At 47.5% G+C, this 60,948-nt stretch overlaps 1 protein-coding gene across 3 annotated transcripts; it reads left to right on the top strand.

The window, feature by feature from the left end:
* Nucleotides 1-7,426: 7,426 nt before the first annotated feature.
* Nucleotides 7,427-53,081, top strand: XPNPEP1 (X-prolyl aminopeptidase 1). 3 transcript variants are annotated; one of them, XM_059661343.1, is made up of 21 exons: nucleotides 7,427-7,588; nucleotides 13,971-14,047; nucleotides 19,434-19,558; nucleotides 25,249-25,312; nucleotides 26,436-26,540; nucleotides 30,177-30,269; nucleotides 30,591-30,734; nucleotides 32,275-32,370; nucleotides 34,425-34,506; nucleotides 35,835-36,045; nucleotides 37,763-37,852; nucleotides 38,695-38,745; nucleotides 39,937-39,995; nucleotides 40,123-40,200; nucleotides 42,261-42,332; nucleotides 44,311-44,371; nucleotides 45,854-45,923; nucleotides 47,291-47,464; nucleotides 48,282-48,358; nucleotides 49,367-49,465; nucleotides 52,537-53,081. In XM_059661343.1, the coding sequence occupies exons 1-21, from the start codon at nucleotides 7,557-7,559 to the stop codon at nucleotides 52,663-52,665; spliced, it is 1,989 nt and encodes a 662-aa protein (XP_059517326.1). In that variant the 5' UTR covers nucleotides 7,427-7,556; the 3' UTR covers nucleotides 52,666-53,081. The 3 variants fall into 3 exon arrangements, with proteins under 3 accessions (XP_059517326.1, XP_059517324.1, XP_059517327.1); XM_059661341.1 differs by having other exon boundaries at nucleotides 13,971-14,059; XM_059661344.1 differs by lacking the exon at nucleotides 13,971-14,047 and having other exon boundaries at nucleotides 7,447-7,588.
* The last annotated feature ends 7,867 nt before the right edge of the window (nucleotides 53,082-60,948 follow it).

Here is a 60,948-nt window from a genome sequence, read left to right as displayed (position 1 = left end):
ATGTTTACGCAGAAACTTGTACTTGAATGTTCACAGCAGCATTATTCACAATATTCAAAAAGTGGAAACAATTGAAATGTCCATCAAGTCATGAATGGATAAACATTATATGAATCTTATTTGGCAAGAAAAAGAAATCAAGGAACCTTGAAAACAATGATAAGTGAAAGAGGCCAGTCACACAAGGCCAGTTAAAATATGATTCCATTTATATGACATGTCCAGAAGAGGCAACGCTGTAGAGATATTAGGTTCGAGAGGGAAGAATGGAAGGAAATGGGAAGTGACTGCTAAAGCATGCAGGTTTCTTTTGGGGTGATGAAAATGTTTTAAAATTGATTGTGGTGATGGTTGCATAACCCTATGAATATATGAAAAACCATTGAATTGCATACTTCAAAGCAGTGATTGTCATCTCATGGCACACATAAACTAGTTTCTAAAATTCTGCAGCACACCAAAAAAATACATGTTTTTTTGCCGATCTGACAAAGAAAGGTATGATTTTGATTCACTCACACCCGATGGCTATTGTGGTGTTGGCTGTTGTCATTTTTAAAATTTATTTGACAATTTAAGGGAAAAGAGGTCAGTGCCCCTGACTAAATAGAAAGGTATAGTGTGTTTTTAAAATTCTTACAGCATACTAGTTGAAAGTCACTGCTTTAAATGGATGAATTGTATGGCATGTGAATTATATAAAGTTGTTACACACACTCAAGAGAAGGAATATAGTGAGGGTCACATATAACACATATGCCAGGCTGTCAACTTCAAGTTCTCTGATTATGACTTGATCGAATGCATAGCCAGCCTGGAAGAGGCTGGTCAAAGGCCCTTTCTTAGGAAATCAGAGAAGAGGGTGGCCTGCCGGTCTGAAGTCACATGCCTATTTAGTGGCAGGGCTAGGGTCAGAACTTCTCACTTGACCTTAACCTCGAGGTCATGCTGCCTCTTTCCAAAGCCCTGCTTTTAAGGCATAGTTAGGGATTATGAAAAGTCAACATTAGGACCAGCTGGATATATACTCTCTTCCCTTCCCCACATTTTACAAAGGGCTCCCAAAGACTTCCCGAGAAAGGGATAAAATACGGTAAAAGGAATACTCCTTAAAAAAAGAGACAAACATAGTGCTTCCCTGAGCCCATTTTCCTATAGCATAGGAGGTTTCTGTGTGTTTGAGCCGCTTACTCTGTATGTTTCTGATTCATTTACACTTAGCTCATCAACATGTTGTTTATGCAAGAACCATTTGTAGTCCAAGAAACCCTCCCGGCCATTTTTTAAAATTTGAACCAGAGAAGTGAACTTTGCCAAGAGTAAATGGAACTCAGATATCAAGAGGTCTGAGTTTAGTTTTCATTGAATACAAAGGGTGAGTGAATTCTGAACTGAGCCAAATGCATTCTCTCACCCTTAATTTACAGTACATTGTTCTGGCAGACTCTGCAATCCTGAAATTTGGCCTTTCTTCTCCCATTCCTTTCTAGGGTGTAACCACAAGCCTATCTTTCAGTTAACTTTATAAAAAAAATAAGGCCATGTTATAACAATTTATGAGAGCCTCACTCGTCACTGTTCTTATAACTATCAATTTTAGTAAAACAAATTGAAATGTTTGAAAAGGTTAAAATCCTCCTCTAGAGTTATAATTTTGTTTGCTAGTCTATAAGAATTTCTATTTTTCAGTCCTTTCATCTGGGGGTTTATCAAAGGGGTGCTGCCCCCTTCTTCGATCAATGGTTAGGCCATCAACCAGTTATCAAATTGAAGGTTGGAGGACTATTGCTAGTGGTGCTCAGATTTGGAGGATATAACAGGTCCTTCATTCTATCTTCAAAGGAGAAATGATCAGAGAAATTATTAGTATTCGAGTTTCTTTTAAATAAAAAAGAAAATCAAAAAAACCCAAACCCAACCCAAAAAAGCATAGCAAAATTAAGATCACTCAGAAATCTGCCAACTTAAGAAAAGCACTGTTAATATGTTGTGGATAATTTTTCTTTTATTCTAAAACCATGTCTATATCAGAATATATATAATTATAAAGTTACATATCCTATATAATAAAAACCTAATGTGCAAATTGTCCCCTAGGGCAGTCATTTGACTGGGAGTTGAACCAGGAGTTTGACCGCTTGCTGTGATGTGCACTGACCACCAGGGGGTGGCGCAGACCATGGCGGGCATCAGTGACGTGGCGCTGGTAGTGGACAGCAGTGAAGATGCTGCCAGCTCCAATGGGCCTCAATGACAGTGGGACTTTGGCGGGATGGTGGAGCAGATGAGTGGGAGGCACCAGGCCAAGGCGGGTGTGAGTGGGGGCCTGATCAGCCCACTGACCATGACCAGCAGCAACGGCAGCAGAGGGTAGGGCTGCCACCCAGCTTCTAGGCACTGAGAGAGCTGGGCATGGGGGGCAGCCCCTATCGATCGCCCCATAGGTAGGATGGTGGAGCAGAGGTGAGGGGGCGGTGCCAGGCCACTGCAGGGTGCCAGGCGGGGCTGCAGGGCTGCGAGGCTGGGGGCATGAGCTGGGGCCTGATCCCTGCAGGCCACCCTGAGGGACTACCCATGCACGAATTCATGCACTGGGCCTCTAGTATAATTATAAAGTAGGATATTACATTGGTTTATAATTACTTTTTCCATTTCTTAGTTCATAACTAATGATCAATATTTAAGAGGTTATAGCTACTTCACGTATACAATTCAGTTGCACAGATGAAACAAAGTTAAAATTATTCAATGAGGAGTCTTTTTATTGTAAATAGCAGAAATTCCATGCCACACTGGCTTAAACACAAAAAGAAATTTTTGGCTGACATCTGAAAAGTCCAGTGGGAGATCTAGTTTCAAGCAGGGCAGGATTCAGGGCTCAAATAATATTGTGAGATTTCTGCTTCTGTTCCTCTCTTCTCTATCTTCTGCTGCTTTGGTGCTATTCACATGTTGCATGTGGAGGCAAGAGGTTCAGAGCATCTGCATCCAGGTTCTCACCTGGCAGAGGAGAACAAGACTCTGTGCCAGCACTTACCAGGAAACTTCATTGCCCTGGTGTGAAGACCCACATCCCACGTGGTTCAGGGTTTGGGCTCTGGAGAAGGGGCTGTGTGCAAATGACAGAGACGAGACAAGAAATAATAATTTGGAAATTGGGGGGCCAGACTGGAGCCCAAAGCAAGAAGATGGACTCCACTTGGGCTCAGGCCTTGCCATCCTTTTATTCAATTTGGGATATACCCATAGCCCTTAGGCAGGCAATTTCCAGTAATAGACTATCTTATCAGTAAGGGTTTACATGACTATCTGGTGGGGAAGTTGCTTCAGCTACAATTGTCTCGACTAAACAGTGGGTGCATAGCTTTGACCTTTGCCAGGGCTCAAGGGTCACCAGCCTTCCGGGTTCCTTGTCCACACCTCTCTGCTGGTGAAGACAATGGGCGGCTTCCCACACCCTGGTCCCATTGCAACCTCTGAGCCTATCCCTATGGCTTATCACTGGGTCACGGTGGACTCCTAGAATACAAGTGTTTCAGTCAGAGAACACAGAATAAAGGAGGAATAAAGGAGGGAGGGAAGGAGAAAAGGATGGATCCTCAGAAGGAAATAGGAGGATGGTAACTAGAAGGGCAATGGGTGAATGTTGTGTGGCCAAAATGACAGTCTCACATGGATACACTTGGACATTTAGAACCCATTTTGTACTGTTTCCTAGGGCTTTCAGAACAGAGTACCACCAATTCGGTGGATTAAATGGAAATCTATTGTGTCACAGTTATGGAGGCTGGAAGTCCAAGAGCAAGGCATTCGCAGGGTTGGTTCTTTCTGAGGGCCGTGAAGGAAACTGTTCCATGCCTCTCTCCTAGCTTCTAGTGGTTTGCTGGCATTCCTTGGCTCGTAGATGCATCACGCTGAATTTTGCTTTTTTCTTCACTTGGCATTCTCTTTGTGTCCAAATTCCCCTTCCTAATAAGGATACCAGTCATACTGCATGAGGGTCATACTCTATTATGACCTCATCTTAACTCAGTGATTTTCAACCTGTGTGCCGCAAGAATTTTTAAAACATGCAATGCCTGACTATTTAGTTAGGAGCACTGACCGTTTTCCCCTCAGACTGTTAAATAAAAAAATGACAACAGCCAACACAACAATAGCTGTCTGGTGTGAATGAATCAAAATTATAACTTTTTTTTTGTCAGACCAGCAAAAAATATAAAATTTTTGTTGTGTCGCAGAATTTTAGTAATTAGTTAATGTGTGCCATGAGATGAAGAAGGTTGAAAATCGCCATCTTTACTCATTATATCTGCAATGGCCCTATATTCAAACAAGATCACATTTTGAGGTACTGGGGTTTGGGCATCAACATATGAACTCTGGGAGGATGCAATTCAACCCATGTTTCCACGCACTTAATATTTCTGGCTCCATTTAAAACCTACCCAGTCTGAGTTTGGATGGTGAATCTGGTTGCCTCCCTCCTTCCACTGTTGTGGGCTAGGCTGGATGATGGGACTTTCAGTGTTTCTTCCATGTAATTTAGTGATTAAGTGTTCAGGGGCTAGGAATCCATCCCGCTGCCTGAATGCGCACCACAGCCCCATCACACACTAGCTTGCAAACTTTGGGCAAATGACAATCTCTAAAAACCTGTCTCCTCAAGCAGTCAATTGAGGTCAACAGTCCTTCACTCATTGGGTCATTGTGGGCCAGGCGCTCAGTAAATGTTAGTGTGACTGTCCCACCTCTTCAAACACGTGAGGACTGCAGAGCCATGAGAAGAGCCTAGTGTTCTCAACCTTTAGTGAAACTCCGGCTCACTTTCTCCTTAAGGTTCTGCAGAATGAAGTTCAAGAGGGGGGAGGGTGCCTTGTTGTTCTGCAAACAGGACTACAAATCTGTTTCAGGGAACACAATTATTTCTCTTTTTCTCCCCTGAAGCCAGATGCCATAAATTCTGAGCAGACTCCTCTAGGCAGTGTGATTACGAAATACCTGTTCCCTTTAGGCCCCAGTTATCTAACTCTTTGACTTCTCCTTTTCCCTAGTACAACATGATCTTTCCCACCATCTCTCAGCTGTGGGCTGGGACCAGTCACTTTATTTACAATCTCCCTCTTTTTGGCTCCATAAATTTGGGGAAATGGAGCAGACGTCTGCTGCTTTCCAAGGCACCACATCATTTATTTATTTTTTTCATACTTGGTCTACAGGGCCGGATTTAGCTTGTCAAAATGCTTGTTGAATAACAATTAGAACTTCGGGCTCTTGAAGGCAGCAGAACCTATTTGATTACAGGCCTTCACCAAGGTCAAAGCAAAAAAAAAAAAATGTGGTCACTTTCATTTAGCAAATATTTCTTAAGTGCTGACTCTGTGCCAGGTGCCATTCTAAGCACCAGGGTCATAACAATGAACAAGAGAGCGGCTATCCCTATCCTTGAGGACTTCACATTCTGGGGACATTCATTCATACCGAAAATATATGAGAACTTCCTACATATCAGGTATTACTCACCATTAAACAAAATAGAAACAATCCCTGCACTGATGGCTATGGTGTGTGTGTGTGTGTGTGTGTGTGTGTGTGTGTGTGTGTGTGTATGTGGTATGTAATGGTGGACAGAATACAATGCATATAAGTAAATTTTTTTTTTCATGTAAAAAGGCAGTAAGTGCTATGAAAAAAATAGAGCAGAGTAACGGGGATTTGGAATGTGTGTGTGTGTGTGCATGTGCGTGTGTGTGTGTATGTGTGTGTGTGGTTTATAATCTTAAATAGGGTGGTCAAGGGAGGTCTCATTCATTGAAAAGATGCTACTTGAACAGACTTGAAAGCAAGGTGAGGGAAGGGTAAGGGAGCCTGAGTATTTGGGGGAGAGCAAGTCCAAAGGCCCTATGGCGTGAGGGAACCCCACTTTTTCAAGGACAAGCAAGTAGGCTGGTTTAGCCAGAGCAGAGTGAACAAGGTGATGAGTCAGGTACATATCAAGTACAGCTTTTAGCCCGAGTGAAACAAGGAGCCATGGGCAAGTGCTAAGCAGCAGAGGGACATGATCTCAGACTGCACAGGACTGACCTGGCTGCTGTGTGCAGGCCAGACTGCAGGTGCCTGGTGGCAGCAGGGAGGCCAGAGTAACCAATCACCTGGGTGAGGCGGTAGTGACACTGGCCCACAGGTTGGAGGCGGTGCAGCTGGGGGTGGTGAGAAGTGGTCGGATTAAAGATCTGTTTTGTAGACAGGGCCAACACGATTCTCTGACAGGCTTGAGGTAGGGTGTGAAAGAGGAGGAAGGGTTGGCTCTACAGTTTTGGCCTGAGCATCTGAAAGGACAGAGTAGCCACTGATTGAGATGGCAAAGATGGCTTGGTTTGGTGGCGCATGTTTTTGGTGCGTAGGGAGCACCATTCATACAAGTTAAGTGTGGGGTGCCTAGTAGCTAGCCAAGTGGAGTGGAGTGGACAGTTGGACTTAGAAGCGATCTAGAGAAGTGATTTTGGGGACAACTCCAAGACCTCAGGATGTGAGACCCTGCAGAACTGGCCATGCGTCCCTCCTCTTCGCCCTCCTTGGAAGGCGGCTCTTCCTGCTGCAGTCCTTTCAGCCAACAAAGCCCTTCTCTTTCCTCTTTGGGGACTGGTGAGAAAAATTAACAGAAATGACACACCCTCTAACTCGAAACACTACAAAATAAACTGATGAATGGAGTGGATCAGAGACATGGAAGCATGGAGCAGAATGAAGAAACTCTGAGGGAAGGCCAGGGGAAGGGTTGTGGGTGGGAGGTAATCAACCAAAGACCTTGTATGCAAATATTCTTAATCTATGGACACTGACAATAGGGTGGTGATGGCGGGGTGTGTGTGTGTGTGTGGTGGTGGTGGGGGGGGCGGGACCTGGCTGGAGGGGGACAATGGGGGGAAAAAAGGGGACATATGTAATACTTGCAACAATAAATAATTGTTTAGTGGTTCTCAACCTTCTGGCCCTTTAAATACAGTTCCTCATGTTGTGACCCAACCATAAAATTATTTTCGTTGCTATTTCATAACTGTAATGTTGCTACTGCTATGAATCGTAATGTAAATATCTGATATGCAGGATGGTCTTAGGCGACCCCTGTGAAAGGGTTGTTCGACCGCCAAAGGGGTCGCGACCCACAGGTTGAGAACCGCTCTCATTGAATCCCTAGGCCTCCCCCCTTTCTCCCCCCAAAAATGAGGACCCATCGGCAAGCGCTAAGCAGCAGAGGGACATGATCTCAGGCTGCAAAGGACTGACCTGGCTGCTGTGTGCAGGCCAGACCGCAGGTGCTTGCAGGCGGGCCTCCGGGTGGAAACCGCACCGCCCAGACCTGGGCGGGGGGCGGGCCCTGCGGGTGGGCGGGGCCGCGGCGCTCACGCACGCCACAGCCGGGGGCGTGGCCGGCGGGCGCGCGCGCCTAGCAACTCGCCCACCGGCCGGCCTCCCTCCCTCCCTCCCTCCATCCCTCCCGCGGGTGATCAGCTGGTCTGTGCACCCCATACGTGGGCCGGGGCACGTCACGGCGAATGGCAGCCTCCAGGAAGGCACCGCGAGTCAGGTGAGGAGAGCGCCCGGGAGCCGGCCAAGGGCGCGTGCGGCTCCCCGGGCCCGGTGCGCGTGTGGCCGTCCCGAGGGCAGGGTCGCGCGGGGGTAGAGCGGCGGGCGGCCCGCTGCGGGCCGGGGAAGGCCCGGGCTGGCTGGAGCCCCCCCGAGCGAGAGCTGGGGGAGGGCGCCCTGCAGCCGGCAAGTTCCGGGTTGTTTCTGGCGGGGCCGCGGGCACCCCCAGGCTGCCCGATCCCGAGCCCGGGCCCCTGATGAGTGTGTTTGTCTGCGGAGCGGCCGCGTTCGGCCCGAGGGGGGCGGTGACTGTGGCCCTCCCGGCCCGCAGGAAGGCCATGCTGTCTCTGGAAGTTGACGCCCCCTGGCTCCTCCGGCGAGTCCCCGCCCTCGCCCAGGGACCCTGGGAATCGAATCCTCAATTTACAACCCTGACAATACCGACCCATGCAAGGCGCCGGACTGATCTGTCACCGCAACAAAGATGGGCAAACGCGGGCCGCTCCCCACCCAAACGGTTGCAGAGGGCTGTGTAAGGCCATACTTTGACATCATCTCCTGGAGACTCCCATCAGTAACATGTCCTGTCTTCTCCCCGGATAAATCCCCAAGTCTCACATTAAATACATTTCAGCCAGTAGCGCGCCCCCCTTTCCCCCTCCTCCCTCCCCCCTCCCGGCTGCTGCCAGGGTATACTTATTAGAGCAGCTAACAGAGCAGGAGAGAGAGAGAGAGAGAGAGAGAGAGAGAGAGAGAGAGAGAGAGAGAGAGAGAGAGAGAGAGATGCAGTGTTCACAAAGACCAGAAGCCAGACTCCCTGGAGATCCACATGGGGTCGGTCAGCCATCCTCCAACCCGCTGAAATTTGAATGAACACGCTTGGCACTATGGCCAGGCTCACTTGCTGAACACAGACCATGGCGTGAGCTTGTGTTTGTGAGTAGACAGATCACAAACCGACCTTGACTTGGACGTGGCCTTGCTGCAGCCCGTTAGGCACGAGATGTGGCAAACCTGCATGTGGAAGGAGCTGGCGTCAGGCAAGCTCATGATGATGAGTTAGGCCCCAGGTGGAGAGCCTTTGAGGACTAAGGTGGTTTTTTCTGGATTCATCGAATCACCACACTGGACAGGCAGAAGGGTCCTTCAACATCAGCTGATAGATAGAACCTCTTTACCTTACACAAGAGGCCACCAGAGGCTGAGAGAAGGGAGACCATTTGCCCCAGGCACCTCCCCTCCTGGCAGAATTTGAGTGCCACTCAGTGTAAAAGTGATGCAGTTTAGGTGATGGAAACAGAACTCAAATTGATGTAGGTAGAAAGGGGTTGAGCTGGCTTCTGGTGCAGCTGAGTCAGTAGACCAACACTGGCATCAGTCTTCCCTCTCTTTCGCATCGCTTGGCTCTGATTTCTTCAGTGTTGGCTTCACTGATGGGCAGCTTTTCCTCATGGCAGGTCAATAGCAGTTCTAGGCTGACAGCCTCAGCAGAAATAGAGCCTTCCTAGAACTTACTGGTTGGAGCCGAAATCTCAGTCTCCCTGGGCTGATTTGATCCTTTTGACCATCTTGAACCAGCCATTGTGGCTGGAGGGATGGATTGACCAGATCTGGATCCTAGAACTTGGTGGGTGACTCATCTCAACTCTGTGGACTGAAACTGGAGGAGACATTCTCAAAAAGAAAACGAAGGTGCTCTCATCAAAAGAAGAGATGGATTCTGGGTAGGCTAAGACAACATTACCCACATTTCCACCCTTGAACTTGTTCCATTCTACCGTTGCCTCACCTCATGGGTTATGATTGAGGATCTTGGTGGTCCTTGTTTTTTTGCCTCATCCTGAGTGATAGATTCTCATCATGGGCTGGGGGAGGGTGGAGGGTAACAAGAACCTTGCTGGGATTTCTTTAAAAAGAGAGAGGGAGAAAAATGTGCTATAACTGTCTTATGCAAAGTTCTCTGCACCCTTTTTTCCCTTACCCACCCAGTGGCACTTCATGGTGGCGAGAAGGTGTAGACTGAAGACTTCTTGGGAAGGGGAACAGCACTGAGTCCAGTTGAGAGTCCTGGCCTCTAGTTCTAGACTATCTGTCACCAAATTGCTGTGAGGCCTTGAGCAAGTTCTTTGATCTAATTTTTGGATATTATGAACAATATTGTTATGGATATTTGTGTACAAGTTTTTATGTGGACTTATGTTTTCAATTTCTAAACCTAAGAGTGGAATTGCTGGGTTATAGGAAAACTCTGTTTAACTGTTTGAGGAACTCTGGGTTGTTGCAAACCTACATTTCTGGCAGCAATGTGTGAGGGTTCTAATTTTTTCACATCCTTGCCCTTTCTTGTTATTGTCTGTTTGTTTTTAAAATTATAATCTTCCTAGTGGATGTGAAGTGGCATTTCATTGTGGTTTTGATTTCATTTCCCAAATGGATAATGATGTTGAAAATCTTTTCATATGCTTATTGACCATTTGTATATCTTAGACATTGAAATGTCTATTTGGAACCTTCGACCATTTAAAAATTGGGTATTTGTCTTTTTTTCTTTCTTGAGTTGTAGTAGTTCTTTATATACAATGTATACTGGACTCTTACTAGATATATGACTTGCAAATATTTGCTTCTCATTTTATGGATTGTCTTTTCACTTGTGTCTTTTGAAGTATAAAAGTCATTCATTTAATGATGTCCAGTATATCTGTTTTCTTTTGTTGCTTGTATTTTTGATGTTATATTTGAGAAATCATTGCTTAATCCAAGGTCAGGCAAATTTATGACTGTTTTCTTCTAAGAAAACATTCATGTGTATGATCTATTTTGAGTTCATTTTTGTATATGGTATATAGTGTGAGCTTTATTTTTTTGCATGTGGCTCTCCAGTTGTCCCTGCATCATTTGTTGAAAGGACTATTTTTCTCTATTGAATGGTTTTGGCACCCTTGACAGTAAATGTGAGGGTTTATTTCTGAACTCTCAATTCTACTTCATTAATCTAGAAGTCTGTCTGTATGTCAGTACCACACTATCTTGATTACTATAGTTTTATTAGCTTTGAAATCAGGAAGGTTGACTCCTTCAAATTCATTCTTTTTCAAGATTGTTTTGGCTATTCTGGTTTCCTTGCATTTGCATATTAATTTTAGGATCTACTTGTCAATTTCTGCCCAGAAGCTAGCTGGAATTGATGGGTAGTGCATTGACTGTAGACTACTTTGTGGAGTATTGCCATTTTAACAATGTTAAGTCTTCCAACCCATGAACATAGACTAGCTTTCTATTTATTTAGGTCTTCTTTGATTTTTTTCAACAATGTTTTGTAGTTTTTGGAGTGTAGGTTTTGCATATCTTTTGTTAAGTTTATTCCTAGGTATTTATTGTTTTGATTCTATTGTAAATGAACTTTTTAAAATTTCATTTTTGAATTGTTTATTTCAAGTATATGTAAATATAATTGATTTTTACATATTGGCTTTGTATCTTGCATTCTAATTTTTTTGTGTAGATTCTTTAGGATTTTTTATATTCAAGATAATGCCATTTGCAAATAGATAGTTTTACTACTTCTTTTCTAACACGAGTGCCTTTTAATTCAATTTCTTGCCTGATTGACTAGAAATGGCAAGAGTGGACATGTCTGTTTAGTTTCTGATTTTATAGGGAAAGCATTCAGCCTTTTAACAATAGGGATGATGTTAGCTGTGGATTTTGTAATATTCTTGATCAAGTTGAGAAATTCCTCTTCTAGTTTATTGAATACTTTTATCATGAAGGGGTGTTGGATTTTGTCAAATGCTTTTTCTGTCTCTACTGAGTTTCCCATGTAATTTTTGTTCTTTTTCCTTTCTTTTTTAAAAAATATATTTTTATTGATTTCAGAGAGGAAGAGAGAGGGAGAGAAAGATGAAAACATCAATGATGAGAGAGAATCATTGATTGGCTGCCTCCTGTACACCCTATTGGGGATTGATCCCACAACTTAGGCATGTGCTCTTGACTGGAATCAAACCCGGGACCCTTCAATCTGTGGGCCAACGCTCTACCCACTGAGCCAAACCAGCTAGGGCTGTTCTTTTTTCTATTGATATTGTATATTATTACATTATTTTTTTTGTGTTGAACCGATCTTGTGTTCATGGAATAAATTCCACTTGGATCCTTTTTATATGTTACTAGAGGTCTGGTGCACGAATTCTTGTATGGGTGGGGTCCCTCGGCTTGTCTTGCAATCAGGGCCAATCGCCCAGTCTCCATAGGGACAATGGGGGCCGGACAGGGGGGAAGGACCGCGGGAGGTTGACCGGCCACGGGAGGTTGGCTGTGGGAGCATACTGACCACCAGGGGGCAGCTCCTGCATTGAGCATATGCCCCCTGGTGGTCAGTGCGCATCACAGCAACTGGTTGACCAGTTGTTTGGTCACTTAGGCTTTTATATATATAGATGGGATTCAGTTTGCTAGTATTTTTTGAGGACATTTGCATTGATATTTATAAGAACTGTTGAGATATTTACTTTTGAATGAAAGAATACATGGTTCCCCTAGTAAAGAACATCTCGTTCTGGCCATGAAATGACAGTAGCAGCTATCTGAGAGCAGACCTGGAGTGATCGGCGACAATGTCTGGTCTTCTGGTTCTGGCTGTGTGGTGGACTGAGCGAATGTGAACGCCTCTCCCTCTATCAACACATAAAAATGTGGTAAAATTAGAACAAAATTCCCTTTAAGTTCATAGCTGAATAAAATCTAAAACCCCTTCTGTACCTGTAAGAGGCTCCTTGTTGCCTCCCGGATCTTGTCTCCTAACCACTTCCTTTCCCATCTCCCAGCACACTGGCCTCCTAGCTTTCCCTCTGGCACACCAGGCATATGCCTGCCTTAGTGCCTTCGCACTTGCTCCATTTCTGAAATGTTCCTCCCCTAGACAATCCAGAGAGCTGATCACTCACTTTTTTTTTTTTTTTTTTTAGGTCTCTGATAAAATGTCATCTGCTAGCAAAGAGGCCTTGCCTGACAAACCCCTATCAGAGATCTTTCCTCTTATGTCTGTGACTGTCTCTTCTCCTTGCCCCACTTGACTTGTTTCATAGAACACATACTCACTACCTGACACACTGTTTTCTTGTTTTGTGTCTGTTGCCTTTCCTCTCCTACCCTTCTCTCCCGCTAACCTCCCTTCCCCCAACCCCATGTAAACCTCCTGAGGTCAGAGGTGTTGTATGCTTGGTTCACTGCTCTGTCTAGAATAGGGCCTGGATTATAGAAGATTCTCAATACAATTATTTGTTGATTGAATGGACTTGAAAGAAAAATCCTCAGGTACCAGAAATTTATACTAGTGGAACTTAAAGTCTGAATTTTTGGGGAACTTAGCTGGAACTGAGCCGTGGGGAGGTTATCAGATGCTATAGGTCTTCATTCCAGGGGTCCAGGGTGTCAGACTATCCCCTTATGGGGCAGGAGACTTGTGTGTGAGTCTCCTAGCTAAGAAGTTAACATGAAAATTAGTCTCAGAAGCAAATGACAATGACAGAAATGCTTGTACAATCCAGGACACATCTCATTTTCTAATGAACATAAGCTCTTACTAAAAGATTACAAAGCTCACAAGGAATGACCCACCAGGAGGGAGCCAGTAGACCCAGCAAACTTGAGAATTACTGTCCCCAGACCATAGTGGAAAGCCTGAAATGAATTCTAAAACAAGGGCCCCAAATAATTAAAGCTAAGAAGGGGAACAGCAACCATAGTGAAAGAATAGGACCCCAATGGGCCTGCCTGGATGGCTCGGTTGGCTGAAGCATTATCCCTTACACCAAAGGTTGCATGTTTTATTTCCCGTCAGGGCACACACCCAGGTTGCAGGTTCAATCCCCAGGTTGCAGGGATACATACGGGAGGCAACCGATTGATGTTTCTCTCACATTTCTCTCTCTCTCTCTTCCTCTTTCTCTCTCTCTCTCTCTCTCTCTCTCTCTCTCTCTCTCTCTGTCATCAATATCCTTAAATGAGGATAAAGAACAAAAAAAAAGAATAGGGCACCATGAAGAAAGAACAGGGAAATTTGAAAAAGAACCAAGAATTTGTCCATGTGACAGTCATTGCAAATAAAGTCTTTTTATCCTAGTTAAACAGGAGGTGAGATACAGCTGATGAAAATTCATGAACTATAGGCTAGGCCTGAAAAGGTTTACCTGTCATGCTGATGCTTTATCTGCAGGTTTTATCTGAGGTTTTCATTTATTTCATTACTGATCCTGGGGTAAGAGTTCTTTGGACTCACGAAGGAAAATTGCTCAGTCAAGTTGATGGCCTCTCTGACTAAGCCTTGCCACGTTTACTGTGGTCAAAGTCTGCAATATCCTGTTCTTTCTCTTCTTAAGGGCGAGCCACCGTGACTTTCAGCTGAAAAATTTAAGAATAATTGAACCTTACGAGGTGATATATTCAGGAGACCCAGGTATGGACACAGGTAATAATTTTGCCAATTATTAGATGGGACATCTCAAAAGGATTTTTAGTTACCCTTGCTTTAGCCTCACGGTGGGAGAAAAGAGAAGGTAAGGGGTTAATAATTGATCATGGCTGAGGTTGGGAGGATTTGTATCTGGAACTTAAAAACCACTTTGTTTCTTGACTTTCTGGGTAGTTGGCTACTGTTTCTAAGTACTCGCTACTTTTTTTTAGGGTAGTAAGTTAGAGAATGAAAGTTATGGCCTTTCTCATTCCAGGGGTAGTTGTGATAAGTTACTAGTCTAGTTTTTCTAGTCTCTAGTATAATCCTCTATTGGCTGCCTTAGAGATTAGCTTTCAATGTTCATCATATGATTATGAAATGAGAAAAGTTTGTAATATACATATTATTGTGCTTTATAAATTGAATATGCACTCAGGGAAATCTTTTTGTGAAACATTTCTGGAACTATATCTTCTCCCCAGAATTGGTTAGTTGCATTGTTGGGTTGCCAGAAACCTGAATTCTAAAAAGTGACGCATTTCTGTATTTTTAGCCCCCATAAGCCAGTGCTTTTCTATGGACTACCCAGGAGAACCGCAATGTTTCCTTTTAGCTGAGTGAAAAATCAATCCCGGAAGCTCATAAGAAACCATGACTAATCTCTGTTTGGAAGATTAGTGCTATAATTGCACTAATCCTTTTTCTTTAAAAATAAAGATCATGCAACACATTTTGGGCCATCTTGGGAGGGAAGAGAGGGGAAAAGGGGAAATCAAGAAAGGGGAAAAGTGATAGAACTAGCAAATTTAGAGGTTGAAGAGAACTTCCCTTTCTTCTTATTATACATGAAGAAATAGAGGTTCAGGGGGTTCAGTAGTCTGAGGTTGCAGATCCCAACTGGAAACCAGAACCCACTTGTTTTGATTCCATTGGTCTTAGAACGCTTTAAGAGAGCCTCTGTTATGATCCCTTAGATCAGTGGTCGGCAAACTGCGGCTCGCTAGCCACATGCGGCTCTTTGGCCCCTTGATTGTGGCTCTTCCACAAAATACCACGTGCGCGCACATACAGTGCGATTGAAACTTTGTGGCCCATGTGCAGAAGTTGGTATTTTGTGGAAGAGCCACACTCAAGGGGCCAAAGAGCCGCATGTGGCTCATGAGCCGCAGTTTGCCGACCACTGCCTTAGATAATAGAACATGGACTTGGGAATTAGATAGATCTGGGTTCTGGTTCCTAATGATCCAGTTGACTTGGGCAAGTATTTAACTCCTGTTTCTTTATCTGAAAAATGGGAATAGTGAAACCTCCCTTGGAGTATTATTATGAGAATTAACCACTAATGCATGGAAAGCCCTTGGCCCTTGCTCAGATGCTGGAAGCGCAGCTTTGTATCTGTGTACGTGTTAAGATGCTGAAATTGGAGAACACCAGCCCCTTCTATTTTATTTTTATTTTTTATTTTCACAGTATGTTTATTAAAGTTAGAGACAGTGAAACAAACAAGGGCTTAGGGTAGACGAAGCAACAGGAGAGAGCCTGGGCGGGGCTGCTGTGGCTCTCTAGAAAAGCAGTAGGAAGAAATGAGGCTGGGTGGGGCTGCCTGCTCACTGGGAAGTCAGAGAAAAGGGGCCTTGGAGACAGGTTCAGGGGGTTAGCCCAGGATGAGCTGCTGCTGCCCATTGCTCCCCTGGTTGCAAGTCTTGTGGGGACCCTTAGAGTTTAGGAGATGTGTGCCTGTGGGGGAGGAAGAGAGGGGAGGGAAAGGCTAGGGCATTTTCCCGGGAGGGAGGGAGAGCGAGCGTCCCCTTCTACTCTTATAACAAGGCTTGTAGAAATCCCAGCTGGTGCTTCAGATCCAGATTCAAATCCTATTTCTTAAGCTCCTACAAGGTACCGTATGCTGTGCATGTTGCTTTCACACATGCTGTCATGTTAAATACTTCTAGCCACCCGGTGAGGTTAACGTGGTGTGCTTTTCATGTACTTCCAAGGAGTGAAAAGTCTAGTTTGTGATAAAGGCTGAAGGTTTAGAAACTTATTTCTAAAAGCAGACCCACATACGCAAGAGACTTTTAAATGAGTCATTCATTTTAAAAGCATGATTTAAAAATACCTGGCAGTGTATGGGCTAATGTTACATCATGGACTAGGTTTGTTGCTCTTGGCTTTCCACTTCCCTGCACACCCTGATTAGCTCTTGGCTGCTTCTGACATTTCTGAAAAGTAATGGGATGTGGAGTGACCAGATGCTGTAATACGGCATCTGCTAAGATCCTAGCTTTCATGGAAGGTTCGTTACTGTTCATTACATTGAGTCTGAAAAGATCACAGATACACAGTTGTGATGCCCATCCAGCCATCTTTGAGTGAGCATATGTGTGTGTGAATGGATTTAGAGGTCGTGGAATCGGAGATGAAGATGACGTGGTCCCTGCCTTAAGGAGAAGCAGTAGATACACCTGTGGCACCATTGATCACATTGCTGTCAGAGTTCGTTAATTATGCACTCACTCTAAAGATTGCAAGCACATTAATATTTAGTATGTGCCAGGCACTGTTTCTAAATGCTTTATAGAGAGCAACCCATTTAATCCTTATAAAAATTACCCTCTGAGGATCGCCAGCCATGTCTTTCATCTTCTCCATCTTTAAAAAATATACATTTTTATTGGCTTCAGAGAGAGGAAGGGAGAGGGAGAGAGAGAAACATCAGTAATGAGAGAGCATCATTAATTGGCTGCCCCCGTATGTCCTCTACTGGGGATTGAGCCCAAAACCTGGGCATGTGCTTCAACTGGGAATCAAATTGTGGCCTCTTGGGTCATAGGTTGACACTCATCCCCTGAGCCACACCAGCCGGGCCTCATCTTCTCCATCTTGAGTGCCTTTTCAACTGCTGCCACCTCAATGGCTGGGTCTTGTACCTGTGCTAGCTTTGCCCCCTCCTCAGCTCTAGCTGCTCATCCACTCAGTTATTTTCAAGACCTGTTGTCCTTGTGGCCACAGCTGTCTCAACACCTTGCTCACTGCATTTACGTGAGTGGTAGCCGCTTCCATGGCCACAGCACACACTGCCTCAGCCACTGCAGTATTGGGAGTTTTTTCATTGTGTCTGATATAGGTGACAAAGAAGTGGCTGCATCTTTTCAAGGACGCCATGCGAATGTGAAGGGCATGAAGGGCGAGGAGGAAGGAGCAGGGGAAGTATCAAGAGTGGTGACGGGGGCAGGTGGCGCTGTGGAGGGAAGTGTGAAAATGCCATTGTCATAGAGTGAAGCTGATGCTGCTGATGGTTTTGAGGAGGCAGGAGATGGTGAGGAAGGTCAGAAGGTGGTGGTGAGGAGCGGGATTGTGGTCCCAGGAAGCAGAGGCTGTCTTTGGCTGGCTCCGTTTGCCTCGGATGGTTTACAGTTTGTAATTGAGGATTTTGTGCTTGCCACTGGTTCTGTTGACTTTGCTGATGAAGTTAGTGGCTGGTAATGTTGACACATACCACAGTCAATGCTATAAACACCCAGTCAGTGCCATCAACGTTCTTAAGTCAGAGCGTGCCCAAATAGAAGCCAGGTCCTATAAAGAAATTAATGGTCTTGAAAGAAAATATATTGGCTTCTATCAAATATTTGCTTTTTAAAATTCCAGATGCCCAGGCTGTATTCCAGACTAATTAAGTCAGAAGTCCCCCAGGTAGTTCTAATATGCAGTCAAGGTTGAAGTACTGGTCCAAAGGAAGTCTACATTTTTTCTTGACTCTAAGAATTAAGTTACTCAGAAGCATGGTTTGGAAAAGTGTTAAGTCTATTTTGAAGCTCCTGGAAGGTGTCATAATAACGTTTTTAGATGCTGGCGAGTTGATGAGGTCGCAGTGGGCTTCATTTTGAACTCAGTGGAGGTGTTGACCTATAAACTTAGGTCAGCCCCAGTACTTCTGCTCCCTCTCTCTCAGATAGGTGAGAAATTACAGGCTCAGGACATCAGATACAAGGAAAGGGTGACCCTATGAGAAGTACTCAGAAGCAGCTTTAATGCACGGAACATGGACATGTTTGACTTGTGACTAGGACCTTTTTCAGCGGCCGTCTCCTTGAGTATGACTGTCCTTCGGAGACTCCGGAGGTGGAGCCCGAGGCCTGTGGCTGAAGCTGCCCTGGCTGCAGGTTATGAATGGGGCACTTGTTCAGTGAGTCCCAAGATCGGTCTAGTTCCGCATAGGGGATTCTATTGGAGAAAATCATCTCGACTGATATATGGAAGCCCAAGGTGCTGGTGATGAAGGAGAACGAAGCAGATGAAAAAGTTAAAGAACCAAAAAAGGGTCCATACCTAATCGGGTACAAGCCCCAGTGAGTTAGGGTGACTGCCCTGGAGGATAAGCTGTGGTGTAGTTGCCTCAGTGTAACTCCATTACTTGGAGCATTGTGCACCAGAACGTCTTTAGTTAAGTAAAACATGTTCTGTTTGTTAAAAAATGGGTTGGCAAAATCCAAAACACCAAGTCCTGGCAAGCATGTGGCACAACAGGAATTTTTACTTATTAATGGTGGGAATACAAAAAAGTACAGCCAGGTTGGAAGACAGTTTGATAGTTTCTTATACAACTAAATATACATTTAAAAAAAAAATCCTCACCCCAGGATATTTTTCCATTGATTTTTAGAGAATGGAAGAGAGAGGGAAAGACAAAGAAAAACACCTATGTGAGAGAAACACATCGATTGGTTGCCGCCTGCATGCACCCTGACCAGGGCCTGGGCTGGGGAGGAACCTGCAACCGGGGTACATGCCCTTGACCAGTATCAAACCCAGGACCTTTCCATCTGCAGGCTGACACTCTACCCACTGAGCCAAACCGGCTAGGGCTAAATATACTCTTTACAGCGATCATGCTCCTTGCTATTTTCCCAAAGGAGTTGAAAACTACGTTCACACAAAAACCTGCATGTGGATGTTTATGGCAGCTTTGTTCATAATGGCTGAAACGATGTAATTTTTAATGGTTTGATTGTGTACTGTTGGATGGGTGGCAATTTATTTAACCAGTCGTGTATTTTCCCTCCATATTTTTACTACTATAAACACAGATAAGCACCTACACCTTTGTGTACTTGTTTAATGATTTCCTTAGCATAAATCCTAGAAATGAAAGAGGTAACTAATCCATAAAGTTTTCTTGCCACAAGTGGCTATTTGGAAGTGGTATTTAAGAATTGTAAACTGGAGAGTTTTGGGGCAGCTTTGGTTTTGGTCGAATGGCGGGGTGTTCATTTTGAAGCTGCCTCTGGGAATGGGGCGGAACAAAGCGGGTGCTTCTCTGGGGCTCTGTTTGCATAGTCATCGAGTTGCACGGGGCAGGCTGGTTTTGAAACAAACTCTCCTGTTGTTGCAGACGGCAGAATGCCTCCAAAGGTAACTTCAGAGCTCCTGCGGCAGCTGAGACAAGCCATGAGGAACTTGGAGTATGTGACAGAGCCCATCCAGGCCTACATCATCCCGTCGGGGGATGCCCACCAGGTACTGAGTGGAGATGGGTTGGTGGTGAAGGAACGCAAAAGTCTCTCCTCTCATTTCATTCTTTCCCCCCAGACCCAACGTGTTTATCGGATTCTAGTTGTCAACCCACAACCAAGCATGTCCTCCAGGGCCTGGCATAGGGACCTGTGTCCAGTAGGGTTCCACTGAATGCCTGTTGATTTGGTTCTGGCTTCCTTGTTTCCAGTGAGGATAGCCAGCTTTTAATAAATGGTGGAAGAATTAGTGGACAAATGAGGGGTAGAAGTCTGGACCTTTCTGTTGCTGACACAGTTTACCCATCTCCTCTGTCACACTCTGTTCCTAGCAGAATTGTCTGTGCCTCCTCCTTTCTCTCCATCCAGACCATCCCATCCTCTGACAGCCAGAAGAGCAGCTGCAAAGTCATTATTGATCTTTACCCAGTAGGTTTTAGGGATGATTCTAAGTATCACTCCTTCCTTCCCCCAACCTCCATCTTTAATGAAAGCAACTCAGTAAGTGCCCTTTACCTCTGAGAACACTAGTTATTTAAATATAGGAGGGCCCTGGCAGGGGCTCAGTTGGTTGAAATGTTGTCTCGTATACTAAAACGTTGCAGGTTTGATTCCCAGTCAGGGCACATACCTAGGTTGTGGGTTTAATCCCCTGTTGGAGTATGTACGGGAGGTGACTGATCAATATTTCTCTCGCATTGATGTCTCTCTCTCTCTCTCTCTCTCTCTCTCTCTCTCTCTCTCTCATTCTCTCTCTCTCAGAATAAAATAAGATAAACATCCTTGGGTGAGGATTAAAAAAAAAATATATGGGAGAGGTGGATTTGGAGGGGTGTAGACCTCATGTTATGGGGCTGAAAGGCAGAAGGAGGAAAGGATTCCAGGATCTACTCCTTTCGGTCTTTGAGTCAGCAAATGTTTGCATTTCTCTTTGTGGTTATGGTACCATAGGGTTGCAAAGATGAATTTAAGATTGAATTCCTGCCCTCACTGTGCTTATGTTTTAGTAGAAAGATAAAGTGTGGGCTGAATTCATAACTGAGAGGGAATATATTAAGCTGGCAGGATCAAGGAAGGCTTCATGGAGAAAGTACATTTAACTGGAATGTGAACAGGTAGAATTTAAATGCTTGGAGATAGAGGTATAAGAAGTACCATGAGCAAATCCATGGATGTAGGAGAACATGAGTAATGATAACTTTGAAAAAGAAGGACAAATAGGGGCTTGGTCAAGGCCACTCATGAGCCACCCATGGCTGGTCATGGGGATCCTTGACCACCAGAGTCAGGAGTTTAGGTTTTGTTCGATAGTAGGGACCCATTGAAGGTCTTTGAGCAAAGGAGTGACATGATCTGTGAGAGGGAGCAGTGTTGTGTGGACTGGAGAAGGGAAACATTGGGAGCTGAGAAACCTGTTAGGCTCTTGCAGAATCCCAGAGGTGGGGTACAGAGTGCTTGGACATGGGTGCTGGCTTTAGGAGCAGAGAAGAGGGGAACAAGGTTTGGAGGAGGAGAAGTAGAACAGAGATTGGACCTTCAGGCAGATGGCAGAGGGCACTGGGAAGTTTGGAACCCAAGTGTTCCTTGTGCCACCCACAGAAAGAAACGAGAAGCCATGAGTTCCTTGTTTCGGTTTCTGTGAAGAGGTGGGGCATGGTTGGGTGACTGTTAAGTGGGATTCTGGGTCCCTGCCAGGACTGGGAGGACAAGGAGGAAGGGTTGGCTTTGTGTGCGACCTGCCACAGCAGCCTCCTCAGTAATAGAGAGGCCGCTGTTCTTTGTGGCTCTTGTTCCTAATTGTTTCATTTCAGGCTAGATTCAGGGTTGCTGGGGTTTCTCCTACGGGTGGGAGAGTGTTGGAGAATGAAGGGGAATCTTGAAGTCTGTCTTTTCTGTATTTTCCAAAACACAAACACAGACACCCACACACTGTTCTGTGTTAGAGAGAAAATGCACCCCAAATGCATAGTTACGCAAGGACTTGGCACTCCAGGGGTCTGCTTCTCTGCAACTCTAAGGGTTTTTTCTGTGTAAACTCTGAACAGGGTGTGGTATTAATGAGTTTGGGCCCAGCGGGACTTTTACAGTGAAGGGTTGTTCATTCTCTCTGGTAATCTGAAGGCTTTCATGGACCATCTAAGTCCAACGTTGAGATTGGTGGGCACCACTGGCCCCAAACCAGGAGGAGCGTTGGTTGGGGCTGGGGTTGTGCCAGCTTGCTTTTGAGAAATCCGAAGTCTTCACCCTCCCCATCCTCTTGGGATCGGCTTAGTCAAAGGGTCACGTTCTGTCCGGGGTGCCTCTGCCAACGGAGTTTTTGGCTGTGTTTATGGTTCCTCCTTCTGGAAGACATGAATCAGATTTTCCTAAACTCCTTGGATCCTATTCCCATTCCTCCTGGAGTCGGCTTCCTGTTTTGTTTTGTATTTCTTAAACAGACTCTGCCCTGGGGTGGGAGGTGGTGGTTTTTATCCCAGAGTGATTTTATCTACTGTTAATTAGAGTGATGCTGGCTGTGGTGATGCATCTTGAGGTTTCAGTGGCCTGGTTCTGTGGAGCTTTATTTCTTGCCCGTGTAGCAGTTCTGAGTGAGTGTTCCTGGGTGGTGGGTGACTTTCTTCCACCGGGAAGAAGAATGATTTAGGAATCCAGGTTCTTTCCATCCTGTGACACCAACATCCTAGCTGGAGGAAGGGGCAGGAGTGTGCTGAAGACACACCCATGTTTCCTGCCCTGACCCAGACATCACTTCCACTCACATTTCATTGGTGAGAACTAGTCATGTGACACCCCCACCTAAAAGCAAGGGGGCCTGGGAGGTGAAGTCCAGGGTAGGAATCCCCCTTTCAGCCGCTGTGCACTAAGGAAAGGGCATGAAGCTATTTTTCCCACATACCTTGACTTGGTTTCATTTAAGAATGAAGATGCCAAAGATGGGAAGTTACCTTAGTATTTGGGGACAGGTGGCCCTTGTCTCTATGCACAATCCGACCTGGATTAGTGGGTCAGCAGTTTGAAAGGCTCACTCCGAGTGTGTGAAGAGTGGCTGTAGGCCAAGCATGTCAAACTTGCGGCTGGCGGGCCACGGAAATGAGGCGTGCTGCCGGCCGTGAGTTTGACATGCTTCCTGTAGGCAGTGGTCCAGGTAGAGATGATGGAGGCCTGGCCTGAGTACTGACATTAGAGATGCAGAGAGGTGGATGGCTTGGAGAAGAAGCCAACAGCTGTGCCGCTGTGCCTTGCTCCTTGCATGCTCTGACCTTTTGCTGTTCTGAAGGGAGAGTGTTCCTGGGCTTTGCCAGCATGTGGCTGGGGGAAGAGTAGGAGGCCGGGGCCTAGTGCTTGTCTGGCCTCTGTTGAGCCTGTTGGTGTGGAGGTGACAGCTTCATAGGCGATGTCTTTCTGGCGGGTTGACCACTTAGGTCATGTCTAGACATTCTTGCCCCAGACCTCATCTTGATCCCAAACCAAATATGTCCACCTGCTGTTAATACAGGGTGTCCCCCCAAAATGTATACACACTTTAACAGCTGATAGCTCAATTTTGAAAATGAAATGTATTTTAATACACACTGCTTCTATAATTATTCAGTGTGTGTGTATACATTTTTTGGGGACACCCTATATATTACCTTCCTTTGGAGAAACCTTCTTCTTGCCTTTGCTGATGAGCACCTCTAGGTAAACCCCCATGGGTGCCCTGTCCCTCCTCTGAGGCTTGCCCAGATAGGGGAGGGGCATCCTCTAGAAACGTGTCCCTGCATGGAGGAGTCCAGCTGGGCTAAGATCAGCAGTACCTTCTCTGCCAGACCTTCGTCAGCATCCTCACTGTGTGTCACGGGTGGGAGAGCCCAAGCCAGTGTCCTGACTGTGTGTCACAGGTGGGAGAGCCCCAAGCCAGGGCTACCTCATTGTCGTCGATAGTGTCCCCACTGTGTCTTCACCATTGCACTGTGATTTTTAGTGTAAGGATTATTTTTGTTAACTTAGTTTTCCCAGCCTCTTAGATGCCATTTCACCATTCTGGAAGCAGACATGAATACTACCTCTTCCACTGCTAATGTGCAGCGCTCTTAGGTTTCTGGAGAGTTGTTTTAAAAATTAACTTACTGTTCCTTACAGCAGTCCTAGAAGAAGGGTGTGACTTCTCTCCACCCTTTTTTGCCTTTATTTATTTATTTTTTTAAGTCTTGCACCAATGATTGCTGGGTTAATAAACAAATGAGGATTCTCCAGTTCATACTGTGGACCACCATTTCTTTCTGTGTCTTTAGTGCTATGTATGAAATGTTACTTTATGTTTTCGGGATTAAACATGTGCCTGCTGTTGCGTTCAGCAATCTGAAATGACTTTCTTGGAATGAGGACCTGAGGCCAAGGGAGGTGATGAGACTCGACGCAGACCACTCAGCTGGGCTGGCTGGTAGAGGGCAGGTGTGGCGCAGAGCCCCTCATCTTGCCGTCACGATTCTCTCTGCTGGCTCTTCTCTGGGCGGTGGGCTTGTCTGAGGATGTGCTGTGGCTGCCTTGGTGAAAGGGAAGCTCTCACTCACAGCAAGAGTGGAACATGAGTACTTTCCCCCCTAACATCACGGGCACCCCCTAAAATGACTTGGGGTCCAGCCAGGAGCCCCATTTTCCATCCGAAGCATTCCTAACCCGGCCAGGTTCTTTAGCTTGGGAGAAACTGCTAACAGGAGGAGGAGCCACAGCTCTGGTCTGAAGTGGATCTGGGCCCTGCTATTGACCTGGCAGTGGGCAGGTTACTTAAAGATTCTGTTCTTCACTCCGTTTTCTTGTTTGCCGTTGGTCTTATCCTGGAGAGTCCTTGTGAGGATGAGATGATGTGTCCTACGGGGGCAGCATGGCAGAAGGCTTCAGAGTCCAGGCTCTGGAGCTGACAGCCCAGGTTCAAATCCTGCCTCTGCCACTTACTAGATGTGTCAGGGCAACGGCCTTAACTCCCTGTGTCCCATTGACTATTCCAGAAGCTGCACTCTGTGGCCTCATACCCTCTGCCCAGGACTGAGAACCTCTGACTTTCTTCAGTCCCCACCCCCATCCCTTCAGAGGCAAGGGATTGTCCTCTGGGGCGGACCTGGGTTTGGACATGGTGTTTGTTTCATTTGCTAACGCCTCCCGGTTGGAGGAAGCGTTTCCCCTCTTTCCCTAACAGGAAGGGACAGGGTCTGTCTGCGTGGGAGCGATTGGTGACGCTACCTGGGAAAAGGGACACACACAGGAAGTGCAGAAACAAGCTAATACCCAGAGAGGTTTAAGTTAGAGAATTGCTGGCACTGAAGACAGAAATCCAGCCTTACTTTTCAGAAAAATAACAGATGCCTAAATGTCAGTGGCGGGAAGGGGGAAGACTCTTGGTTTGTTTTTGAGTAAGATCTTGGTGAGGGAAGAGCAGTTTTGATCGGTTTCTCTGGATTCGCTTTGTTCTCCAGATGAGGAAGGAGAGACAAATGGGAAGAGCTCATTGAGCCCTTCATTAATTAGGGTCTTCTTATCGTGCACTCATTTTCTTTTCAATGTTCAGCCTGCCTCCTAAGCAGCCTGCCTGTCCCTTGAAGGCAGGTGCCAAGGATTCGCCAGCCTGTGTAGTCTCTGTGGGCCTCGCACAGGGCTGAGCCCGGCGGCGCCAGCGTGCGACCGACTGGGGTCCAATGCCTCGTCCTTTCTGTTTTCCAGAGTGAGTACATTGCCCCGTGCGACTGTCGGCGGGCCTTCGTCTCTGGATTTGATGGCTCTGCGGGTGAGTCGCTAAACTCTCTCTCTGTTCTTTCTACACTTTTGTTCGCCTCCCAAAAATAACTGGAACGAGTTTCAGCCTGCGATAAAGCACCAAGAAGAAAATGCAAACCAGACGTTCCCCATCGAGCCCCTGCAGAAACGTGCGAGTTCCCAGCATCCTCCAGCTCCCCGCGGTCCCCCGGGAGCGACCCTTTCCTTGATGGCTTGGCTTTTAGAGTTTTAAAGTTTTTTATTTAAAAAATGTTTTGGAACTTTTTCTTGACTATAACATATCACTTAAATTGAATATACCTGTGCAACCAGCACTGCAAATAATTCGTGGGACCCTCACATCCCCCAGCACCCCCACCTTCGCTTACTGGTCGTGCTCGGTTCTCCAGGTGGTTGGCTTTTGATTTCTTTCTTTTCACTTCCGGTGTAAATGGCAAAGGTTAATGCTGAGCCTCATTGGTGCCCTGCCCTCACTTTCCCAAAGCTGTTGTGCCCTTGAGTTTTAGGGTGTCCTCATTTCAGACTCGCATCCTTAAGCTAGCTAGCCTCGGCAAGAGCCCCTCCCTCCTCGGAGTTGGCCCGTTGCTTCCTTTGATGTAAGTGCTTGTGTTGGTTGGCACTTAGGACTGGCTGACACCTCTGCCGGAAGCCCTGAGCCCTGCCAGGTCTGTGGGAACTGAAGGCAGGTGGAGGTGGGAGGCACACACTGCTGCTGAGCCATCACGAACACTCTCGGGGGCCCGGGGGGTCTCCCACTCCTTCGGGGTGTCTGGTGGAGTGGATCACTGTGATTGCTGAGCAGGAACCGTTTCTCCGTCTCATGGATTATGAGGCCATTTTGGCCTTAGATCCCAGTCCTCTGTTCTCCTGGCGTTGACTCATGCCACACAGGTACCAGGGTGCAGGCAGCCTGTTTCCTTCAGAGCCTGGCCCACAGCTGGCTCTGAGGGCTTTGCCTTCTCTTGCCTGGAGGCTGCCCTGGAGTGAAACACCACCTGCCCACTGGGTGGTGGGGGGTGGCCAGGCTGCACAGAAGCTGGTGCGCACACCGTGCTTGCCTGTCTGCTCTCCTTCTGTGCAGCTCTCGGGCAGTTGTCAGAAACCTTTCTCATGTCCTCGTTCCCTTGCTCCAGGCACAGCCATCATCACAGAAGACCATGCAGCCATGTGGACGGATGGGCGCTACTTTCTCCAGGCTGCCAAGCAGATGGACAGCAACTGGACGCTCATGAAGATGGGTGCGTAGACGCGTGGCCATCCCAACCTTAGTTGGCCAGGCCTCCTGGACCTTAACTCTCTTATGGGGTCATGGACCCTTTTTAGAATCCAAGGTGTGTTGGCCTATTTGGGCTGCCGTACAGAATGCCAGAGACTAGGTGGCTTCGACAACAGAACTTTATTCTCTCAATCTGAGGCTGGAAGTCTGAGATCAGGGGGGCAGCGTGGTCAGGGTCTGGTGAGAGCACTCTTTCTGATTTGCAGACTTCTCACTGTGTCCTCACATGACTAGGTGCCTGTCTTCTTTCCCTCCTCCAAGGCCACCAATCCTGTTGGATTAGAGCTCCACCCTTGTGACTTCATTTAACTTTAATTACCTCCTAAAACCCCTACCTCCATATACAGTCACATTGGGGGTTAGAGCTTCAACATGCGAATTTTGAGGGGACGCAGTCCAGTGCATGGCACAAGGGAAACCAAGAAAATAGCATCCTTGTGTGTACATACCTTCGTGTGTGCAGTTTTGGAAGGTTCTGGTTCCGGATACTCATTTTAGTGGAGGAAACTGAGGGCCAGAGAGGGCAGCTGATGTGCTGCTGATCCCAGGCTTTGCCATGTGCTGACGATGCGCCGGGACGATGCGCCGGGGCCACTGCTCTTTGCTGCCTCGTGATTCGGAGTCAGATAAAGGTCAGGCGCCATTGGCAACAGAGGCGAGGAAGCTCTCCCGCGAGGATCCTGGACTCGCCTCTGGCAGCTCAGCTTTGGAGAAGAGCCCAGGGCAGGAGGACGGGTCTGGGACTTTCATGGTCAAGTTACTCTACTTTTAGGGCTTCAGTTTCCTCATCTGCAAAATGGGGTGACAATAGTAGGTACCACATAAAACGGTGAAAATTAAAGACATAATATATGGAAAGCATAGAGTTCAGTGTTTATTGGCTAATAAGGTGTGTGTGTATGTGTGTAAAAACTCTGGTTTCTCATTGAATTTTCTTTGCGTTAAAGTAGTCTTCAGGAACATGGTTTTAGAGCAGTGATGGCGAACCTTTTGAGCTCGGCGTGTCAGCATTTTGAAAAACCCTAACTTAACTCTGGTGCCGTGTCACATATAGACATTTTTTGACATATACAACCATAGTAAAACAAAGACTTATATTTTTGATATTTATTTTATATATTTAAATGCCATTTAACAAAGAAAAATCAACCAAAAAAATGAGTTCGTGTGTCACCTCTGACACGCGTGTCATAGGTTCGCCATCACTGTTTTAGAGGCTGTACAGAGGTCTCTTTCTCTTGAATTTGGAATTTGGAGAGGAGAAGATAAGGAGAGAAAGGGGGCTGCCAGGGCTGAGGGAGAGAGAAGAGGAGGCAAATACCTGACATTTCTTGTTTGATGTTGGAAGTAAAGGGGAAAGCAGACTCCCAATTCAGGAAACAGAGGCTGTTGGCAGAGTTGAGCTGAGGTGACACCAAGATCCAAGCAGCTAGCCTACTGAGGGTGTGTGTGCTTGTGCGGGGCCCACACTCTCCGTATACACAGATAATGTGCTGTTTATCTTAGGGAGCCTGAGGAACATTTTTGTCCTGACAATGGATTTATAGATTTATTGTAATTCTCTCTCTCTCTCTCTCTCTCTCTCTCTCTCTCTCTCTCTCTCTCTCTGACACACACATGCACATACACACAGGCATTTGGGGCTGTGGGACTATTATAAATGGACAGGCCACTAGGCCTCTAAACTGTTAATTGCATGCCTCTGTTAATGGCTCATGCACCCTTAACATATGTGTTTATCTATGTGCTAGTGTCCATCTGTATTTCAAATTTGAGCAAAGATTAATTCCCTTATTTTGTAGAAAAAATAAATACAAATGGAATCTCTCATGTTTCCTGCTCGCACCCAGTGGACCGCTTGGCATACCCCTGAGGTGTGGGCATCTCTCCTGGGGGCCCAGAGCTCCAGCTGTGAGTTCTGGGAGCACGCTGGGGGTCAGGTGTCCGAGGAGCGATACTGTCTGCCCACTCCTTGAAGTGGGGTGTGGTGGCCCCGAGGTATGAGGCCTTGTTCCCTCCAAGCCCCCTTCTAGTTTCTTCTCTGAGACTTCTCTTCCCTAAGCCCCCCTTTCCTCAGGCGACTCTCCTGTTGGGAGATTCTGGTGGGTTTGGTTGCTGAGTGATTCATCCTTTGGCTTTGCCAAGTATCTGTCTGCCAGGGGAGGACACGATTTCATCCTGTGAAAGTTACGCTCAGGGCATTAAAGAAACGTCGTTCAAAAGTGGCTTGTGTAGCGGTTTGGAAAAAAAATAGGAAAGAATCAAATAGCAAAATAACAACCCAGTCCCAGCTTCCAGGAAGTTTTGTAGAACTTATTCATGAGCTCATTTCCTTTTAAACCTTTGAACTTCCCTTCTGTGGTTACGAGGTTATCAGTGCTCAGTAGAGAAACTAGTAAAGATAAGCACTATTGTAGAATATGTGCACTTTCACTCTAAATATGCATATATTTTACCAAGTTATTAATTGGTTAGCCAAAGTCTGACTGAAAACGTATACATCCCAAACATAGATGGCTTGGATGAAAGAAAAACTGGAATATCTTGAAGCTTCCTTGGTGCCCTAAGGGTAGCCTCTTAGAAACAGAAAGGCTGCTTTCTCTGGAGTTGGGAAGTCCTGGGAGCCTGGTTAAGGACGGTGGTGTGTCCCCCTGGGGATCTCAGGAAAGATTTTTTTGCTGCTGAGACTCGTGCATAGCCCTCTAGTCAGGCCTGGTTGGGGACAGGCTCTGCTCTCCTCAGTGCTGCCTTCCAGATGATGGGAGGGCCCTGGGGCCTGTGTTCCCCTTACCTGGAGAGTGTGTTCTCCTTACCTGGCACGTGTTCCCCTTACCTGGCGTGTGTTCCCCTTACCTGGCGTGTGTGTTCCCCTTACCTGGCGTGTGTTCCCCTTACCTGGTGCGTGTGTTCCCCTTACCTGGTGCGTGTGTTCCCCTTACCTGGTGCGTGTGTTCCCCTTACCTGGCGTGTGTTCCCCTTACCTGGCGTGTGTTCCCCTTACCTGGCGTGTGTTCCCCTTACCTGGTGCGTGTGTTCCCCTTACCTGGCGTGTGTTCCCCTTACCTGGCGTGTGTTCCCCTTACCTGGCGTGTGTTCCCCTTACCTGGCGTGTGTTCCCCTTACCTGGTGCGTGTGTTCCCCTTACCTGGCGTGTGTTCCCCTTACCTGGCGTGTGTTCCCCTTACCTGGCGTGGGATGTAAGGGGAGCTCCCAGTCCCCAGCCTTCACCCTATCACCACCCACATTCTCACCCAGTGATCAGCCTTCGATGAAGTGACTGAGGGCTGGTGAGATGATATTCACTCTGACACAGTGTACCTATGACGCAGTGTTTCCCAGGATGCCACTTTCACCAGGGTTTTATGAGAATCCTGCTTCTTTCCTTCTTCTCTCTCACCGATATCTTACGCTTCCCTTACAGACCGTCTTACACTTCTCACAGCCTTCCTGCGGTAAGGGAGGGTCAGATTTTCCAGTCCTGCCAGTCCACCGTAGAGGCGCTCAGTGACGACCCTGCGGTCATGCTGTGCATCCTTCTGGGTGGGACCTGAGCCTGGGCCCCCTGGGACTTGTTTCTCATCAGTTCTTCCCTCTGTAGGTCTGAAGGACACGCCAACTCAGGAAGACTGGCTGGTGAGTGTGCTTCCGGAAGGATCCAGGGTTGGTGTGGACCCACTGATCATTCCTACAGGTGAGTGCATGGGGGCCTTCCACTCGGGGGAGGAAGTGGGCTCTCGGCGCCTCTCCGCCCTCCTTGCTTGCTCGGGGGCTGTGGAATATTTGTGGGCTCAGCACGACTCGACATCGCAATAAAGGTCACAGTGAGGAGATGAATTCTGGCATCGAGGCCAGGGGAGGCCATTGGTGGTGAAGACGTCCTTTTACAGTTCTCATCCCGCACACCCCGCGCAGGGCCCCGGAAGGATCGCCTTTCAGAGGGGCCGGGCTCTCCAGGCCCTGCTGCCTGTTCTGGGCATTCTGTTCAAGGCTGGGCCGGTGTGCTTCCCCTCAGATTACTGGAAGAAGATGGCCAAGGTCCTGCGAAGCGCCGGCCACCACCTCATTCCTGTCAAGGAGAACCTGGTGGACAAGATCTGGACAGACCGTCCTGAGCGCCCGTGCAAGCCCCTCCTCACTCTGGGCCTGGATTACACAGGTCAGAACTGCAGCTGCGCCCAGCAGGGCCTCCCGCCTTCGTCCCCTCCCCCTGTCCCCAGGTCTCCATCCCGGTCCTCTGAGTCAAAGTCAAGGCTGAGTGATGGGAGGTTTTTGCCCCGCCCTGGTGCAGTGGGGCATTTGACGAAAGCAGAAGCTTTATTTATTTCCACTGTTGCCACCTACTCACCACTTACTTTGTCAGAGTTTATTCTGACAAAGCTCTTGGGGCAGACTTTGGGTGCCGCTAAGATGTTTGCTTATTTCGTTTTGTTTTTACCACTTAGTTGCTCACTGTCCCTTACGCTGTCTTATACTGGTTACCAGGTGCCCCCTGCCCTCTTGTACCTTCTGCTTCCCAGGTTTTGGGGTGTGGGTAGTGGCCTGTGTAATAATGGTGGGTGAGGAGAGGGTTCTGTGAGAGTTTGTAGGGATGAAAGTGTGGGTTTATGGGACAGTGAGGGGCGCAGAGGGGAAGGCCTGGGAGGTGGGGCTGCTGGGGAGGGAGCCTTGCTGCAGACATAGAGAGGAGAGGTGGAAGGGGGATGTCTGGAATGCAGGCAGATTGCCCAGAGGGGTCCTGGGAAGAAAGCATTACAGCCCGGACTCTCAGCCAAGTTTTAAATCACATTCCTGTGCTGAGCTTCAAAGCAGCATTTGGTTGTGGGGGCAGCCCCAGCTCTCTCCTTATGATGTCCTCGCTGAGGGTATAGCAGATCGTGGGGGGATGGGTCCACTGAGGGGCCCAGGTCAGCTAAACATTTTCCATCAGCGTATTTTGATTTTTTTTTTCAAAACTGAAGCAGAGGCTCTGGCCTATTGCTTGTGGGAGAGGGGAGAACAAATGTTGCTGGTAAAACTTCAGTTCAGCAAACATTTGAGTGCAGGATAGCATGCGAGATGCTGGGTGAATAGGACAGATGCCTGTCCTGCGCACAGGTGGCTGTAACCAGAGTTACAAGTGCTGCTTGATGGTGGGTGATGGTAGTGGTGGTGGGGGGGGAGGGGAGATTTAATCCAGGCTGCAGAGGACCCCATGGTCCTAGCACCGACAGATGAGCCCTGCTGCTCCAGGAATGTAAGTGGTGGATGGTACTCCCCTGACCTCAGACTGGATGAGTTCTCTCTGCAGGGGAGTGTGTTGTCAATGCTCCCAGGGCTTCCTCTGTTGCACTGATTTTTATCCAATAGCGCAACTAATGGCTGGTTTAATTGCCTGTCCTCCCTTCTAGACTTGTAAGCCCCATGAGGGCAGGGACTGGGTGTAGCTCAGAGCTGTGACAGCAGTGACCAGCACGGCCCGGCAGATATCTATGCCTGGGAAGTTTGCTGCTTCATAGACATTTGCTGGATAAACACATGAGTTCGTTTTGCTGGCGAGGTCATCAGGGCTCTCGCGGGTCAAGTGGCCGGGACAGTCACACCTCTTGTGTAGGGAGGGCTCGATTGCAGGTTTCCGTCTGCTCTCACAACACACTCCCTGGGACGTAGCACAGGTCCCGGGACTAGGGCTGGAGTGCAAGCCCGTGTGTTTTTTGCAGGCATCTCCTGGAAGGACAAGGTCGCGGACCTTCGGTTGAAAATGGCCGAGAGGAACGTGGTGTGGTTTGTGGTCACCGCCCTGGATGAGATCGCGTGTGAGTGCCGGGCGGGCATGTGGCCTCATCTCTCCTTTGGCTCTCTGGGAATCCGTGTTCTCAGGCCACGCAGCTCTCTGAGTGGCCAGGGAATACCGAGGAGACTGTGTCACCAAATGGTTATACATATGCCGAGTGGGATGGAGAAGGGGTTATCGGGAGCGGGGGAGGGCGAGTAGCCTGGCCCTGAGCGCCCACCTCTGGCCAGTTCCCCGGGACTGGGACGCCTGTGAGCGAGGAACTCTGCTCCCCACATTGTGTACCTGTCAACACTCATGTCTCTCTACAGGGGACAGGTGCTGTCATAGGAGACATTTTTACTTTATCTGCTTATCCTGGGGTGCCCTAAGTTCTTTCCAGTGAGAATATTCTAGAACTTTTCTACCTCAGAAAACTTAGGAACTGAAAAAGGTCTTCGTGAAGCCTTTTGATAGAGTAGCCGTTTCTCAAATTTTAAACCTTGAATGACCCGCATGTAATTATTCAGTACCTTCTGTTATCTCCTAGAACTGAAGGCATCTGTTCTGTCTGCCGTGTTCTGACCAGATTTGACCCAGGGTAGCTGAGAAGAGGCACTGCCTTCACTTTTTATTTTCTCACGAGTGAGAGCCCCGATAGTCCCCAGCCCCAGACTTTGTCAACTATATCAGTGTTTACATCCCTGATTAACTTCATAACCTCAGCACCCAAGAAGGTAACAGATAAAGCTAATTTCTCCCCTTTGTTACTAAAAAACCCACACATTCCCATTGTGGAAAATGCAGAGGAAGTAGAAAGAAGAAAAAAAAATCACCAATAATCCTGTTTCCCAGAGATTAATCACTTTGAACATTCTGTGCATATATATAATTTGGTAGCTTGATTTTTTTAAATGTATCCGTATACTGTAAGCATGTAAAAGCATGATTCCAAAGGATTCTTAGATATCCTAGCATGTGGTTATACCACCATTTACTTAACCGTTCCCCTAAGGATGACCTTTGGTTATTTCCAATATTCCCATGATTTTAGTATGATGCTTCCATCAAAATCTTGGTGCATCAAAATTTGGGTCTCAGTTTCTGATCGTTTTCTTCCTCTTTCGGGTAGGCTTTTAGTGGTGGTATTACAGAATAGAGAATATGTGTATGGTGGGGCCTGGACCTACCTTGCCATCTACCTGCCAAGAAGGTTGTACAGGGGCATGTGAGTAGGCCCCTCGTGCCACCGTCTGGCCAGCCCAGGCACCATCTTTTTTTTTTCTTCTTAAAGTGCTAGTTTAGTCTGATAGACAAGAACTGTTGCCTCATTGCTTTACTTTGAGAAGCCGTTCTTCTAAAATAGAGGCAGCACTTTTTGCACCAGGTCTCGTACCACTCTGGCCCTCAGGAGAGAGCATTAGGCAGCTGGAGGCCCAGCGACCAGAGCTGTGCTCTCTGCCTGTCCTTCTAGTTTCTCAGACGGCAGTGACCTCCCCAACCCCCCTGAGGCTGGCTGTGGGCCGGTCTCTAGCCAGCGGCTGCAGGGCTAACCCCTGGGTGGGCCCAGGCTCAGGTTTCATCCTGGGCCCCTCTGACTCATGCTTTTGTTCCTCTGCCGGGAAGCTCCGCCCCCGCGGGGCTCCGTGACCCTGTCCTGAGGGCCTCCTGGGTGGGTCTCAGTTCTGCACCCTCCTTGTTTGCCGCGGAAGGGAGACAGTGCTTGGCTCCTTCCCCGTTCGCTGGGAGTGCCAGAGGTTTTCTGCGGTCAGGCCTGGCGGGTCACCACCAGGCGGACCATTGCCCCTCTTTGTTTGAAGGGCATTTCTTGTGTTTTCTGACTAATAACTCCTCCGTTCCCTCCTTGGGCCGGCGAGGCGGCAGCTTAAGGAACAGTTCTGGCGCCCTCGTTTGGCGGACACGAGCAACTGCAGCCCAGAGGTGGAAGCAGGAAGTGAGGTGCCTGCCTTTCTGAGAGATGCCGCTGAGCCCTTCCGCTGCAGCCACAGCTCTCACCTCCCCTGCCAGGCACCCCTTCAAATCTCCCCTCAGGCGGTGACAGGGACTTGTTTGTTTTTGTGTGTGTGTGTGTTTTAGGGCTGTTCAACCTCAGAGGATCAGATGTGGAGCACAATCCGGTATTTTTCTCCTACGCAATCATAGGACTAGAGACGATCAAGTGAGTCTGCCCCACAGCACCCCGGAGCCCCAGTGTCCCCTTTCTGATGGGGCCCCCCAGCCTCTGCCTCACATTCTGCTCTTCCCCTTCCTGCTCCCTGTCCCTTCCCCCCTCTTGCCTTCATTAACAGCAGGTATTTATATCCTGCCTCTGTCCCAGATGATTTGAAATCTAGGAAAGCCTCCATAGTATTATGGGATAAAAGAATAAGTAGGCAAGAACATCCGAACAAAACCAAGTGAGGTTAGTTCCCAGAATTCCTGCTGCAAAGTCTTGTTCAGGCCACACATCTGATTCCAAGTTTTCGAGCAGCCAGTGCAAGGGGGTGTGAGGCCCTGTTACACAATCCTGGGTTCACGTGCAAATAAACCTAGTCACTTTGGAGTCAGAATGACACTGGGAGACCCCTTGAGTCACACCTCCTCAAATCATAGTTGATCTTGTAAAGTTCCTGCTGTTACTCTTCTATTGGGATGGCTTATTACATGCAGACAACATGTTTACTGAGTGCCTGTTATGTGCTAGGGCCTCTATTGGGTGCTGGAGTGAATGAGACAGACCAGGTCCTGGGTTAGAGTTGGGGAGATGAGTGTCTCCTCGGGGGATTTGGGCACCGAGGTAGGGACCAGCTGGTCAGTAGGATGGATACAGGTGTTATACGAGGAGCCTGAGCTAGACGTGGGGTCAGGAGCCTCTTGGGGAGAGCAAAGCAGAGAGTAAGGGTTCCTGTGAGTTGGCTAGGTGAATGGTGGTGATCTAAGCATGGGGAACAGCATTTCCGAGCCTCTGGGCAGGAGAGAGCACAGTGTGTGTGGAGGACCCAGAGGAGTCAGTGTGGTTGGAACATAGAGTGTAAGGCCAAAAGGTGAGCAGAGGCCACATATCCTGAGGACCCTGTGGGATCACAGGGATCAGCCTTATAAATTATAAAGAATTCTGGCTGTGATAAACAGGATGGGAACGAAGGCTGGAGGCAGGGAAACCATTTAGGAGGCTGAGAAATGCCAGTGGCCTGAATGAGGGCAGTGACTGGGACAGGCTGGAGCTAAAGCCGGACAGATATGATAGCCTTTTAGACTATTGGTCTAAAGAGCTTAAGGAGGGAAGGAAGACCGTGCCCAGGCCCTGACTTGGGGAATTGGGTGGATGGTGACAGTACACACTGGGACAGTGTACACAGCCCGCAGAGCAGGACTTGGGAAAGGAATGGGGAGGAAGGAGAAGCTGCCTAGTGTTGATTGCCAGAAGGCCGAGCCTGTTGCCTGTGGTCTGTGCTCCCATCCATGAGCCCTCCTCTTTCTGTGACCTCACCTGTGGCCCCTCTGCAGGCTCTTCATTGACGGTGACCGCATAGATGCCCCCAGCGTGAAGGAGCACCTGCTGCTTGATTTGAGCCTGGAAGCTGAGTACAGAATCCAGGTGCTTCCCTACAAGTCCATCTTGAATGAGCTCAAGGCTCTGTGCACCAGCCTCTCCCCGAAGGAGAAGGTGTGGGTCAGCGACAAGGCCAGCTATGCTGTGAGCGAGGCCATCCCCAAGGTTGGTAGCCCCACGGAAGCCCAGATAAACTCTGCCACCCTCCCCGGCCGGCCCCTTCCCACTTCTGGCATCGCATAGCCTTGTCTCTGAAGCAGAGGTCGGTCAGCAGACCCCCCAGGACTGGCTGTCGGGTCGGAGCCATCCTGAGAGTCTCAGGGCCCTTAGAGCCCACCGGGTCCTGTGCCTTCCGGAGTGTGGTACGAAAGACGGTCTTAGTTGGTACACATTAATACTTTGGTTTATTTAAAGGTATCCACTTTCAAAGTGTTTTAGTGTGTGCTAGGAAAAATATAACCAGCATGTGATAGGGTGATATAAAGATTATTTCTTAAGACAAAGTTGAGTTTAAGAAACTAAGTTGATTTAAAGATAGTTTAAAGAAAAGCTTTAAGGAAATGAGAGAGCAGGGGGTAGGCAGCCAGGGTAAGAGCTGTGCAGGTGGTATGAGAAAACCTGAAGTCTGGGGAACATAACTCTACCCACAGCCCCCCAACATCTTATAAGTAAGAAGACCTGAGGCCCAGAGAAACTTTGGGAATTGGCAACTTGCCAAAGGTCAAATACTAGTGGTAGCCTTGCCCTTAACTGAGCTTCTGCTGGGCGATACCTGTCCCTTCATTTTAATTGGGGCCCGGGGCAGGACTGGAGTCCAGACCACCTGAAATGTCACCATTCTGTCCTCCCTAGGCCTCTGGCCACCAGGTGGCCATTGACAAGCCCAGGCCTGGGCCTCTAGACCTGGCTTATCATCACACCCCTGCCACCGTCACACTGTGAGCCACTCAGTTACCCAGAGCTTTTCTTCCTTGACTTAAGTGGGGATCACGCCTGCCTTCTCTGTGTGTGAGAGAATAACAAGAGTGGAGGGAGCAAAGCCCTTTGAGAAGCTCTGTGCAGGTGTGAGGTGGTCCTGAGCCCCTCTCCCTATAACAGGCTGGATTCAAACTTGTTCTCAAATGGGGAAGGGTTTTCCCAGCCCTTCAAGGTCAGACCATGAATAGTACTGATGTGTGAGCCCTGAGCGAGAAGGGGAAGGAGCAGGAGCCCTCCCTCATCAGTCATGTGTGTCCCCAGACATTGGAAAAAGCCTCCTTTGTGCAGCAATAAAGGGGTTATTTCAGTCTAACCTTGATCCCTTAGGGAACTCTCACCACAACTATGGAAGCTTGAAAAGCAATATCTTGCTGATCTGGCAGCCAGCAGTCTCAAAGAGCTCAGGGTGTAGGTGATAGAAATGAAATACCTTGTTTGATGTACTTCATCTTTTTTTAAAAAAAACACAACATATTTTTAGTGATTTCAGAGAAGAAGGGAGAGGGAGAGAAAGATAGAAACATCAATGATGAGAGAGAATTGTTGATCGGCTGCCTCCCGCACGCCCCCCACTGGGAATCGAGCCCGAAACCCAGGCATGTGCCTGACTGGGAATCGAACCTCAACCTCCTGGTTCATAGGTCAATGCTCAACCGCTGAGCCATGCCGGATGGGCTACTTCATCTTTTTCGATGAGCTCACAAGCCCCTTTCATTATGCTCGGTCATCAACCAATAGAAGCAGGTCCTTGGATCCCATGGCTTGGCCAGCTTGAGGGGGTCCTGAGTGGCAGTTCTTCCAATGGTTTGTCTGAAGTGGGGTGTGCCAGGAGAAGAGGTGGTTGCCTTGGTCTGGGTGAGGGGAGCCAACCTCGATCTCCCATCCTTCTGCCCTTTGCCCCTAGGAGCATCGCTGCTGTATGCCTTACACCCCCATCTGCATTGCCAAAGCTGTGAAGAATTCTGCCGAATCAGAAGGCATGAGGCGAGCTCATGTGAGTAAGGCAGCCTGTGCAGAAGAGGGGATGCGTGGTGGTCCGAAGGCCCAGCTCCTCACCTGCTCTGTGGCCTTGAGCTTGGCACAGGCTGGACCTCTCTGAGCCTTCCAGAGTTAATGAGAGAATGAGATAAAGCACTTGATGGGCTAGATCTTGACAAACTATAACGTACAACACAAAAAGAGAGATTGATGACGATAGCTTAGATCAGCCGTGGGCAAACTACGGCCTGCGGGCCGGATCCGGCCCGTTTGAAATGAATAAAACTAAAAAAAAAAAAGACCGTACCCTTTTATGTAATGATGTTTACTTTGAATTTATATTAGTTCACACAAACACTCCATCCATGCTTTTGTTCCGGCCCTCTGGTCCAGTTTAAGAACCCATTGTGGCCCTCCAGTCAAAAAGTTTGCTCACCCCTGGTTTAGGTGATGGTGATGATGACGAAGATGAAAATGAAGAAGGCGAAGCCTCTTAAAGGGCCCAGGTTGTGTTTCAAAGCCAACGGAGGGTCTAGAAAGATTTGGGGCCCAGAGATAGCTTTCGGCAGTGGCCTGTCTCTTCTGGCCCCGGTAGGGTAGGAGGGAACCTGCCGAGGGAGCTGCGTGTGCTCTGAGGGGGGTCCTTCCTTGCTGTACCTGAACTGCTGGACAGCAGAGCAGCCTGTCCCTGAGAGGGGAATTGCTGCGGACTTGTCATAGGAAATGCACGTCGAGCCCCAATTGCTGATGGTTTGTGCCCTGCAGATACAGCCCTCTCTGTATCCTGTTAGGACTAGGTTCTGAAACTGCGATTTGATTTTCAGCAATATTTAAAAAATGTCTCTATTGTTTGCACAGATTAAAGATGCTGTTGCCCTCTGTGAACTCTTTAACTGGCTGGAGAAAGAGGTTGGTTTTTAGTCTTTGTTTAATAAATGGATACAGATTGTCCAGGAATTAATATGTGTGATTCTGACCAAGGCACCTTCTGTGCTCTGGTGTTCACGGTGTCTAAGATCTGGATCTGATTTCAGTCCTCTCTCTTAATAGTTTTATTTTTCTTTCTGGAAATTTGCTCTGTGTGTGTTTAAAAATTCTTTGTTTTATTTTTTTATATTTTACTGATTTCAGAGAAGAAGGGAGAGGGAGAGAGAGATAGAAACATTAATGATAAGAGAGAATTATTGACCAACTGCCTCCTGTACACCCCATACTGGGGATCAAGCCCGCAACACAGGCATGTGCCCCAACCGGGAATTGAACCATGACCTCCTGGTCCATAGGTCAATGCTCAATCACTGAGCCAAGCCGGCCAGGCTCTTTGTGTACATTTTGAACATTAATTTAAGCCATTAAACTTTTTATGTTAATTCCTGCCCTTTCACTCCCCGTGGTGGACAGGAGGATTGTTTCTTTGTGCTATTATTGCATAATATCAGATTCCCTTTAAATATTAAAAGTTCCTTAAATTGGAAAAAGGAAATATCATTCTTATTGCCACGAGTGTGGCTATTTTTCTCTCCGCTGGCTATTGTTCATCTGTGTAAATCATTTTCACACAATTCTCAGTATGCAAATAAGATTTTGTTTTGTTTATTTTATTTACTTGGCATCATAGTGTGAGCATTTTCCATGTGCTTTGAGGCTTTTAAGCAGTGATTTAAATGGAGACTGCATTTAGTGGCTAGACTGATTTAATTACCCATTCCTCCTATTTCCGATGTTTAGATTGTTTTGAATTTTTTTTTGCTATTATCAGTAACCCTGTAATAATATCATCATACTTATCGTTATTATTTATTTTGGATGACTTTCTTAGGAGGGGATGCTTTAGAATTTGTTAAACTTAGATGCATTATGTTTTGGGAGGTGCCAGATGTAACCCTGAGGTATAAAATAGTGAGTGGAAAAACTAGATAGAAACCCTTCACCTTGGATGGCTTTGGTGAGAGCCTTTGGAAATGCCCTCCTCGTTAAAGACGAGACCTAATCTGCGTCCTATACATTGGCCAGTGGGACATGGGCACTGAGGAAGAAGTAAGCTCTCAGTATACCCTCTTTAATACGGAGGAGACACATGGACGGTCACTTCCTTGTTAGGTGCCCAAAGGTGGCGTGACGGAGATCTCAGCTGCCGACAAAGCCGAGGAATTTCGCAGGTAAGGGTCTGTGAGGGTCCCGGGAACCTTGTGCTCATCTCCTTGGCGAGTTAAATGAGGCTGGGAGGGCCCTGATTCTCGCACAGTAACAAACTGCCACTCTGCTCCGTGTGTCTTTCTGCTCCAGGCAACAGGCTGACTTTGTGGACCTGAGCTTCCCAACGATTTCCAGTACGGGACCCAACGGTGCCATCATTCACTACGCGTAAGGCCGCCGAGGAGCCCGCTGCCTGGCTTTGCGGCTGCTCCTGCACAGGGGCTGAGCAGGGGAGGCCCCGTGCCCACCCCTGTGTGTCCCCTGACACTGTTCCTCTATGGGCAGTAAGACCTTAAGGCAGCCGTGGGCAAACTACGGCCCGCGGGCCGGATCCGGCCCGTTTGAAATGAATAAAACTAAAAAAAAAAAGACCATACCCTTTTATGTAATGATGTTTACTTTGAATTTATATTAGTTTACATAAACACTCCATCCATGCTTTTGTTCCGGCCCTCCGGTCCAGTTTAAGAACCCATTGTGGCCTTCGAGTCAAAAAGTTTGCCCACCCCTGCCTTAAGATCTTATTTTCTCTAAATGCCCCAGTCTCTGCCTCTGGGAACCTAGTCTTAGGCCAGTGATGGCGAACCTTTTGAGCTCGGCGTGTCAGCATTTTGAAAAACCCTAACTTAACTCTGGTGCCGTGTCACATATAGACATTTTTTGATATTTGCAACCATAGTAAAACAAAGACTTATATTTTTGATATTTATTTTATATATTTAAATGCCATTTAATAAAGAAAAGTCAACCAAAAAAATGAGTTTGCATTTCACCTCTGACACGCGTGTCATAGGTTCGCCATCACTGTCTTAGGCTCAGATGTATGGCATTGACGGTCTCCACAGGTAGTCAAACGGTTGTCCCTCCCTCCTCTCTGAGGTGGCAGAACCTGTGTTCAGAGCCCTTGGGTCTTGATGATTAGAACTTTTTAGTGTGTGTGTGTGTGTGTGTATTTCCCTATCATGGCAGCTTTCCCTGATGCACTAGTCCTAAAAAACTCCATTCTGAAAAAGCTTATCACTACATTGTGGAACACCCTGTTATGGATGGGGAAGTAATCAGCACCTCCTTTTCCCTCTCTGTGGCCTTGAAGCCTGGCACCCCAGCATTTGGGGATTTTACCAGGAGACCCGCCAGAGCCCATGGACCAAGAGCCGAGCATCCCTGCCAGACAAGAGGGGTGCTGCTAGGTTCAGGGTGCTGCCCTGGGGCACAGGTCCCCCACCCCCTTTTTGATCATTCCTTTTCGAGTTTCTGGTCTTGGGGCAAATTCTGAAGCTGTGTGTGGGAGCTCGTCACAGATGTGATTGCACAGTTCTCTCGCATGCATGCCTCTGTTCCAACATTAAAATGTCAAAAGGACTCCAGCTTTTGTCTTATGTTTCACTTAGGTGATAAATTTCCTGGCTGGACACTATCCTAGAATTTCCAGATAATTAACACATTAAAACATTTCAGAGCAAGGGTGGGGATTTGCTTCTCCTCCTTCGTTGCCAAGGAGGGGGTGGTGCTTGGCAGTAAAGGAGCACCTCTCTCAGCGTCAGGGCGGAGCCCTGGACTGCTCCCATCCCTTTTTAGCATCTCTCAGGGCAGTGACATTATGTGGAAAAAAGCACGAGGAAGTGAGATCACTTTTTAAAAATACCTCATGCTCATTTGAAAAAAGTGCTGCGGCATAAGAGCATCATGATCCATCCCTTTTCACAACAAAAATCCCTTGTAGTTTTTCTCCCAAATGGAGCCATTCACCTGCCTGTCTGGTGGTCTGAGAAGCAAGTGGGGAGGCACCCGATGGGGTGAGCACTGTGGGAGGGACATGGAGCTGAGACAGGGGCTCACACCCAGAGATAAGCGACTCTAGGTTCTCTCTGCCTACTTTTCAAAACTCTAGTTTGGCCCTGTTGTGTCTATGGATAATTATTTTTGTAACTTTTACAATGATCTCACGAATACCTATTTTGTTCCAGACACAAATGGAGATAGGCATAAAGAAGTATGTTATTCTTCCTTTTCTTAGTTCTTTTTCTAGTTGGGGAGATAGGTTGACTGGGTCTTTAAATAGTGGAAGTTTAATATTAGTTGGAATAATTAAGTTATTGGGCAACTTACTTTTAAAATATCTTTTCAGACTTACTTACGTTGTAAGAATAGTATGAAATGTTCCCTCCTCCTGAACTTAGCAAGTGAGTACATTTGTGGAATAATTCATTTTTTATTTACTTCCATAGGCCGGTCCCTGAGACGAACAGGACCTTGTCGCTTGATGAGGTGTACCTCATTGACTCGGGTGCTCAATACAAGTAAGTGAACTGGGGCTGTTCCCTTAACTAGACAAAGTGTGAATGCAAGGATGGTCCAATGTGTAGAACTCCACCCTGTTGAGTCAAGGCATTTGAGTAGGGGGACGAACCAATCTCCAGCTGAGAGCTCAGCTGGTCATCTCATTCTGGATTGGACGTTAATGAAGTCTTTCCCATGTCTTTTTTTTTTTCCTCTCTAGAATAGTTTATTAACTCCATATCAGTTTGCTTTAAAGAACATATAGCTATGATTTTTTAAATTTAATTTTGTTTTATTGTTAAGGTATTACAAATAGTAGTACATATGTCTCCTCCCCCACCCCCCAACCTCCCCCCTAGCCTTGCCTAACCCCCAGGTCTTTCCCATGTCTTGTCCTGTTTTTCACCCCTGGTTGACATAGCTCAGTTGTGACTCTCTTCCACAAAAGACTGTTTGACAGAAACATTAAGCCCTTGGCCGGAAATTGTTAAATACTAAATAAATAACTGAAAGCGAGCTTTCAGAACCACTGCAAAGTCTTCTGCCCCTGCCCGTGAACTTCCTGCTGTCTCCCTGGCCTTGCAGCGGTCCAGGGCCTTGGGAAGGGAGGGCATGACTTTGAATGAATGAATGAGAAATGAAGGTTGCCCCTGAATTTCTGAATTTCCTTTTTCATGTCTTGCTGCTTTCATCGTCATCCCCTAGAATAGTTTCTCAGAGGAGAACTCAAAATTTGGTTGGATCTCGATGCGGAACCCATGAGAAGGAGCTGGAATAGGTGGTGTCTGCAGTAAGAGAGCAACAGCAAGGCCTTTTCATGGTCTATTCCCCACTGCCACTGGGACCAGGGCTGGTGGAGAACCTCATTAAATGAGCTCAGCCAAGTCCATGGAGACCACAGCCTAGCCTTGGGTGTCAGTAATAGCAGCCTAGCACGGAGGGCATGCGATGTAAACTCTGGTTTGCTTTTACATTTTTAGCAGGACTCAGGAAGTTATCCTTTCTGTGTCAGGGCTGTGGATTAGGATCTTCAAAGAGATGCATTTGGGTATTTTTATGTCAAACTTGCTGTCCTGGTAAGAGGAATTGGAGTTTGCTGTCATTTGCTAGAAACAGGCTCCTGTTTACTTTTCCCCCCTGCCTTTCTTCATAATCCCAGCAGTGCTGTCTCCCATGAAACAGTCCTCACATTGTAGACCAAGAGCGTGGGAGTTGGGGCCTGAGTTCACTCCCACTGCATTGGGCCATCCTTGCATTCACACTTTGTCCATTTTAATATGGGTAACAACTTTATTGAGACATAATTCACACACCACACAATTTACTCACTTAAAGTGTACAATTCATGGTTTTTAGTATACTCATCGAGTTATGCAACCATCACCTCAGTCAATTTTAGAACATTTTCATCACCCCCCAAAAAACCCCATTCCCATTCCAGACTCTCCCATTTTGCCCTCCCCAGGGAACCACTGCTGTGCTTTCTGTCTCTGTGTGTTTCGCTATTCTGGACATTTCACATAAGTGGAATTGTATGGACTTCTCTGTCTGGCTTCTGTCACTTAGAATAATGTCTTCAGGGTTCATCCATGTTGTAGCTTGTGTCAGTACTTTATTCCTTTTAGTTGCTGAATAATATTCCATTGTATAAACACAGCACATTTTGTTTATCCATTCACCAGTTGATGAACATTTAGGTTGTTTCTACCTTTTGGACATTGTAAATAATGCTGCTATGAACATTTGTGTATAGATTTTTGTGCGGATGTATGTTTTCATTTCTCTTGGGTATTTACTGAGAGGTGGAATTGCCAGGTCATAGGGTAACTCAAGGTTTAACCTTTGAAGGAACTGGAAACTTTTTCAAAGTGGCTGCACTATTTTACAAGTTCACCAGTGATACATGAGGGTTCTAATTTCTCCACACCCTTGCCTGTCTCATATGTGAGCAAAAGCTTATTTTGACTGAAAACTAACTTGCCCTTTTCTTTTGGAAAGAGATGGAACCACAGATGTGACCCGGACGATGCACTTTGGGACCCCTACGGCCTATGAGAAGGTAAGGTGGAGCAGAAAACCCGAGAGGCCCTCTCTGCTTTCTTAAGAAGAGCATTATTTTATGAAAAGGGATTGTATAAATAAGTAAAAATTATGTGTGGGATAGTAAAATAGCCCATTACTGTGGAGTCAGGCTTATCTGCTTTATGACATCCAGTTAATTAATCATTAGAGAACTTTTAAAAGCATTCTGTCTGCTAAGGTCAGAGCAGCTCAGATTCAAGTTTAAATGGCTTTGGCCTCGAGACAGGAAATCTCTTGGGGGATGGGAGTGGGTTACTGAAATCCATGCTTTTTATAAACAGTATCTAGATTTTTTTTCAAGTTCAGCGTTTCTGTGTCTGGACTCATCTCTCTAGGAACCCTCTGCAGTGGCACACACTGCTCAGGTTCTGGTCTGTCTGTCAGGAGAGGAGGAAGCAGCTGTGAGGTAGAGAGAGGTATACCAGGAGTCTGGAGACAGAACTTCAGATCCTGTCTGTTGCCTGTTGGCTCCGTGACCTGGAATGAAATACTTAGACCATCCGTAGACACGGGGATAAAAGCACCCGCCTCCAAGGCTGGTCGGGAAGGTTCCACGAGCTGAGCAAGTTCCTGGGTCCCAGTCACTGCTCAGTGCATGTTGGCTGAGTCTCTGAGTGAATCTCGCAGGGGAACCCCTCAGGAGGTTTATCCCGGGAAGGAGGGTTTTCTGTGATGCACTGGGGCAGGTTTCATAGTTTTGGTCCCTTGCCTTGTCCCTCTGTAGGCACCAGCACCTGAGAAGAGTTTGACCTTGGGTCCAGATACCCTTGTGTGTGACTCTCCTTGTGCTGTGGGAAGGGCCCCAGACCAGGTTGAGGAGTGTGGGGTTGAGTCCTGACTCTGCACCTTAGTGGCAAGCCCCTGACCTTCCAAACAGCCCTCTTCTTGTCCAGGCACTAGGGATTACCCCAGCTATAGCAGGTGGTAGGGAGCCCAGAAGTTGAGGCAGGATTGCCTGGTTGAGGCCAGATGCTACCACTTCGGAACTGCATGGCCTGGCTGCTACCTCCGGTTTCTGTGAGTGTGGATGACAGTAGTGCCCAGGCATGAGATGTGGGATGAAACGAAGTGTTTACCATTGTGTCTGGCACAGAGGAGCAGCTCGGTAATGTTAGCTCATGTCCTCAGCACTGGCTGTTACTTTTCCAGTCTTCCCGAGGCTCAGATGACATTGAGGTTGTCCGAATGCTCATGATAAGGGGAAGACCTGGGGTGGGGGGGTGGGGTGGGGCGGGCATCTCTCCCATAGTTCTTTGCTGAATTTAATTCCAAGATTTTCTGGAAAATTGGTTCCAAGGCCAACCTTTTTTCCACCAGACTTTTTTTTTTTTTACTTTGATCTTCTGTGTGGTATTGCTGACAAACTTTCAGAGGCAAGGCTTTCTGAAGTACCAGAAAACCACTGGATTGCGTGCCCGTGCCTGCTCTGCAACATGCCCCCCTGGGTTTTCTTTGGCAGGAATGCTTCACGTATGTCCTCAAGGGCCACATAGCTGTGAGCGCAGCCATTTTCCCAACCGGAACCAAAGGTAGGTGGTTCCTTCTGTCACATGGCAGCCTTTTCCCATCCAGGCATCAAACACATCTGAGTGGGAGAAAAGAAGGCCTTCTCTCTCAGTGTCAGCCCCCAGCCCACTTCTGGCCCAGCCAGGGCACAGGGTGGGGTGCTGCATGGAATGAGTCTCCTGCACCCACTGACCGAACTCAGAGGGGGCCTCCCAAGAAGTAGGCATGGGATTGGCCTGGGGTCAGCTGTATGCCTCACTCCTGACCATGAATGGTGTTGGGTGACAGTGGATGGTGTTGGGTGACACGGGCTGCTGGCTTCCAGGAAAGGTCAGCAGGGCATGAGTCTCAGGGCCAGTGGACGTCCATGTAGCCTCCTGCTTGCCCTTCAGCTCTGGGCCAGTGCGTTCTTTCAGGACCCGTGTTGGGGTTTATTTTACTGGGCGCCTGACTTCAGATATGTACCTCCTTGCTGAGGGTTGGTGGGCAGGGCACTGAATGGGGAATGAACAAGACCTGAGCCTTGAATCTGCTTAGGCTGGGCCTGCGCTCGTCTGCCTGGGGGTCGGTTTCCTCATCTGTCATGCCTGCCTGCTTGCTTGAGTCTGGTTAGAATCTCAGCTTGGTAATTCTAAAACCTCAGGGTCCCAGAGCTGGGAAGGGAATGTCCACGTTATCTAGTGCAGCTCTTTTTTTTTTTCTTTTTAAAAATATATTTTTATTGATTTCAGAGAGGAAGGGAGAGGGAGAGAGAGATAGAAACATCAGTGATGAGAGAGAATCATCAATCGGCTGCCTCTTACACATCCCCACAGGGGATTGAGCCTGCAACCTGGGCATGTGCCCTGACTGGGAATCAAACCATGACCTCCTGGTTCATAGGTTGATGCTCAACCACTGAGCCACACCAGCCAGGCTCTAGTGCAGTGATGGCGAACCTTTGTTAAATGGCATTTAAATATATAAGATAAGTATAAAAAATGTAAGTCTTTGTTTTACTATGGTTGCAAATATAAAAAAATTTCTATATATGACACGGCACCAGAGTTAAGTTAGGGTTTTTCAAAATGCTGGCATGCTGAGCTCAAAAGGTTCACCATCACTGCTCTAGTGCCACCCTCACCAGCTGCGGGCTATCATCCCCTCACCAGCATCCCAGACAGATCCTCCAGCTTCAGACTGCGCTGCCTGGCTGGGGAGCTGCCCTCCTCAGGGGCTCTTATCATTAGTTCTTCCCTGTGCTGGGCTGAAATCTGAACCCTCTAGTAACTTTTACCTTTGGTTTCTGTTTCACCTTCTAGGGCCAAACATAACAAGCCTCTTGGCTAAAATGTTTTGCGGATTGAAAAGTGCCGTGCAGGTATCAAGTGGTTCTTCATGTGTCTTTCAGGCCACCTTCTCGACTCCTTTGCGCGCTCAGCGTTGTGGGATTCGGGCTTGGATTACCTGCACGGGACGGGACACGGTGTGGGGTCTTTCCTGAACGTTCACGAGGGCCCCTGTGGCATCAGTTATAAAACGTTTTCCGACGAGCCGCTGGAGGCGGGCATGATTGTCACTGACGGTAGGCGGCCCTCCCCTAGGACGCGAGCGTGGATCCTCTAGTCTCTGTGAAGGCCCTTTGTTGTTTCTTATATTTTAATTATTTTAAACTAAACTGGAAATAATTTCCCCGTGTCATCTTGAATTAAACACCTTATTCGATTATAAAATGATACACGTTCACTGTAGAAACAGTGACATATTGGAACATCTGAAGAAAAAGGAAATCATTTGTAATCTGACCACCCAAGGAAACACGACAATATTTCAACATGTTAGCTTTTGGTCTTTTGTATATGTATATATGTATTTTTTAAATATATTTTTATTGATTTCATAGAAGAAGAAAGAGAGAGAGAGACAGAAACATCAATGATGAGAGCGAATCATCCATCGGCTGCCTCCTGCGTGCCCCACATTGGGGATTGAGCCCGCAATTGGGCATGTGCCCTGACCAGGAATCAAACCATGACCTCCTGAGCCATGCAGGCTGGGCTCTGTTTTCTTAATATATTGCCTATTGCCATATCATCACCAAGTTTTTGTGCATGTATTTGAATGCCTGCATCATTATGCCTCTCACATAAGCATTGGGATTTACTTGGTGGCTCCCCAGTTACTGTCCTCCCTACTCTGCAGCCAGTTTTCAGGAACCTCAAAACCTTTCGGTACTTCAGGAACTTATTAGAAGGGGCCACATGGGCGAAGGGGCATCTCTGGGCTCTTGCTTCGGGTTGAGTGGGCCCCTCACCTGTTTTACCCCCTGTCTGGGTGGGCAGGCCTCTCTGTGTGCCTCTCCCTCCTGGACCGCTGCTCATTTGGGCTTTGGTTTGCTTCAGAGCCAGGGTACTATGAAGATGGCGCCTTTGGAATTCGCATTGAGAATGTGGTCCTGGTGGTTCCTGTGAAGACCAAGGTGAGTAATTGATGTATTTATTTACTTTTAAAAATTTCCTTATTCCATAAATGGGGAGGATGAAGACTTTTATGCTTGGAGCTTCCTTTCCCTGATTTCCGGGGACTTTCCTGGGACTCACCCTTTGCAAAGCCAGAATGGGATCGGTGGAGCCTCAGGCAGGACCCTGCTCGCGTGATTTGTGGCTGTGAGTTTACCAGAGGCAGCGTCTTGTCACGAAGCCTCCTCTGCTGGGCAGATGCTTGTTTAAAGGCCCCTCTCAGACCCTGAATCAGTTTCCAGGCCTGGAAACTATTTTTCACTAAAGCCCCGGGGGATTTTTCTCAGGTAAAGCCGGGGCACAGGGGTGGGGCCCAGGGGCAGGCCTCGGGGCAGGTGTGTTGCCCTCGGGAAGACAGATGTTCACCTTCTCCCCCATCAGTATCACCAGGCGGTCACGGGCTTCAGATGTGAGCTTTACCTGAAGGACCTGTTTGCTGCTCCTCCATTGGTGACTGTGGGGATTGGACAGGAGGAGGGGCGTGGCTTCCATGCCTCCGGTGAGGCTGACTGCAGGGGCCTGCTCTCTGCTTCCACGTGGAAGTCCCTGTCCACGCAAGTGGCTGCTCGCCTCGCTCCCAAAGGCCTGCCCGTTCAGAGACCAGTGTGCTTGGGCGCCCCGGCTGATCCCTATCGGTCAGAGTGGGCACATCTGTTTCCTCGGGCCTGGCTGGGTCAAGGCTGGCCACATATGACCATTTAACAAATGATTTGGGGAATTATACCCCAGCAGAGTCTTGAGAACCGAAACCAGGGAAGCCCCTGAGCCTAGATGCCCCCCTCCCTTGCACCCACTCCCCTGCCCCCACAGAGGACAGTGGGCTGTGGCCTCAGCTGTGTCCATTGTGCCTGCCATGCCTGTCAGCTACACCTGGCTCCGAGGGCTGGCCACGCTGGTGGGGCTGACCTCACGGTGGTGCCTTGTGGTAAAGAGGAATCAAAACTTCTGTTTCCTTCCTTACCCCACAGTATAACTTCAGCAACCGGGGAAGCCTGACCTTTGAACCTCTAACTTTGGTTCCGATACAGACCAAAATGATAGATGTGGATTCTCTTACAGACAAAGAGGTAACGAGGGAGTCCTGGGGAGGGCAGTGTGGGGGCAGGGGAGAGCAACCTCATACTCTTCTGCAGTCTCACTTTTTAAGTCCGAGGTCGGGGCCGGCTGAGCCTGCTAATTGATCCTGGGTCTCCTGAGCACGAGGTGCTTTTCTTGTAGTTGTTGGGCCTCTGGGTGGAGATAGTCCTTCTCCCGCCCCCATTGTGGGGCTGTGGGTTCGCAGGGGGACGCCTGCCTGGTGCCGTTGTTTTCCAGGAGGGCAGGAGCCACGGCTGCCTGAGCAAACGTGGGCCACATGTCTTCCCTACAAAAAGCCAGACGGTGGTGGGGCCTGTGGGCTCTTGCACACAGCAGATTGTTTTCTTGTGCTGCCTGAGGCATTAAGGAAATGAGAAGCAACTCTGTTACCGGCCACCTGAGTTTCACACAGAGAGGTGGTGCCTGCTCTCCCGACACTCCGTGCTGTGACACCCTTCACAGAGCAGGAGCCCAGTGGTGTCACCTATTGAGCTCACAGGGTTGCAGGCCTTGAAGCCCCTTCAAATCCTAGGGTGACTCCCAGGCTCATGAGGCCAGGGAAGTGGCAGGCCCAGGACCCTGGAGTACGGCTGAGGAATCAGGCAGGTGATCAAGGTCCGAGCAGAGACAGGTGAAAACGGGGCAGGAGCAACCAACAAAACAGTTCCCAGGCCAGGGAGACAAGCCGGGACACAAATTCTAGAACAAGGCAGGTGGTCAGAAGTGCGTCAAAAAGCAGGTGACTGGCGGGAGCCAAAGGCAGGACAGGCATAGAGGCTCCTGGAGAAATACGACATTTTTGTGATCAAGGCAGCCATTGGCCTCATCCCAGGGCCTTTGAGTGTCTCTGGAGGCAGGACCACGTTCTCCGTGGGGCCTGCCTGGGCCTGGTGCTTGCCTCCGTGGGCCTGTGGCAGGGATCCTCCCAGCTAGACGCCTCTCCTGCCTTGTTTGGCTCACAGATGGGTGACAGAGAAAGGTCACCCACCTTTGCTTAGCTTTTCTCTATGCTCGGGCACCTCTGCTTGACCATCGGTGCCTTGGTTCAACCAAACATTCCCACTCACAGGACCTAAGCGGGCCCTGCAGATGCAGGTTATTCAGCTTGTAGACGCTGCAGACCTGAAAGCACCTGTGATAGCCCAGGGCCAGGTGGGTCTCTTCAGCCAGAGGCCTGCCACGGTCCAGGATTTTCCCCAGCCCCCGTGGGGGGTGACTTAGGTGAAAGGGGACGAGAACACATAGAGGGCACAGGAGCCGCCCTGCTTAGAGGCTTCTGCCCCTGAGGCACCAGGCTCTGGTGATGGCCCTTAGGCACAGCTTCCGGGGTCTTGGCTAGGGACCCTCCAGGAGCAAGTCACTGTTGTGTCGGAAGGCCCAGGTTTATCAAGAGGTAAATGGGAAAGGGACCCTTTTGCTAAAAGAGATAATGTGCTCCTCTTGATATGTTAAATAACTGTTGTCCTAAGGTAAGAAGATATCCTATAAAAACCAATTGGAAAAAAGAATAGTTCAGTGATCTGTGTGTTCAAGGCATAGTTCGAAGGCATAGTAAAACTCCCCAACAAGATTCTGTTCCCTGGGCGATGAAAATACCTGGTTGTGGCCTTTTACTGTCTCCCCGACAGATTGTCTTCCTTGTCACTTTGCGGAGTTTGGGGGTCGGGTCAGCATTCCCATCAATTGTCACCAGATGGCAGCAGAGGACTTTGGTTGGATGTGAACATGGGCAGCTGCAGACTGTCAGGGCCTTTGGGAGGTTGCTCAGGTTCCTTCCTCCTCCTTCCCCATCCCACAGGGCCTTGGGGCTCCCGCTGTGGCCCTCACTGTTGAGCTGCCGGCGGCAGGCTGCCATGTAGCCCTGCTTGGCCCTGCTGCAGACACAGCACCCGCTTTCTTTTGACTCTACCTCCTTCCCCAGCTCCCAGCAGGGCCCGCAGGCTCTTTATCAGTGGGGACCAGAGCCCTCGATGGGCCAAGGCCAGTTGGCAACATCACCCCATCTGTCTGCCCTTGGGCCTTGAAGACTTGTGTGCCCATCTTGAACCCTTAGCCAGGCTTCGGTACCTGGTCCAGACTGCAGTCTTCAAAGCCCATGGGTTTGTAACAACACTGCCTCCCCAATAGCGCTTGGCTCATTACGGCAACCACACCCATGGTGGTGCCAGTTTGCCAGCCTTGCTGCAGCTGGGTGTCCAGGCAGGCCCACTTCATGGGCAGTGAAGGGAGTGGGTTGTTGTTCTCAAGGTAGAAACTCCACTCCAACCTTCATCCCCCAAACCCCACCCACACAAGGGGGCCATCTCACCTTTTACAGCTGCCAGACTCATTATCAGACCCAGTGATCAGCCTCACCAGGCACCAAGTCCTGTCTGCCTCCTTTTTTTTTTAATCTCTTATCTCCTGATGTGGCGGCCACAGGAGAGTCTGGCAGTTAAGGTCACTCCCTGCCCCGCCCTGCAGTCCCATAGTCTTGGGCCACACTTACAAGGCCCACATCCTAGTTGATTCAGCTTTGTCAGTGGATACAAGATAAGGAAGTGAGCGTGTGGGCAGGCCAGCCTCACGTGTGTCTCTTAATAGGCATCTTCACAGCAGCCCGGGGACTGTTTTCCAGGTCCCCTGTCTCCCCTCAGCACCCTCAGATAACTCAGGTGTAGGGGAATAAGGCCCCTTGGGTGGGTGCAGCCTCTTCCCTCTTCTACTGGCCTGTGAGTGTGGTTCCCAGGGTCCTGTTTGCAAGTTACTCTGGCCGCAAGTTACTCTGCACTTAGAGAAGTCTGAAGGCATTGCTTGCCATTAGGTGTTTATGGTTCCCTCCTAGCCACGGCCAGTCCACGGGTAGTAGACTGTTCCGGGAGCATTTTTCACCGTAAGCGACGTGGCCTCGTCCCGTCTATTTCCGGAGAAATAGAACACAGGGGTCACCTGTCCGTGAGCAGGGGGAGAGTTCTATTCTTGCCTGGTGCGCTCAGCACGTGGGCCCTCACACTGCCTGTGCAGCCTTTGGTAAAGGAGATGATAAACGCACTGTGTCCCTTTATCTTTCTCTCTCTCGTAGTGTGACTGGCTCAACAGCTACCACCAGACCTGCAGGGACGTGATCGGGAAGGAGCTGCAGAAACAGGGCCGCCAGGAAGCACTCGAGTGGCTCATCAGAGAGACGCAGCCCGTCTCCAAGCAGCACTAACACCTGCCGGTGTTTGTTTCTGAAAATGCTCTGAGGAAAGGAAGACACTGGGCCTCCCCTGACTCCTCCCCCTTTCCTCTCCTCCTCTCTTACCTCTCCTTTTCACTTTTAGACACTTGAGAAGAACTGAGAATCTTCTTATCCTCTTTGATATTTTCTTGCAAACACTTGATCTTTTATGATTTTTTAAAAATTGGCAAGAACGAGCCAAGAATAAACTTGCTGCACCCGAGGCCGGGTCCCCTCAAAGCTGAGCCCTCCACCCGGGAGCCGCGGAGCAGCTGCAGCGGGTTCTCAGCCAGCGATGGGGAGCAGAGTGCTCTGACGGCCAAGTTCCAGGTGCTAGTCCATTACCCATGATCACCTTGATGCTCACGATATGCTATTTATGACCAGTGAATAAAAGCCCAACGGTGCTTTGTCTCAGCTGTCTCTTTCCTTGCGGCGCTGGCGGCCCTGCGTGTCAGGCAAGTCGTCTCTAGGGCCAGTGGCCTCTGGAACAGACATTGTCTCGACCGAAGGCCGCCTTTGGGGTCAGGAACCTGGGCTCCCTGCACATGGTCTGCCTTAGTGGTAAGCCTCTTTTTCTTAGAAAACCTAATATTTTGGTGAGTGTTTTTATTGTCAGTTTTTCTTTCTGATTTTAAAATGTCATTAATATGCAAAAAATGTTTGAAAGCATTGGAGCCTCCCAGCCTAGCCTAGCCTTGGAGCCTGGAAGCCTAACCTTGCACCCTCGCCTCGGGGCCTAGCCTCACCTATAGCACCACAGTTCTCAAGATCTTATCACTTGTAGACAACGGGGCTTCTCTTGACTTGCACATGTGGGGCAGGCCCAAAGGGCTGGCAGAGCTAATGCCCCTGGGACCTCAGACCGTCATGGCTGGGGATGGGAAAACTGACCTCCTCACTCCCTGGCGGGGATGTCTGAGGCGTGGGCCATACTGCCTCCTGTGGTTTTCCCATGGCGTCGAGCCCTACTTGCCCACTATGATAACTCGTTTAATAACACACCCTTTTTCTTCCTTTCTGTGTCTCACTTTCTTTTTTCCTACCATTGTTTCCTGAGGCCATCCCCCAATAAGCTACTTACATGCACATCCTTGTTTTAGGCTGTGCTTCTTTAGGGCCCAACTTAAGATGGACCCACAGAACCACTAATTATAAATTACATATAGTTAATATATATATACATATATATATGCTATGTAGTTAATATATAAATATGTATGTTATATTTAATAACATATGCTATGTATTTTTGCCAGTTTCTTTCTTTGCATTTGGTATTCAGTAACATATAGAGTGTGCCTACGTATAAAAGAATGTAGACACACATACATCCCTTGTACAAAAAGTGGGTCACTCTGTACATATGCAGTTTGCTTTTTTAACTTGGCAATTTAGCTAGGTTATTGTTCCATATTGGTACATATAGACTTAGTTCTTTTTCATGACTGTAGACTATGCCACTGTATGGCTATGTTCTTTTTAAAATTAGTCTCATTCAATCCTAAACCACTTCTTTGATTTTGATGGCTTTGGCGTAGCCATTCACCAAAGCATGGTTGACAGTGTCTGTTACTTTCCCCAACTACCAGAGCAGGAGATGTATTTACTGTCCAGAACCAGGTGGCAGCAGAGGAAATTTTACTGCCTTTGATAGGGTAAGCGCCAAAAGACAATCTTGCCAACCTTTCACCACCCCTCCTTTCTTCTTTTCTCTCAAGGATCATTGATTCCAGCTTGCTCTGTGGGAGGAAGCAAGAGAACACGGCTAGTTCTCAGGTTATGTCTGTAATGTGGCCTCACAATAATAGGATATATTTTGACCCGCCAAAGATCAATTCTTGAATGCCTTTGATTCTCACTTGCTCACATTTCTCATATGTGAGACACTTGTCTTTTTGAAATTGTGGCTTCATTGAGATATAATTCACATACCATGCAATTTACCAATTTAGATGAGACATGTTAATACTGGTGCTTTCTTCATCTCCCCAGAAGGTGTCATGCTGCTTTTGCATGGTATTTATCGCATCTATAAGCCAACCTCTATTTTGTCATGATTGACTGGTGGTCTGTTTTTCATTAGACAGTGAACTCTATGGGTGTAAGAGGCTATATTCTCACAATGTCATCTCTAGCACCTAGCACAATACCTCACACATGGCAACAAAGTCTCACAAATAATTTTCTGTTGATTCAACAAATATTGCTTGAGCACCCAATGAACTGATCCTAGTGACTACTATACAGTGTGAGAAAGGAAAGCCAGAGCCCTGAAGAGGATGGTTGTGGAATTGGCTGGCGAAAGGAGAGTTGCAGAGGCAACATGATTTAAAGAGGCAAACGAATAGCATCTAGAACAGTGGTTCTCAACCTTCCTAATGCTGTGACCCTTTAATACAGTTCCTCATGTTGTGGTGACCCCCCAACCATAAAATTATTTTCGTTGCTACTTCATAACTGTAATTTTGCTACTGTTATGAATCGTAATGTAAATATCTGATAGGCAGGATGTATTTAGGCGACCCCTGTGAAAGGGTCGTTCGACCCCCAAAGGGGTCGCGACCCACAGGTTGAGAACCGCTGATCTAGAAGTTAGTGAGACAGTTTCTCAGTCTCCGACAAAGAAAGGCTCTTGGCCGGTCACACTTCAACTCACGTCACCTGCCAGGTGCTTGTGGTTCCCAGGGTTACAGACTCACTGATGTGGTCAGCACTTTCTGGGGGACATCAAAACGGTCCTGGGGGGTTGTTATGAGCTCTGGGGAATTCAGCTGAGATTTTTATTTCATTTCACAAACATGCACTTAGACGTAGCCCTTCATGTGGTGGCTCTACCATGTCAGGACCAGCAGCAAGAGGGTCACCTGCTCAGAAACGGGTCAGCCACAGGGCAGAATGTGCAGGACAGAGCCACAGCCTCGGTGTGTTTATGTCATCGCAGGCATGTCTGGAGAACACCATGCTTCAGAGTGAAAATCAAATTCTGGAGATGAAAGACTTTTTTTTTTAAGGAAGGTTTTCTTACACAGTCGGAGTCTGCATTCAGAATTCACAGCGGTAGAATGAGTAAAACTATATCCTCTGCCTTAGGCATTGATTGTGCTGTAAATACTTCATGGCTTAAACGTGCCATGATCAGGTGTGTGTTCAGTAGTCAACTGAGTGAGGGTTGAGAGCAACGAAATGAAAGCATTTTCTTTCAGTTCAGCATTTTCACCTGGAGGCTTTAAAAATATGCCTCAAAGATTTGCTCTCCCAGGCTAGGGTGCTACTGGTGATGCCAGAGTTGAGCAATGGGAAAGGGACAATCCTGAGTCTTTGTCATTGGTGCCTCCACTTTTTTTTTTTCTAGGAGAAAATCCCCTACAAATGCTCATGGAGGTACTTGGCTATTTTGCAAATTTATTTGGGCAGCAAATATTATTACTCTAAAAGCCAGTTTCAAATAAATTGGTGAAAAAGAGGTTTAATGTTGATGTGCGCTTGAAATCAAATGAACAAACAAATCACATTCCACAAGTTTTATTGTGCACTTATTGTGTGTATTGAGCCATTTAATCTCAAATTTGAGATAAAGATTAGGGGTTCCTGGAACCCCAGAGATCAAGATAAGATTGGTTTGAATCCCTAAATCCATGTTCTGTGACAGTTCGGATTCCTCTTAAAGGAGTGCACCACTTAAGAGGGAAATAAGGCTGAGTTTGGGAATAGTTACAGTGCTGGAGAGAAGTAAAGTGTACAGAAGAGAAAGAGGGAAGTGTTTAGAGGAGTGAGAGGAGTCCTTCAGCTCAAAGGATCAGAGTTGGCTTTTTAGAACCATGGAGATGTGTTTACATGACAGAAGAGGATACAATTATGGACCAAGGAAACAGGGAGAGCAAGGACAGGGCGGCAGGAAGGTGTGGGCAGGTGCAGGGAAAAACTGGAAAGTGTAGCACTTGAAGAGGAGTGGTGAGGATTAGCCTGGAAAGGCAAGAGAAGAATAGATTACTGGGGGTGGGGTTGGGGGGAGACTTTGGAAGTTAAGGAGTTTGCCTTAAAACGTCATCCATGGAGATATTATCCACGTGCCCTGTAACATAAAGACTTATGTTATCCCAACATTAATCCCAACACTAATGACATTTATGTACAACTAGAGGTCCAGTGCACAACATTTGTGCATGGGGGTAGGGGGTCCCTCAGCCCGGCCTGCACCCTCTTCAACCCAGGACCCCTGGGGGGATGTCCAACTGCCTCTTGCAATCTGGGATGGCTGGCTCCTAACTGCTCACCTGCCTGCCTGCCCGGTCACCCCTAATCCCTCTGCCTGCCTGATCACCCCTAACTGCTCCCCTGCTGGCCTGCTGGCCCCCAACCGCCTCTGACTCACTCTGCACCCAGGACCCAAGATTCCCTCCTCTGGCTGGCCGCAGGCACCCAGGACCCGGGCTGGCTTTGTCCAGGCTGGCCACAGCCACAGGGGACCGTGGGTGGGCGGCTTCTCACCAGCTGCAGGCGCCCAGGACCGCGGGACGGGTGGCTTGTCCCTCTCCTGGACCGTGATGACCATTTGCATATTAGCTCTATTATATAGGATGATTTGAGAACTTGTTTTCAACTCTTTTGAGTATATACCCGGGAGTAGGGTAAACTCCAGTCTTGGTGCTGTTATAGTTTGGTTCCAGATCCAAATCCTCCCTGAAGGACTCAAAAGCACCCTTTCCCTGTTTTGCATGAATGTTCCCTTTATTTGTTTTAAATATATTTTTATTGGTTTCAGAGATGAAGGGAGAGGGAGAGAGAGCTAGAAACATAAATGATGAGAGAGAATCATTGGTCGCCTGTCTCCTGCACACCTCATACTGGGGATTGAGCCTGCCCTGATCAGGAATCTAACCATGATCTCCTGGTTCATAGGTTGATGCCCAACCACTGGGCCACACAGGCCGGGCCTGAATGTTCCCTTTAAATAGGTCTTGTATTCTCTTTGTTAAAAGGCAGTGAGGGATAATGGACCCATGATTAGAAGCCAGAAGACATGCGACCTGGGACCAGATCTAGCAACTCATTAGCTAATTTTATGTCCTTCAGCTTAATTAAACCTCAGCTTACTCCACTACCCCCTTCATTCCTTCCAAGGTTGTCATTAGCATCAAGACAACCAGTGTTTTGGAAAGTATTTTCCAAATATTAATGATTGCCTCGCATAGGTCCTTAGCATTTCAGGTCAAAAAGGACTTTCGGAGATGAACTACTATACAGATCTCACTGTGGCTCAGAGAGGTGGGCTATTTAGGGGCCGAATTTGGGGTAAACTTCACATCTTCTGACTCTGAGGTCTGGGCCCTTTCAACCTCCCCAAGTCTAACCTTCTGAGCTCAATCAAATCCTTTGTCCTTTCTTCTCTTACTGGGAAAAACAGCAACAAAAACTGTCCCTCGGATTCATTCATTGAGTCAGTCTGGCTGCCTGGTGACCTTTCCTGAATTTCCTTCTCCAGGTGTGGGGGAAATCCAGTCCTTCCCCAGCCCCCCTGCTCAGTATCATTGGGAAATCTCTTATTTGTATTCCTGTCGGCGCCACATTTAATGCGCCAAAGCCTGTGTTTGAAGCAATAACCAGCCTGGAGTTTATGAAACAGATTGATATCAGCTTCATGAAACTCAGGCAAGAGCAATATCTTTCCTATATCTGGCCATGCCTTTAACTCTAGGAACCTTCATACTCGGTGGCCACTGAAAAATGAAATAACAATAATAATAACGATAATAATAAAAAAACGACAATCTTCCAAGAACCACAGCTTTGAGTAATGTTGTCTTTAATATTTTTTATTGATTTAATGACAAGGGGAGATTAGACTTAGTACTTTCTTCAGTTTCCAAGTACATTTTCACTTTTAAAGGAAAGATCATCGTGTGCAGCTGAAAGGTGGTTTTGTTCGTCACCTGGCTTATTTATGTGTTGCGGGCTTGGGCAGCTGAAAGGTATGACCACAGCCACCCTGTTTCCTCTCCAGGAAAGTAAAAATCAGGAGATGGGATGGAGACGTACTTTCTTTATCAAATAAAACATTCTGAAAAGTAAGTCGGCTTTATACCTGTTCTTCCAGAAGGTCATTCCATCTCACAGGGTGAGCTAACTATTTGCACAGAGAAAACACAAGTGTCTGTAGTACGTACAGAATTTGACATCTATGGCCCAATATAATTTGGCTCCATTCAAACTTTCCAGTCTTATCTCCTGTTACTTATCAGACCTGGTGAACCGGACATTTGCCATTTACCATGTGATTATTTTCTGTTTTACCTTTATCCAGTCAGACAGCCTCTGCCCCTTAATTGGAGAGTTTAATCTACTTACCTTTGGTTGGGTTTTAGGTCACCATATTGCTGTTTGTTTTTCTATTTGGATCATGAGTTCTTTCTTCCTTCTCCCCTCCTTCCCTGCATTCTTTAAGAGTAACAGACTTTTTTTTGCATGTTATTTTATCACCTCTAATGGCTGTTTTAAATCCCTTGCTAATAATTCCATCACCTCTTTCATTTCTGTATCTGTTTCTATTGACTGATTTCTCTCTTGAATTTGGGTCACATTTTCATGTTTTTCCTCATACCTGGAAAGTTTTGATTGTATGCTGGATGCTGTGGTGTGATTATCTGTATGTCATCATCTTCCTGAATAGAAGTGTTAAGTTTTGTTTTGGCAGGCAGTTAAGTTACCTGTGGATCCTTTCAAGGCTTATTGTATGCACAGAGTGAAAAAGGGTTAGAAAAAATATCGTGATTTAAAGTTAGAAAAATATCCAGGGGCCAAATCACTGCCAGTAAGGAGTCTGGATTTTATTATAAGGAAACAAAAAGCCATTTGAAAATTTTCAGCTAGAGAATGACATAATCTGATTTATTCTTTAAAAAAGATTGCTTCATTTTTTCAGTTCAGTTAAAAATATACTTATTTAAGACTCATTAAGAGGCAGGACATGTAGAAGGCATTGGAAACAAGACCATGAACAAATATATAGGACATCCTTGCCCTCAAAGAGCTCACAGCAGGATTGGGGCTATTATGTGTCAATGTCATGAGGGAGGAGAGCTCGGAGAAAACACTGGGAGACAGAGCTGGTGCCTCAGCAATGGTGTCCCAGGGGCGGTTAACCTCAGTTGCTCTTAAAAAATGGTAAGACTTGCCCTAACTGGTTTGACTTGGTGGATAGAGCATCGGCCTGTGGACTCAAGGGTCCCAGGTTCGAGTCCAGTCAGGGGCATGTGCCTTGGTTGCGGGCACATCCCCAGAGGAGGGTGTGCAGGAGGCAGCTGATCGATGTTTCTCTCTCTCATCAATGTTTCTAACTCTCTATTCCTCTCCCTTCCTCTCTGTAAAAAAACCAATAAAATATATTTAAAAAAATAATTGGACTTATCCAGAGAAAAGAGGATAGGCAGAACACCTTGATTAAAAGTATGGAGATGTGAAAGAGTGTGTGTAGAGAAACAAAGAGTTGAATTTTGCTGAGAGTGAAGTGCGAAGCTTTATTTGCCCTCTTCTTCCTCTGCCTTCAATGTGCTTTCCATCCCAACCTGAGCTCATGTGCACATGCCTTCACCCATTCTTCAAGGTTTAATTCAAACACCACCTCCTCCATGAGGCATTTCTTGGTGCCCACAGAGAAGTGATTAATGCCTTCAGCCATAGTGTTTCTGTTATCTCATATCTAATCATCCATGTCCAACGTACCTGTGTTACAGCTACACAGTCCAACAGGAATTGGCCCATACGTAGTAAATGCTCCACAAATATTTATTGATGAACACCTTCAGTAAATCTGGCAGGATGCCGATCTCAGTTTATTACCAATCCCACCATTTTTATTCAGACTCATATGTCTTTTCTCTACATTGGGCTTATCTGTTCAAATAGTTTGCCCAAATCCCAGGCAGCCACACCTTTGTTTGCACCACACCGTGTTCGCTGACCTGTTTCAGTCTAAGCAATGAGGCATTTATTTACTTTTTCTCCATCTTCTTGTATCAAATATCTGGTGCTTTGAATCTTATACCTGAAAGAGCTCTTAAAAATCACCTAGCTCACTGAGTTCCAAACTCGGCTGCACATTAAAGTCATGTGGGAGAATTAAAAAAACCCAATAACTCTATGCCTGAGATTCACTCTCCAGAGATTCTGATGTAATTGGCCTCAGTAGAAACCTGGACATCCCATTTTTAAAAAACTCTCCCAGGTGATTCTAATGTGTAAACCAGGAATTACAACCATTGATCTAAGGCAAGT

This window comes from Myotis daubentonii, chromosome 13 (genome assembly GCF_963259705.1).
Source record: "Myotis daubentonii chromosome 13, mMyoDau2.1, whole genome shotgun sequence".
Lineage (NCBI taxonomy): Eukaryota > Metazoa > Chordata > Mammalia > Chiroptera > Vespertilionidae > Myotis > Myotis daubentonii.
The sequence above is the reverse complement of the archived record's forward strand: the minus strand, read 5'-3'. Positions and strand labels throughout refer to the sequence as shown.

What these genes read in the sequence shown, in the direction of transcription:
- XPNPEP1 (XM_059661341.1), top strand. Translation starts at nt 7,557, where the DNA reads ATGGCAGCCTCCAGGAAGGCACCGCGAGTCAG. An exon ending in AGACCCAGGTATGGACACAG is followed by an intron (nt 14,060 to 19,433) that starts GTAATAATTTTG and finishes CTGTTGTTGCAG; the next exon opens with ACGGCAGAATGCCTCCAAAG. An exon ending in CCCACTGATCATTCCTACAG is followed by an intron (nt 30,270 to 30,590) that starts GTGAGTGCATGG and finishes GCTTCCCCTCAG; the next exon opens with ATTACTGGAAGAAGATGGCC.